The sequence below is a fragment of the Oncorhynchus clarkii genome, chromosome 16, assembly GCF_045791955.1.
Source record: "Oncorhynchus clarkii lewisi isolate Uvic-CL-2024 chromosome 16, UVic_Ocla_1.0, whole genome shotgun sequence".
Lineage (NCBI taxonomy): Eukaryota > Metazoa > Chordata > Actinopteri > Salmoniformes > Salmonidae > Oncorhynchus > Oncorhynchus clarkii.
The window spans coordinates 50,164,463-50,225,410 of record NC_092162.1 but is presented as its reverse complement, the minus strand read 5'-3'; the positions used below and the strand labels follow the sequence as shown (position 1 = coordinate 50,225,410).

The 60,948-nt window shown below is 41.9% G+C and overlaps 1 protein-coding gene across 5 annotated transcripts; it reads right to left on the bottom strand.

Moving 5' to 3' along the window:
* Window positions 1-1,043: 1,043 nt before the first annotated feature.
* LOC139368643 (guanine nucleotide-binding protein G(I)/G(S)/G(T) subunit beta-1-like) lies at window positions 1,044-56,036 on the bottom strand. 5 transcript variants are annotated; one of them, XM_071107767.1, is made up of 11 exons: window positions 55,625-56,036; window positions 28,481-28,587; window positions 23,422-23,460; window positions 22,842-22,948; window positions 18,504-18,567; window positions 17,510-17,672; window positions 14,360-14,426; window positions 13,961-14,162; window positions 13,244-13,460; window positions 11,851-11,966; window positions 1,044-2,921 (listed from the first exon to the last, which is right to left on the bottom strand). In XM_071107767.1, the coding sequence occupies exons 2-10, from the start codon at window positions 28,535-28,537 to the stop codon at window positions 11,860-11,862; spliced, it is 1,023 nt and encodes a 340-aa protein (XP_070963868.1). In that variant the 5' UTR covers window positions 28,538-28,587; window positions 55,625-56,036; the 3' UTR covers window positions 1,044-2,921; window positions 11,851-11,859. The 5 variants fall into 5 exon arrangements, with proteins under 5 accessions (XP_070963868.1, XP_070963870.1, XP_070963871.1 ...); XM_071107769.1 differs by lacking the exon at window positions 55,625-56,036 and adding an exon at window positions 30,546-30,631; XM_071107770.1 differs by lacking the exon at window positions 55,625-56,036 and adding an exon at window positions 29,179-29,265.
* Window positions 56,037-60,948: the final 4,912 nt, after the last annotated feature.

The window sequence follows — 60,948 nt, the reverse complement described above, 5'->3', positions numbered from 1 at the left end:
TTTCTTCTTGCCACTCTTCCATAAAGGCCAGATTTGTGCAATATACGACTGATTGTTGTCCTATGGACAGAGTCTCCCACCTCAGCTGTAGATCTCTGCAGTTCATCCAGAGTGATCATGGGCCTCTTGGCTGCATCTCTGATCAGTCTTCTCCTTGTATGAGCTGAAAGTTTAGAGGGACGGCCAGGTCTTGGTAGATTTGCAGTGGTCTGATACTCCTTCCATTTCAATATTATCGCTTGCACAGTGCTCCTTGGGATGTTTAAAGCTTGGGAAATCTTTTTGTATCCAAATCCGGCTTTAAACTTCTTCACAACAGTATCTCGGACCTGCCTGGTGTGTTCCTTGTTCTTCATGATGCTCTCTGCGCATTTGACGGACCTCTGAGACTATCACAGTGCAGGTGCATTTATACGGAGACTTGATTACACACAGGTGGATTGTATTTATCATCATTAGTCATTTAGGTCAACATTGGATCATTCAGAGATCCTCACTGAACTTCTGGAGAGAGTTTGCTGCACTGAAAGTTTTTCAGTTTTTGATTTGTTAAAAAAGTTTGAAATATCCAATAAATGTCGTTCCACTTCATGATTGTGTCCCACTTGTTGATTCTTCACAAAAAAATAGTTTTATATCTTTGTGTTTGAAGCCTGAAATGTGGCAAAAGGTCGCAAAGTTCAAGGGGGCCGAATACTTTCGCAAGGCACTGTATATGTTTTATTGCCACATACACCGGATAGGGTGCAGTGAAATGTGTTGTTTTACAGGGTCAGCCATAGTTGGATGCCACCACTTCAGCAAATTAGGGTTAAGTGCCTTGCTCAAGGGCACAGAGAACAGATTTTTCACCTTGTCTGCTCAGGTATTCGAATCAGCAACCTTTCGGTTACTGGCCCAATGCTCTAACTGCTATGCCTCAATAACTATAATGACAGTGTATTTTAAAAGTAGAAATTACAAGACTTCAATGTAATTACAATAACTACAATTTTTACTTGCATAATCACACATTTGCAGAATTAAACTCAGAACACAACAGATCATCTCAAACTGCTTTTTATTTCATCTTAAATAACAGTACATTTTAATATAGTTTCTATCTTGCAGCCAACTTTCGGTTGTACACTGACTGACTTTAAATTTAAATACAAAAGGTGAGAAGGGAACAGCTGGGTGCAGAGATCTACAGTTATTTCATGGCAAGAAAAGGAAAAGGAATTTTATTTAATATTTCTGTATTGATTTTCTTTGTTGCCAACTCCAGGCCTAACGCACAAATACAGCACATTTTTGTACAGAATTTTGCAAAGAAAAAACAGAATGGGGGAAAAAAATGCCACTACTGCTAAAGAAAGTGTTTACACAAGGAGGGGAACAGAAAATTCTGTCATTCAAATGCTGCAAGTTTTTTATTTTTTATTATTAAAGGACAGAAAAAAACCTGTTACAAAATGTTTATTTTCTTTGTCACTGGAATTTGTTTGCTACAGAAGGAATGAAAATGTATTTGTTCCATTTGTGTGTGCATACGTTTTAAATGTTTACATTACTTTTATCAAGGAATCCATCCCAAGAATGGATATTGTAAGACCAGGTAACCATTTGTTATGCTGTGGTGTTTGCTTCTCTCAAGTGCATAGGATTGACATTTTAATTGAATTATGTATGACCAGTAGCCAAAAACAAGATAAATACCATTGTAATGATATATTTAACAGGTTATTTTCTTAAAGAAAAACATCAAAAGGACTTAGTTCTATATGCACCTCTTTTTAAGCAATTCTACAGCATGCGATTCTAAGAGTTAACCCACCCATGGCAGAAAGCCAAAATATTTTTTATTTTATTTTTTAACTTAAAAAGCTTCATTATCATTATTTTCAAACATTGATTTATACAACATGTCATTCACAGAGTAGTTACTGCATTTCCAAGCACGGAATGGGCACCTCTGTTGAATGAAACCGGGGTAATAAGTAGAGGCCTCCCTACCCAATGAAATCACTTCTCCGGTCGCAACCACGGTCATCAAAAGGGTAACAAAACAGAAATAAAACGAAGAAAGTGAACCAATGGGTTAATCTTCATTTAATTATTCTACATTGTCGCCCAACAAAAGGTGAAGAGAATGGTTAAAATGTTGTTTGTTTTCATTTTGAAAATGAGCATTCATTATCATAAACAGAATATGCTTGGTTAGTTAACTTTTCTTGAAACATTATTCTATACATGCAAAGTTTAAATTTGTGCAAACAAACATGTGACTAAACAGAAAAAAATAAACAAATAGTGAAGTATCTTGGGACTAAATATACAGAATGGCCAGATCCTCCTGTTGGTGGCTCATGGACTCGACTCCCTGCTGAAGCTCAATTCTCTTGCCTTTTTTTCTGATGTGATTAAGATGACGATAATTTGTAATTTTTATTTCCAACCTACAAAACTTGACTCTAAACTATATCAAGACTGATAAAACAAAGCTCTCAATCCTCATTTTACCAACAGGTCACGGATCTAGTTCCCTGAACCAAAAATAAAGGTGGGGGAAAAAATAAACATGACCAAAAAGCTATCAAGAGTTAAATCACCGTTGTGTAGATTACCTTCACTCAAACCTGTGTATTGAAGATGGATTACACATTTGCATGGGGGTGAATGTATTTTCTTATGACACAATATCAGAAAATGGTCCCAGGAGGAATGCACAATTCTCTCCCCCATTCTATTCCACTGAAATTCCTCATCTTTTTAGCTGAGTGAAACAATTGTGCTCTTCTTTTAAATGAGAAGGAGAGAATTTTTCCCTTGGTAGTTTTTGGGGGTTGGAGTCAGTTTCATGGTTTTGAGAAGATTGGATATGCAATAAAATTGAACATTTTGGAATAGTCTTCCACTGAACTTCGGAGTCCAGATGCCATCTGAAAAAAGGCGGGACACAAAGAAGAAAATGTGCATTATTGTTATTTGCAACAAAAGTACCTCCTAAAAGTGCATAGTAATTGTAGACAATTAACCTCTTAAATTTCCAAACTTAGTCATCAATGGTGAGCTACAATTCATTGTTGGCCAACTCCCATGTTCACCTCCAGGATGCAGCAGACACATTCAGACTACAGTCGTGGCCAAAAGTTTTGAGAATTACACAAATATTAATTTTCACAAAGTCTGTAGCCTCAGGTTGTATGATGGCAATTTACATACTCCAGAATGTTATGAAGAGTGATCAGATGAATTGCAAAGTCCCTCTTTGCCATGCAAATTAACTGAACCCCCCCCCCCCCAAAAAAAAAATCCACCGCATTTCAGCCCTGCCACAAAAAGACCAGCTGACATGTCAGTGATTCTCTCGTTAACACAGGGGTGAGTGTTGATGAGGACAAGGCTGGAGATCACTCTGTCATGCTGATTGAGTTTGAATATCAGACTGGAAGCTTCAAAAGGAGGATGGTGCTTGGAATCATTGTTCTTCCTCTGCCAACCATGGTTACCTGCAAAGAAACATGTGCCGTCATCATTGCTTTGCACAAAAAGGGCTTCACAGGCAAGGATATTGCTGCCAGTAAGATTGAACCTAAATCAACCATTTATCGGATCATTAAGAATTTCAAGGAGAGCGGTTCAATTGTTGTGAAGGCGGCTTCAGGGCGACCAAGAAAGTCCAGCAAGCGCCAGGACCCTCTCCTAAAGTTGATTCAGCTGCTGGATCGGGGCACTACCAGTACAGAGCTTGCTCGGGAATGGCAGCAGGCAGATGTGAGTGCATCTGCACGCACAGTGAGGAAAATACTTTTGGAGGATGGCCTGGTGTCAAGAAGGGCAGCAAAGAAGCCACTTCTCTCCAGGAAAAACATCAGGGAAACTGATATTCTGCAAAGTTACAGGGATTGGACTGCTGAGGACTGGGGTAAAGTCATTTTCTCTGATGAATCCCTTTTCCGATTGTTTGGGGCATCCGGAAAAAAGCTTGTCCGGAGAAGACAAGGTGAACGCTACCATCAGTCCTGTGTCATGCCAACAGTAAAGCATCCTGAGACCATTCATGTGTGGGGTTGCTTCTCAGCCAAGGGAGTGGGCTCACTCACAATTTTGCCTAAGAACAGCCATGAATAAAGAATGGTACCAGCACATCTTCTGAGAGCAACTTCTCCCAACCATCTAGGAACAGTTTGGTGGAGCCCCTTGCCATAAGGCAATAGTGATAACTAAGTGGCTCAGGGAACAAAACATTGATATTTTGGGTCCAGGGCCAGGAAACTCCCCAGACCTTAATCCCATTGAAAACTTGTGGTCAATCCACAAAAAGGCAGGTGGACAAACAAAACCCCACAAATTCTGACAAACTCCAAGCATTGATTATGCAAGAATGGGCTGCCATCAGTCAGGATGTGGCCCAGAAGTTAATTGACAGAATGCCAGGGCGGATTGCAGAGGTCTTGAAAAAGAAGGGTCAACACTGCAAATATCGACTCTTTGCATCAACTTCATGTAATTGTCAATAAAAGCCTTTGACACTTATGAAATGCTTGTAATTATACTTCAGTATTCCATAGTAACATCTGACAAAAATATCTAAAGACACTGAAGCAGCCAACTTTGTGGAAATTAATATTTGTGTCATTCTCAAAACCTTTGGCCACGACTGTAGAGAACATAATATCCAGTACTACTAAATATATACACTCCACTCTGAAATACATTTGATCAATCTATATCCTAGCTGAGAAACGATCAACTCCGCTTCTTGTATCGAGGCGGAGTTGAGTTTTGATAACTGGTCGTGGGATTTGCTAGCAACAACATTGAGTCACAATCAGTCGATTCCTGTAAAAAAATGTCAATTCTGGAAACAGTGCCTTCAGAAAGTATACAACCTAAATTCAAAATGGATATAGATTTTTTTTCCCTCTCACCCATCTACACACAATACCTTATGACAGTGAAAATGTGTTTAGATATTTTAGCAAATGTACTTAAAATGTAATAAAGAAATCTCATTTATATAAGTATTCACACCCCTTTGCTATGACAGTCCAAATTGAGCACAGGTGCATCCAATTTCCTTTGATCATCCTTGAGATATTGCTACAACTTGGGAGTCCACCTGGGGCTAGGGCTGTTGCGGTGACCGTATTACTGCCACAACGGTGGTCACGAGTCATGAAGGCAGTCACGGTAATTAAGCTTCTCCAAGCTCTGGTGTTGCTCATGGTCATTAGTAATCTATTATCTATTAATATATTATCACTCTGACATGAATGCAAAAGTATTTGGAAATCTAACATTTCAATAGGCTATGCAATTGCATGAGAAAACAGAATGATGGCCTCTACTAAAAATAGGATCAGCTTTCTATAGGCTAGGCCTACCATATCTCATCTTTTTTTAAATTTAAATTAAGCACATTGCTTATATTTACAGGGGTATAGCCTACCTGGGTGGCATGAAAATAAACTACGGGAAAGGCGTCCATTTGCTATTTAAGTGCAGAGATGACATGTATTTTGTCCCCCTGTCCCTGTTTTGATACAGGTGCATGATAATGGTCAATTCTAAATTAAAACAAATTTCACACATTATTTAGTATATGTAAAGACAATACATTTAAAAAAATTGTCTGATGGGTGACAATATAAGCTTATCACTTGTGAATGATGACCAGCATAAGAAACAATGCCTTTTTTTGCAACTTTGAGTCCTAGTCGAAAAAATATGGAACTACCCAGACTCTGGCCATCTGACCAAACTGAGCAACCGGGCAAGAAGGACTTTGGTTAGGGATGTAGCCAAGAACCCAGGATGGGAGAGCGGCCAGACGGAAGCCACCCAGGAGAAAAAGGCAAATGACAGCACACCTGGAGTTTACAAAAAGGCCTGTGAAAGACTCATAAGCACAACGCAAAATATTATGTGGGTTGATGACAAAAAATAAAACTGTCCTTTTTGCAAAGCACTATGTCTAGAAAAAGAAATGGCACAGCGCATCACCCGTCTAACACCATCCCTACCGCATGGTGGCAGCATCATGCTATGGGGAAGCTTTTCAGCAGCAGGGACTGGGAGACTGGTAAGAACTGAGAGAACAATGAATGGAGACAAATATAGGCAAATCCTTGATGAGAACCTGCCTCAGAGTGCAACGGACCTTAGACTGAGGCAAAGATTTACATTCCAACAGGACATGCATACAGCCAAAGCAATGCGGGAATGGCTTCAGAACAAAAATGTTGAAGTCCTTGACTTGAATCCCATTGAAGACTGCTTTTCACCGCCGCTCCCCATCTAACTTAAGAGTTTGATCAAATCAGCAAGGAAGAATGGGAGAAAATCCCCACATCCAGATGTGCAAAGCTGATAGACACAAAAAAAAAAGCTGTAATCACCAAAGGTGCTCTTACAAAGTCTTGAACACTTATGTAAATGAGATGTTTGTGTTTAATTTTCAAAATATTAGCAAACATTTATAAAAACATGTTTTCACTTTGTTATTATGGGGTATTATGTGTGTATGATCTTTTAATGGCGTCAGACCGAGGCTCTGCATCTGTCCTCGTGCTCCTGGACCTTAGTGCTGCTTTTGATACCATCGACCACCACATTCTTTTGGAGAGATTGGAAACCCAAATTGGTCTACACGGACAAGTTCTGGCCTGGTTTAGATCTTATCTGTCGGAAAGATATCAATTTGTCTCTGTGGATGGTTTGTCCTCTGACAAATCAACTGTACATTTCGGTGTTTCTCACGGTTCCGTTTTAGGACCACTACTGTTTTCACTATATATTGTACCTCTTGGTGATGTCAGTCGGAAACATAATGTTATCTTTCACTGCTAATGTTATCTGACACAGCTGTACATTGATGAAACACGGTGAAGGCCCAAAATTGCCCTCCCTGGAAGCCTGTGTTTCAGACATAAGGAAGTGGGTGGTGACAAATATTATACTTTTAAAGTCAGACATAACAGAGATGCTTCTAGGTGCCAAGAAACAAAGAGATATTCTGTTGAATCTGACAATTAATCTTGATTGGTGTGCAGTCGTCTCAAATAAAACTATGAAGGACCTCGGCGTTACTCTGGACCCTGATCTCTCTTTTCACAAACATATCAAGACTGTTTGAAGGACAGCTTTTTTCCAACTATGAAAAAGTGCAAAAATCAGAAACTTTGTCCAAAAATTATGCAGAAAAATTAAGCCATGCTTTTGTCACTTCTAGGTTAGACTACTGCAATGCTCTACTTTCCGGCTACCCGGATAAAGCACTAAATAAACTTCAGTTAGTGCTAAACATGGCTGCTAGAATCTTGACTAGAACCAAAAAATTTGATCATATTACTCCAGTGCTAGCCTCTCTACACTGGCTTTCTGTTTAGGCAAGGGCTGGTAAGGTTTTACTGCTAACCTACAAAGAATTACACGGGCTTGCTCCTACCCATCTTTCCGATTTGGTCCTGCCGTACATACGTACGCTACGGTCACAAGACGCAGGCCTCCTTACTGTCCCTAGAATTTCTAAGCAAACAGCTGGAGGCAGGGCTTTCTCCTATAGAGCTCCATTTTGATGGAATGGTCTGCCTACCCATGTGAGAGACGCAGACTCGGTCTCAACCTTTAAGTCTTTATTGACGACTCATCTCTTCAGTAGGTCATATGATTGAGTGTAGTCTGACCCAGGAGTGTGAAGGTGAACGGAAAGGCTCTGGAGCAACAAACCGCCCTTGCTGTCTCTGCCTGGCCTGTTTCCCTCTCCACTGGGATTCTAACTCTAACTCTAACCCTATTACAGAGGCTGAGTCACTGGCTTACTGGTGCTCTTCCATGCTGTCCCTAGGAGGGGTGCGTCACTTGAGTGGGTTGAGTCACGTGATCTTCCTGTCCGGTTTGGCGCTCCCCCTTGGGTTGTGCCGTGGCAGAGATCTTTGTGGGCAATACTCGGCCTTGTCTCAGGATGGTCAGTTGGTGGTTGAAGATATCCCTCTAGCGGTGTGGGGGCTGTGCTTTGGCAAAGTAGGTGGGGTTATATCCTGCCTGTTTGGCCCTGTCCGGGGGTATTGTCGGGCTTGGCCACAGTGTCTCCCGACCCCTCCTTTCTCAGCCTCCAGTATATATGCTGCAGTAGTTTATGTGTCATGGGGCTAGGGTCAGTCTTAAATCTGGAGTATTTATCCTGTCTTATCCGGTGTCCTGTGTGAATTTAAGTATGCTCTCTCTCTCTCTCTCTGAGGACCTGAACCCTAGGACCATGCCTCAGGACTACCTGGCATGATGACTCCTTGCTGTCCCCAGTCCACCTGGCCATGTTGCTGCTCCAGTTTCAACTGTTCTTCCTGCGGCTATGGAACCCTGACCTGTTCACCGGACGTGCTACCTGTCCCAGACCTGCTGTTTTCAATTCTCTAGAGACAGCAGGAGCGGTAGAGATACTCTGAATGATAGGTGATGAAAAGCCAACTGACATTTACTTCTGGCCTTTCTAGGAAGTTTTTCCTAGCCATTGTGCTTCTACACCTGCACTGCTTGCTGTTTTAGGCTGGGTTTCTGTACAGCACTTTGTGACATCAGCTGATGTAAGAAGGGCTTTATAAATAAATTTGATTTGTATATGTGTAAAATACAAATCTATCCCATTTGAATTTGGAATAAGTCAAGGGGTATGAATACTTTCTGAAAGCACTGTACCTATGTTTGTCCGGTACAACTGCTGTTCCTGTGTGGGTGCCGAAATCTATACTAATAATATTTTTTTAATTGAATACAACCACCAACTCATCTCAGGGCAAATGTGCAGACTTAAATCGGTCCGTTCTATCTGGGGTCCTTGGGATGTCCCTACTAGAAGAGGTCGACCGATTAAATTAGCACGGCCAATTAATTAGGGCCAATTTTAAGTTCATATAACAAATCGGTAATCAGCCTTTTTGGACGCTGATTATGGACGATTTCGTTGCAATCCACGGGGAGACTGCGTGGCAGGCTGACCACCCATTAAGTGAGTGCAGCATCAAAAGGACCTTGTGTATGCAAGGAGCCAAGGTAAGTTGCTAGCTAACAAACTTCTTATAAAAAAAACGATCAATCTTCACATAATCACTAGTTAACTACACATGGTTGATGATATTACTAGGTTAACTAGCTTGTTTTGCGTTGCATATAATCAATCAATTATTTAAACCAAATTGAACATGTTTCATTAATTATTTGAGACTAAATTGATATGTTAAAATAAGTGTTCATTGTTCATTCAGTATTGCTGTAATTGTTGTTACAAAAATATATATAAAAAATTAATCAATCTTCCGATTAATCGGTATTGGCTTTTTTTGGTCCTCCAATAATCCTAAGCCTCTAGTCCCTACCCTAAACCTTGACCCTTACCTTGACAACTTTAAATTTAAATTGAGTTGGGACGTCCCAAGGATCCCGGATGGCACGGACCCAATTGAATCTCAGCATACGTAGTACAAGCAACCCAAATGAGGAAGACGTTGGTGGATGTATTGGGCTCCCGAGTGGCTCAGCGGTCTAATTCACTGAATCTCAGTGCTAGAGGCGTCACTACAGACCCTGGTTCGATTCCAGGCTGTATCACAACCGGAGAATATCTTAACAGACTTGCCTGGTTAAATATATATCACACACACATACATACATTCACTAAAAGCTTTTATTAAAAGTATGAAGGACCACAGTTGTACAGGACAAACATAGGTACAGTAAGCGGTTATAGAATTGACATTTTTACAAGAGTCAACTGATTGTGACTCAATGTTGTTGCTAGCAAATCCCATGACCAGTTATCAAAACTCAACTTCGCCTCGATATAACAGAGCTGACATTTCCTCAGCCTATCTTCATCCAAGTTAAACTGGTACATGGTTCCCTATAGAGAAACCTATTTTATCCATCAACTGACAGACTGCATTCTCAGAATGCATTCCCACTTTATGAAGTGCAACTACATGGCATCTTTACTTGTTGGTGTTACATGTGAATACACAGTAACTCATTTGAAACCACAGGCTACTTGTCCAGTTTACATTCAGTATAATTATAGTTTCATATAGCGTATCTGCATAGTGTTCAGCGGAGTAATTATCTCATTCTGGTTACTGACATAGCTGTACAGGAACTAGATGGCATTTATAGAGGAACTATAGGACATAATGAAACAATCAGGAGAAACAGAGCAAGTACAAATACATTAGTATTCAACTCAACCATGCATTCATGCCTTACTTTACGGTGTCTATGTTACTGTAAATCATATTGAGATGCTTATATGCACTGAAGTTAAAGTCCCCCTCCAGATATTTTGCAACCTTTCCAGTTGAAAAATTATATCCAGAGTAGAACCACAGCAATATACACATATTACATTTAAAGGGATACTTGGCAATGAAGCCCTTTATTTACTTCACCTGAGTCAGATTAACTTGTGGATACAGTTGTCTTTGCGTGCAGTTTGAAGGAAGTTCCTAACTAGCACCAGCTCAATTTTTAACGTTAGCGCAGACTAGAAGTCTATGGATATCTGCTAGCATGCTAGCATATACCCATTAACTTCCAGTCATTGAGCTAATGCTAGTTAGCATTGGCTAGCGAAACTACCTCTAACTTCCTTCATACTGGACACCGAGACATACACTACATTACCAAATGTATGTGGACACCTTCGAGGAGTTGGTCCCCCCTTTGCTGCTATAACAGCCTCCACTCTTCTGGGAAGGGTTTCCACTAGATGTTGGAACATTGCTTCGGGGACTTGTATCTATTCAGCCACTAGAGCATTAGTGAGGCCGGGCACTGATTTTGGGCGATTAGGCCTGGCTCGCAGTCAGTGTTCCAATTCATCCCAAAGGTGTTCGATGGGGTTAAAGTCAGGGCTCTGTGCAGGCCAGTCAAGTTCTTCCACACCAAACTTGACAAATAATTTCTGTATGGACCTCACTTTGTGCACAGGGGGCATTGTCATGCTGAAACAAGAAAGGGTCTTCCCACGAAGTTGGAAGCACAGAAATTTCATAGAATGTCATTGTATGCTGTAGTGTTGATTTCTAGTCACTGGAACTTAAGGGCCTAGCCCGAACCATAAACAGCCCGAGAACATTATTCCTCCTCCACCAAACTTTACAGTTGGCACTAGGCAGATGGTGACACGTGATTAATCACTACAGAGAACGTGATGTCACTTCTCCAGAGTCCAATGGCGGTGAGCTTTACACCACTCCAGCCGACGCTTGGCATTGCGCATGGTGATCTTAGGCTTGTGGTGCGGCTGCTTGGCCATGGAAACCCATTTCATGAAGCTCCCGACAAACAGTTACAGTGCTGACGTTGCTTCCAGAGGCAGTTTGGAACTCGGTAGTGTGTTGCAACGGAGGACAGACGTTCTGTTAGCTTGTGTGGCCTACCACTTCGCGGCTGAGCCCTTGTTACTCCTAGTCATTTCCACTTCACAATAACAGCACCTACAGTTGACCAGGGAAGCTCTAGCAGGGCAGAAATTTGACATGCTGACTTGATGGAAAGGTGGCATCCTACAAAGATGCCACATTGAAAGTCACTGAGCTCTTCAGTATGGGCCATTCTGTCAATGTTTGTCTATGGAGATTGCATGGCTGTGTGCTTGATTTTATATACCTGTCAGCAATGGGTGTGGCTGAAAGAGCAAATTCCACTAATTTGAAGGGGTGTCCACATACTTTCGTATATAGAGTGTACATAAAAAAATACCGAAGTATCCCTTTAAGCATCAATAAATAAATGTGGAGCAAATCAGCAATATATCTTAGAGTGCCATGGCATGTCGGGCACACTTGTGGTGGAAGGGCGGCTACGCTGTGCAGTTACCTTCAGACTCTAGTTCCAGATCTTGAGGAAGCTGTCCCAGGACCCTGTTGACACGGCCATGCCGTCATCAGTTACACCCAAGCAGCTGACACGGTTGTCATGTCCAGCCAGCACACCTAGGGACAGAGCAGGGTCAGCGGTTAGAAGTCAGGCCATGATATATCACAACACACTTAGCCAACGCCACTCTATAAAAGATTCCATTAAAGACGTGGCTGTGTACCAGTTCTATTCTGTTGTATATCGGTAAACTCAGTTACTAGAAAATGTTGCTAGTACAAGTGTGTGTGTGTGTGTGTGTGTGTGTGGCAGACCCATCCCATCTCTTATCCAGACCACATATGTAATCAATAGAACTGAGCAATTCATGCCTCTGTGGGACCAGATCAACTGCTGGAGCAAGCAAAACAGCAGGGGCTTCATCCACAAACCCTGCTGCTGTACAAACTAGCCTTCACTTGTACAATGGCTGTCATGGATTTAACAATGAAAACTCCCTCTAGCCAATGCTTACATCAGTCCTATGCTTTTGAATCGATGACAGGAAGTCTAAGTGCTCAATTCTGGAAAAGGGTGGATAATTGGGAATTCTCCTGTTCAATCTGCTTTATATATTGTCTAGTAATGCTGCATGTATGAAGTATCCCTGCTGTGCTTGAGGAACTAGCCTGGCTACAAAACTGATCAATTGCGTGGCTGCAGACAGTACCACCGATGTGCTCAACTAAAGTAACCCTGCTGTCATCTGATACCTATTGAACCCCAGTAATTTCTGTACCACAGAGACCACTAGGTGCTCTAAATCAATGTCCCTCGGGGACTCCCCACATCTAGTCCATTTCAACCCACCCCCCCTCCACCAGCCCTTGCTCCACTAGCTACATTCCCCCCTGTTCCACTACAGGGAGCTGTACGGGCCTACAGCATTTTGGCTGATGACGTCAAATATATGTGTACAGCCTTCGCAATAACATCAGGAACCTAGCTTGACAACTGTACTGTACTCCACTGTACTGTCGTCATCATGGTGGCCTCAAAGTATGATTTAATTTTTTTAATTAAATTTATTTTACCTTTATTTAACTTGGCAAGTCAGTTAAGAACAAATTCTTATTTTCAATGACGGCCTAGGAACTGCCTTGTTCAGGGGCAGAACGACAGATTTGTACCTTGTCAGCGCGGGGATTTGAACTTGCAACCTTTCGGTTACTAGTCCAACGCTCTAACCACTAGGCTTACGCTGCCGCCCCAATGATGAGGTGGCCCATAGATTTAGGGTCAGTTATTAAACATCCCCCCCCCCAACCATTAAGGTTTGGGAGTACTGTGCTCTGATCCTAGATCTGTGATTTGGGTGTTTTTTAAAAACCCCTCACACCCGCCCGCTGGTCACCTGCACGGTCGGCCTTGAGGCTATCCCACACGTTGCAGTTGAAGTCGTCGTAGCCGGCAAGCAGCAGGCGGCCGCTCTTGGAGAACGCCACTGAGGTGATGCCACAGATGATGTTGTCATGGGAGTAGACCATCAGCTCCTGGTCGGCGCGCAGGTCAAAGAGCCTGCAGGTTGCGTCGTCTGAGCCCGTGGCAAAGGCGTTACCATTGGGGAAGAACTGGGAGGGACGGGAAAGAGGGGAGAGGGAGATAAAGAGAGGGGGAGATGGTATGAGGTTAGGTCTGTTATCTTCCTCATCGCTCTACGTACGGTGTATGTCTGTGTAATGAGCTAGTGCATAATGGTTGCCATGGCATTATCAAGGTGGGTGCTACACATTGGTATTGACTTCACCCTTTCATAATGTAAAGTGCTTGGTATTGACCAAGTGACCATCCATACAAAATACACAAGGGACAATAGATACAGATGCAGCATGTCCACATTCACGCTTCTACACGTATCACAGAATCCACCCTTAAGCATGCTAGTGTATATACAATGTCCGTATTGAAGTCTATGTCTGAATGCAAAAGAAAACCGCTGACGTGGTAGGCCTTCTGACGGAAAGCTAGTGACAAAAGATACTGACGCCGTAGGTTAGAGTGTGCGGCTCCATTTTGAATGGAAGTGTAGCTACACAGGTTGACCGGTGGTCGGATCGTGTGATTGGCTTACGCAGATGGCATTAATGTCCGACTCGTGCCCGGTGAAGGTTTGTCGGCACATTCCTTCTCTGATGTCCCAGAGCTTGGCGGAAGCGTCACACGCCCCGGACACAAACAGCTGCGTGTCGGGCGCAAGCGACAGGCTCATGACATCGCCAGTGTGGCCGGCGAACGTGGTCGTCTGCATGCCCGTCTCAATGTCCCAGAGAGCACTGGGGGAAGGAGAGGCAGGGAGAAAAATAAAAAGTTTGAGGCGTTTGGAGTGACTGTTTTTCCACCATACTCTTGGGATGCATTCAGATATTCGCCGTTGCGTTTAACCTCAATTTTAACAAACAGTGTAGAGCTGGCATATCCACTCAATGAACATGGGAAGGGGGAGGCAGGCAGGCACAGTTCCCACACTCACCATGAGGTATCTCCAGAGCTGGTGACGATCTTGGTGTCATCCACGAAGCGACAGCAGGACAGGTAACCTGGAGGCCACAGCAGAATTAAGTCAGTCATCAGACATGATTTGATTTGAGACAGTCAGCACTGAGAAGCAGTCACAAAACAGGGGAAATGGTTTAAAGATACAAGGAGGAACTACATTACAGGCCTTGACCCAGTATGTACGTTATATAGGCCTTACCACCAAAAGGGTACAATATAAATGAAGACTATAGGAAATGAACGTGCGCAAGTACAACAGAACCCACTCAATAACACAAACATAACTTTTCACAGTGAGCTGACAGACATGGGTCCTGTCATGTGAGACTAAAATCACAGTGGTATTGAAAGCATTCAAGACTTCCAAGGCACTGGTTAATAAATAAAACATATTGTGCATAAACAATACCCGTCTTGTAAAGTGGTGGTTAACCATGGTCTATCATGTGTCACAGGTGAGCTAGCTGTGTGTGTTTGCATGTACAGCGCCTTTAGAAAATACTCGCACCCCTCGACTTTTACCACATTGTGTTGTTACAGCCCGAATTTAAAATGGATTATATTTAGATATGGGGTAGGCCAGGGACAACAAATAATGTCAAAGTGGAATTAAGTTTGTCAACATTTTTACAAATCAATTAAAAATGAAAACACTGAAATGTTTTGAGTCAATAAGTATTCAACCCCGTTGTCATGGCAAGTCTAAATACAGTGTATTCAGAAAGCATTCAGACCCCTTCACCTTTTCCACATTTTGTTACTTTACAGCCTTATTCTAAAATGGATTATATAAATGTTTTATGATCAACACACAACACCCGATAATGACAAAGCGAAAACAGGTTAAGAAAAAACCCTGAAATACCTTATTTACATAAGTATTCAGACCCTTTGCTATGAGACTCGAAATTGAGCTCCGGTGCAACCTGTTTCCATTGATCAACCTTGAGACGTTTAAACAACTTGGAGTCCACCTGTGGTAAATTCAATTGATTGGACATGATCTAGAAAGGCACACGTGCCTATTTAAGGCCCCACAGTTGACAGTGCATGTCAGAGGAAAAACCAAGCCATGAGGTCGAAGGAATTGTCCGTAGAGCTCCGAGACAGTATATTGTCGAGGCACAGATCTGAGGGAGGGTAGCAAAACATTTATGCAGTATTTAAGGTCCAAGAAAACAGTGGAATCGATCATTCTTAAATGGAAGAAGTTTGGAACAACCATGACTCTTTCTAGAGCTGGCTGCCCAGCAAAACTGGGCAATAGGGGGAGAAGGGCATTGGTCACAGAGGGGACCAAGAACCCGATGGTCACTCCGACAGAGCTCCAGAGTTCCTCTGTGGAGATGGGAGAACCTTCCAGAAGGACAACCATCCCTGCAGCACTTCACCAATCAGGCCATTATGGTAGAGTGGCAAGACAGAAGCCACTCCTCAGTAAAAAGGCAGGACAGCACGCTTGGCGTTTCCCAAAACGCACCTAAATACTCTGACCATGAGAAATACGATTCTCAGGTCTGATGAAACCAAGCTTGAACCCTTTGGCCTGAATGCAAATCGTCACATCTGTAGGAAATCTGGCACAACCCCTACGGCGAAGCATGGTGGTGGCAGCATCATGCTGTTGGGATGTTTTTCAGCGGCAGGGACTGCGAGACTAGTCAGGATCGAGGGAATGCGTAACGTAGCAAAGTACAGAGATCCTTGAAGTCCTGAGCTCTTTGGAGCAGGACCTCAGACTGGGGCGAAGGTTCACCTTCCAACAGGACAACAACCCTAAGCACACAGCCAAGACAAGGCAAGAGTGGCTTAGGGACATGTCTCTGAATGTCCTCGAATGGCCCAGCAAGAACCCGGACTTGAACTTGATCGAACATCTCTGGAGACCTAAAAATAGCTGTGCAGCGATTCTCCCCATCCAACCTGACAGAGCTTGAGAGGATCTGCAGAGAAGAATGGGAGAAACTCCCAAAATACAGGTGTGTCAAGTTCGAAGCATCATACCCAAGAGAACTCGAGGTTTTAATCACTGCCAAAAGTGCTTCAACAAAGTACTGAGTAAAGGGTCTGAATACTTATGTAAATCAGTTTTAGATTTTTTTTAATACATTTGCAAAAATGTCTAAAATAGTTGTTTGACTGGTCATTATGGTGTATTGTGTGTAGATTGATGAGGGAAAAAACTATTTAATCAGTTTTAGAATAAGGCTGTAACGTAACCAAATTTGGAAAAGGGGACTGAATACTTTCCAAATGCACTAAGTTTAGGAGTAAAAATGTGCTTAACAAGTCACATAAGTTTCATGGACTCACTGTGTGCAATAAGTGTTTAACATGATTTTTTAATGACTACCTCATCTCTGTACCTCACATATACAATTGTCTGTAAGGCCCCGCAGTCGAGCAGTGAATTTAAAACAGATTCACCAAAGACCAGGGAGGTTCTCCAATGCCTCGCAAAGGACATCTATTGGAAGATAAGTTAAAAATATATATTTTTTTTAAAGCAGACATTGAATTTCCCTTTGAGCATTGTGTATCAATACACCCAGTCAAAGGCGTACTTCCTAACTCAGTTGCCAGAGAGGAAGGAACACCGCTCAGGGATTTCAACAAGAGGCCAATTGCAGTGCAATTGTGTCCGATTACAATTTTGACTTAAATCTACTTGAAAACCTATGGCAAGACCTGAAAATGGATGTCTAGCAATGATCAACAACCAATTTAACAGATCTTGCAGAATTTTGAACATAATAATAGGCAAATACTGCACAATCCAGGTGTGGAAAAGGCAACGACTTACCCAGAAAGACTAACAGCTGTAAACATTGCCAAAAGGTGCTTCTACAAAAAGTGTGAATACTTTTGTAAATTAGATTTTTTTTCTTCAATAAATTAGAACATTTCTGTAAAAATATGTTTTCACTATGGGTTATTGCGTGTAGATGGGTGAGGGAAAAATATATATACATTTGAACCATTTTGAACACAGGCTGTATCAACAATGTGGACTAAATCAAGGGGTATGAATACTTTGTAGGCTGTGCGTGCACACACACACACACACACACACACACACACACCACACAGGTAGCCTTGTGGAAACTAGGGGTGACTATCGTACCTGTGTGTCCGGCCAGCTCACGGCTGACACGCACGTTCCCCTCGCGGGTCTTGAGGTTGTAGATGGAGCAGACGTTGTCCAGGCCTCCGCAGGCCACGTAGTTCCCAGAGGGGGCGTAAGCGCAAGTCATCACCCAGGAGGAGCGCAGCGGGATGGCGTGGACCTGAGGGAGACCAGGCGGGCAGAGAGTTAGAGGGAGCATGGCTCTGGGACTGATTGACTCCTGCAAGGACCACATTTACTAGGTAGCCAAGCTTATATCATACACTACATGACCCAAAGTATGTGGACACCTGCTCGAACATCTCAATCCAAAATCATTGGCATTAATATGGAGCTGGTCCCCCCCTTTGCTGCTATAACAGCCTCCACTCTTCTGGGAAGGCTTTCCACTAGATGTTGGAACATTGCTGCGAGGACTTGCTTCCATTCAGCCACAAGAACATTATAGTGAGGTCAGGCACTGATGTTGAGCGATTAGGCCTGGCTCGCAGTGGGCGTTCTAATTGACCCCAAAGTTGTTTGATGGGATTGAGGTCAGGGTTCTATGCAGGCCAGTCAGGTTCTTCCACACCGATCACGACAAGCCATTTCTGTACGGACCTCACTTTGTACACGGGGGCATTGTCATACTGAATAACTAACATGTTGGAAACATGGCACCCTATGGTGGTGCAGCACTGAAAGTCACAGAGCTCTTCAGTAAGGCCATTCTACTGCCAATGTTTTTCTATGATGTTTGCATGGCTGTGTGCTCAATTTTTATACACCAGTCAGCAACGGGTGTAGCTGAAATAGCCTAATCCACTAATTTGTAGGTGTGTCCACATACTTTTGTATATATAGAGTATGTCACATATACTGGATATCATCCTATGTCACAGTCATGAAACAAATGGTGGAAAACTTCAATTTTTTTGTCTTTAGGTTAAAAAGAAAATGCATTCAAATGTGATAGATTCCTTTTAATTCTTCAAGATGTGGCCAGCCTTACCTTGTTTGTGGTGTAGCTATCCCAAATAATGAGTTTACCATCCTGGGAGGCACTGACTAAAAGCCTATGGGGAAAAAGGAGAGCAATGATTAAACCAGCGAACATAGGGAGGAACCATGTGTTGCATTTTAGGGGCGGTGTGGTTTCCAGGCGCTTTCATGGCCGGGGAGCATCTTGCTGGGCGAATCAAAAACAGTGTCGCCACAGAAGCCAGCACCCGATGCACAGAGGTTGGGGCACATTGGCTCCCTTTGGACCTGCTCAGCTTATGCAAATCCTACCTACCTGAGGCGCACAGTAATAAACACATGCTAACACACACACACTAACACACCCACCACTGTACTCTACAACATCCCCATCATCATAATAGGACATGGCAACTTTGTAAACAATTCATTTTGACCCGGCACTTATTTGAAACTGGAATTTATTTGCTGAAATCTGGGATGTTGCCTGGGTATTAAAGGGACCGGGCGGCTATTTGAGAGAGTGCATTTAATTGAAGTTATACGGTGTAAAAATGTATTAACGCCTATATTATGGATGTGGTGGGTGTCAAAATGCAAGAGGGTTAAAAAAGAGAAAGCTGCTAGCTTTAGCTCTGGCAGTAATTAGAGTCATACACTTCCTGTCTATGTGGTTAGAAATCATGTGCTGTTAGTGGAGGCCTCAGAAATCCATCTTACATCTTATGTAACAGTGACAACACAGCCTTCGTGAACCTCCGGTACACTTGCCTTACAACTCTTGCACACTAAACTGTTGACTGCTTGTCGAAGTAGCGCGTTTGGGGGGAGATTATGTTAATGTCTAAAATAATTAAGCTCGTGTGGATTTATTTTTTTGCTTTTGGGAGGGTTGTGAAAGAATGTTGACTTTGAACCAAGTTGTGTGTGTCAGTGTCCACTCTGTTTCTCCAGAGAGTGAGTAAAATGCTTAACGGAGATTGCAGCGCATTATCTAACCTTTTAAACACACCTGCAATAAAAGCAGGAGTGGAAAACATTAACTAGCTCTCTTCTGCTAGCTTAGCCCCGGTCCGTTCACTTGTATTTACTTATTACACATTGGCATTTGGATTACTTCTGCTTTTCCATTAGGCTACCGCATCTCGACGCAGATGGAGGCATTCCAAGTGACTGTTGAGGCTTTGTTGTGAATGAAAAACAAACAAATGGAATCAGAGATGTACCTTGTTGACGGCGTTTGACAAATACTAAATATTGTCTGCTGCGTTGCACAACCTGAAAGGCAGCAGTTAAAACTCACTGTCCAAGATAATCCTGGTAGTAGGTAACTGGAAATGAGATGGTTTGGTGATTGACAGACTGTCTCGTTGAGGGTCATCATTGATGGGGTTGGGTGAGAGACTGGGACTCTCGCTTTAGAAGGTGTTCCTCTTCACTAAGTCTATGGTTTATAAATCTATGGTGTAAACCTGAAGGAGTCCTGGGCTCATATTCATAAACCCTCACAGAGTAGGAGTGCTGACTTAGGATCAGTTTGGCCTTTTCAGACCAATGAAACGTACAATGAAAACAATAACGGACACGTTGACCTGATCCTAGATCAGCACTCCCACTCTGACAAACACATTGGGCACAATTCAGACTTAGGAAATGTACGCCTTTGCTACGTACTTCTCAGTAGTTCGTATTCAGACTTACCTTATACAGGTGTGTAACAGGTTTTACAAGCGTGGTTCCCTTGTGTGTGCTGAATAAATGTAATTAAAACTCTGAAAACCCTCCCACTTGCTGGCCAACAGATTTTCTCTTGGAGTTTGCATTAAATAGGGTTTTCAGTACATTTATCTTAAAGGAAAACTCTATTTTGGTATTTGTTTCATTAGTCCGCTGTTGACATAAGCAAAACATTTTGGGACTGTCAGCACTCAAGTTTAAAGATACTATATGTAACTTTCAAAATACAGAAATCATCCCTGTATGATGTGTTTTGAAATCATCCCTGTACGATTTCTGTATTTTGAAAGTTACACATTACTTCTGACTAGTAATACATTTCTTTTAGAAACATTACAAGGCTTGCGCATCTGTTTTTTCTGTGTTTTGTTGGTGTAATTTTAGAGGGGGATAAATATTTTGTCTGGTAAAAAAACATCAGTGGCTGGTAGATTTAAAAAAAACTACCTGACACAAAGGGGAAAGTGTACAAAGAAAAAAAGTTATGCCCTGTCTAATATGATCCACTATTGTTAGCGACCCTCAGGAACAACTACACGGACATCACAGAGGAAAGGTAAAGACTATAAATTGAAGGAAACGAACACTAAAATGACAGTTATAAATGTATTGCTGACGGTGGCTTCGGATAGGCCTACATGTCATGTTACGATTTTCAGTTTGATTCCATATGACACATTCATCCATAGGGATCATAAAAGTAAAATCTAAAAGAATTGCTGTGTATATTTACAATTCCGTTCTAACAGACTACTTACTTAGCTATTTCTTATCAATTTATAAATTACAGTGCACGGAGATTATCGGAAAAAATAAAGTAGACACGCTTTAAACTTGGAACCACAGGTTCGCGCGACCTTATTTATGGTTTTGTCACGCGTAAAGGTGGTAGAATTATTAGGGCATTAAGTCAAGGTCAGATCACGGCGTATCTGTAGACACATCTCCACCCCCCAACGAACAGCAGGTGAATAGCATACTATTCTCATGCTTAAATTCAATGTCAGAATACGCATTGAGAGAAAAATGCATAAAAAAAGGAAATTACATTCCATTTACGCATGCGAGTCGGAATCCCCCCCTTTATAAACTGAGTCAATTAAATGAGAGCCACAGGGCACGGGGCTATAAATAGCAGTGGGAGGAACACAGACCATGTGTATGAATAGCACCCGACTCCGGGTCAATACTTATTTTCATTATGCCTTCTCTTTGGACAGTTGCACTTCGCTACAGGTAGACTAATTAGATTATTTAACCCACCAAAGTAAAGACAAACATTAGGGCTGGCACAATTACCGTATAACTGACGGTCATGAAAAATGTGTGTGTGGAACGAACAGCCAACTGGGCATTTGTGAGGTTGAGTCCGTTTCTGCCATAACATGGACTCTTAAACAACGTGAAACTTTCCCTTGTTACTCCTTGCTGAAATAAGCAAATGAGTCTTCTGTTGCCTGGGCAATGCCCCCGACAACGCAGCAGCAGCAGCACAGAACGAGAATGAATAGAATAGGTCTGGGTACCTCTAACCCTGGCAATTTCACTGGTAAACTCATGGGTACACTCGCAATGGCTGCCTGGTATTGTGATGCAATACTTTTCATGGTAATGTCGAATGTTAATTTCAATGATGTGAATCATGCAATGGATTATTATTATTTTTTTGCAATGTCAGTTGAGTCAACAAATCACAGCAAATATTTTACTTTCTGCTTTGCTCCTATGGGTACACTTGCAATGACCGCCAGTCCACCCATTATGCAATCATTGACTTGAATGAGAATCCCGTTCTACTCATTATATTTCTATGGCAGCACATGCAGTCAGGAGAGGAGGAGAAACTGTGCGTACATTTTTATTTTTTGCTATTCTGTTATTACGGTGAATTACCATCATCCAAAATTACATGACAGTCACAGCCATAATACACATTAATATGAAATGGAGGGATGACTGTTGGGGACTAATTATTTTAATAATTTTTCTGTTGCATCATTGTGAGCTCACCGGTTAAGAATGGTCTATTCTTTTAATTAGGGTGGGGCGATAAAAATGAATCGGAGCAACAAAGCGAGATGACAAAGCAGTTTGGTGTGTGTGGGGTGTGGCATCTCTGCGGAGCGAAGCGGCACATCTGCGGTATTGTAATTAGTTGGCTGGTTACTGAGGTGAGGTGAAAGCTGCAGGACTGGGCTGGGGGCTCCTAGGACGCCCCCCTATGCTCAGGAACACGGGAGTCACCAGCACTGACTGGCACTCAGGGAAGAGTAGCCAGCAACACCACGTACAAAAGACGACTCCATTTTGAATGTTTTCCCTACCCACATATCCCACCCCTTACACACACAATGATACCGGCACAAACATGCGACACAAACATAGAAGCGCACACAAAAACACACCTGTGACCATATTCAGAGGTGACTGTAGAGTACGCACACAAAAACACATGTAAGTTAACTTTTTTCTACAAAAACACACCATTACAGATGGGGGGGTTTTTTGGGGGTGGGGGGAGAGAAGCCATCTTATATGGGAAAACTACACAAGACAACCTTTTATGGTCACTTCCTGGATTTGGGGGGGGGGGCTATTTAGTTAATGACAGAAAGTGGCTAAATAAGATTACCTCGAGTCAGTGCCCCAGTGCATGGCATAGATTTTTGCCAGATGCCCCCTCAGTGTCCGTCTAGTGCGCATCTGAATTCGGCCAATTGGGTCGATGTTTGCTGTGATCTGAAGGGAAAGGGGGGGGGGGGGAAACAATCAATGACCATGACACAATAGGCTGTGCATCTCCATGGGAAATGGGGATGCCCTTTACTAGGTTCTCTACTGTGAAACCATTGCCTTTCCTTATCAGCTCCCATGATGTTGCATTTACAGAAATATAGAGTGGGTGCTGCTGCTTCCAGGATTTGTTGGCTGGATGACACATACGGAGCCAAGCGAGAGCAGTCTCTATTCTTGTGAGCTATCTCTGCTGCTAGTTAAGCTCAGCCTTTGAACTGTAGACTCATTGAACTCCAGTGCATCTCGCCTATCGCAATTTAACCATTACTCAGCTTTGACAAAACGTTTAACATGACACGTTACCTGTATCCTGAATAATGAAGTTGACTTCAGTGGTTCCCCATCCCTGTGTCTGAACTGCACTCTAAGGGATCTGTTTGTTTCAACAGAGTGATGAAGGTGGAAAGGGGTCTTACCTGAGACAGGGTAGCATCCGCACACGCTTTCCTGGCATCCTGGAGGTTAAAAAAGAAAAAAAAAGTGATTTAATTTTCAAAAAACTAAATAGCCAAGTCTTAATTTTATCCGACAAACGCTTTTGATAATGTAACAATATCTATAAAAAAAATCTGCCTCAATAATCGAAGTGGTGAGCCAATAATTTCAGTGATCACGGAGACAATTACCATTCCCACTGACCGGATAAACATTACCACTTACTAACACTACACAACCAAAAGTATGTGGCCACCTGCTCGATGAACATCTCAATCCAAAATCATGTGGAGTTGGTCCCCCCTTTGACGGAATAACATTCTCCACTCTAATGGGAAGGCTTTCCACTAGATGTTGAAACATTGCTGCGAGGACAAGCTTCCATTCAGCCACAAGAGCATTAGTGAGGTCAGGCACTGATGTTGAGTGATTAGGCCTGGTTCGCAGTGGGCGTTCTAATTCACCCCAAAGTTGTTGGGTTGAGGTCAGGGCTCTGTGCAGGCCAGTCAGGTTCTTCCACACTGATCGACAAACCATTTCCGTATGCACCTCGCTTGGTGCACAGGGGCAATGTCATGTGAAACAGGAAAGGGCCTTCCCTAAACTGTTGCCACAAAGTTGGAAGCACAGAATCATCTAGAATGTAATTTCATGCTATAGTGTTAAGACTTCCGTTCACTGAAACTAAGGGGCCTAGCCCAAACCATGAAAAACAGCCCCAGACCATTATTCCTCCTCCATCAAACTTTACAGTTGGCATTATGCAGTCGGGCAGGTAGCATTCTCCTGGCAGTTGCCAAACCCTGATGTGTCCGTTGGACTGCCAGATGGTGAAGTGTGATTCATCACGGCAGAAAACGTGTTTCCCCTGCTCAGAGTCCAATGGCAGCGAGCTTTATACCACTTCAGCCGACGCTTGGCATTGCGCATGGTGATCTCAGGATGGTGTGCGGCTGCTAAGCCATGAAAACTAATTTCATGAGACGCCCGACAAACAGTTATTGTGCTGACGTTGCTTCCAGAGGCAGTTTGGAACACCTGTAGTGAGTGTTGCAACCGAGGGAAGATTTTTAGGTGCTACATGCTTCAGCACTTAACGGTCCCGTTCCGTGAGCTTGTGCGGACTACCACTTCGCGGCTGAGATGTTGCTCCTTGAGACTTTTCCACTTCACAATAACAGCACTTACAGTTGCCCGAGGAAGCTCTAGCAGGGCAGACATTTGACAAACTGACTTGTTGGAAAAGTGGAACCCTATGACGGTATTGCATTGAAAGTCACTGAGCTCTTCAGTAAGGCCATTCTACTGCCAATGTTTGTCTACGGAGATTGCATGGCTGTGTGCTCAAAAGTATACACCTGTCAGCAACGGGTATGTCCACATACCTTTGAATATACAGTGTCTTCGGAAAGTACTCAGACTCCGACTTTTCCCACATTTAGGTTACCTCCTTATTCTTACATGGATTAAATATTTTTTCCAGTAATCTACACAGTACCCCATAATAACAGAACAAAAACAGGATTAGATTATTGAAACAAATATAAACTATTTACCTAACTATTCAGACCCTTTGCTATGAGACTAGAAATTGAGCTCAGGTGCATCCTTTTTCCCACTGATCATCCTGGAGATTTTTCTACAACTTGGAAGTCCACCAGTGGTAAATTCAATTGATGGAACATGATTTGGAAAGGCACACACCTGTCTATAGAAGGTCCCACAGCTGGCAGTGCATGTCAGAGAAAAACCCAAACCATGAGGTCGAAGAAACCTGGAACCATCCCTACAGTGAAGCATGGTGGTGGCAGCATCATGCTGTGGGAATGTTTCCTGCAGCAGGGACTGGGAGACTGGTCAGGATTGAGGCAAAGATGACCGTAGCAAAGTACAGAGAACTCCTTTATGAAAACCTGCTCCAAAGAGTTCAGGACCTCAGACTGGGGCGAAGGTTCACCTTCCAACAGGACAACAACCCTAAGCACACAGCCAAGACAATCCAGGAGTGGCTTCTGGACAAGCCTCTGAATGTCCTTGAGGGGCCCAGCCAGAGCCTTGAACCCGATCGAACATCTCTGGAGAGACCTGAAAATAGCTGTGCAGCGTGAAGTTTAATATAAATTTGCACAAATTTGTAAAAACCTGTTTATTTTTTGTCATTACGGGGTATTGTGTGTAAATTGATGAGGGGGAAAAAACTATTGAATCCATTTTAGAATAAGGTTGTCATCTAAAGAAAAAAGTGGAACAATGGGTCTGTAGTGTACCTCCAACTCCACCTACTTAGGCTCAGTTTTGACTAATCCCATTTAATATATATAATAATATATATATAATATATATACCCGTATCAAACAAATCTAATCTGTTCCCTAAACCATTTCCTTTCAAGTCAAGATAAATGTGAACGGTCAGATTATTGTGCCAATAGATGTGCTAGTTGCTCAATCCATAGGACACAAAATCGGCACGCTAAACCTATACAGACAAACTGTTTTTTAATCATTGCAGTAGCACACTGACACTAAACAATCAAGCTATAGACATTGTACAAAACATTGAGATCACCATCCTAATATTGAGTTGCATGCATCCCTCCCCCTTCTGCCCTCCGAACAGCCTAAATCTGTTGGGGTATGGACTATACAAGGTGTCGAAAGCGTTCGTTCCACAGGGATGCTGGCCCATGTTGACTCCAAAGTTGTCCTTCTTGATACACACAAGAAATTGCTGAGTGTGCAAAACGCAGCAGCGTTGCAGTCCGACACAAGCCGGTGTGCCTGGCACCTACTACCATACCCCGTTCAAAGGCACTTCAATCTTTTGTCTTGCACATTCCCCCTCTGAATGGCACACAGACACAATCCATGTATCAATTGTATCCAGGCTTAAAAATCCTTCTATAACCTGTCTCCTCCCCTTTATCTACATAGACTTAAGTGGATTTAACAAGTGACATCAATAAGGGATCATAGCTTCCACCTGGATTCTCCTGGTCATTCTGTGTCATGGAAAGAGCAGGTGCTCATGTTTTGTACACTTAGTGTACAAAAGAACACTAGCTAGCTAAAGGCTACATATTTCAAGCTATTGCATGATTCACGAGACACACAAAACAGAAAAGCACCTCAAGGATACAAACATGGAACACTTGAACAGACCACGCTCAGCAAACATTTACATAAATCTCAGGAACATACTATACATTAGAGGTCGAACGATTAATCGGAATGGCCGATTAATTAGGGCCGATTTCAAGTTTTCATAACAATCGGAAATCGGTATTTTTAGGCGCCGATTTGTAAAAAAAAAAAAAAACATTCTTATTTTCAATGACGGCCTAGGAACGGTGGGTTAACTGCCTCGTTCAGGGGCAGAAAGACAGATTTTCACCTTGTCAGCTCGGGGGATCCAATCTTACAACCTTACAGTTAACTAGTCCAATGCAATAACGACATGCCTCTCTCTCGTTGCACTCCACAAGGAGACTGCCTGTTACGCAAATGCAGTAAGCCAAGGTAAGTTGCTAGCTAGCGTAAACTTATCTTATAAAAAACTATCAATCACTAGTTAACTACACATGGTTGATGATATTACTAGATATTATCTAGCGTGTCCTGTGTTGCATATAATCTGACTGAGCATACAAGTATCTAAGTATCTGACTGAGCGGTGGTAGGCAGAAGCAGGCGCGTAAACATTCATTCAAACAGCACTTTCGTGCGTTTTGCCAGCAGTTCTTCGTTGTGCGTCAAGCATTGTGCTGTTTATGACTTCAAACCTATCAACTCCCGAGATGAGGCTGGGTTCTCTAGAAAGGGTTGCGATTCTGTGATTCACAGTGAGTTTGTGTCACACCAGCCTCATCTCGGGAGTTGATAGGTTTGAATAATGACAATTACAACAATACTGAACTAACACTTATAGCTCATGCTACAATATATACATATATATATTTTAAATAAATCGGCCGATTAATCGGTATCGGCTTTTTTGGACCTCCAATAATCGGTATCGGCATTGAAAAATCATAATCGGTCGACCTCTACTACACATTCCTCCAACTTGTTCAACAAACTCACTGTTAAATCTACCCACAGCACACTACCCAAATCTAGATATATACACACACGCTAAATCTGTGTTTGCATTGTTGTATCTTTGAATCCTAGTGGGATAAGGAAAAAGGCAGGGAGGTTAGAGCTAAGCCAAACATACTACAGCCTCAAACACAGCTCTAACTAAATTAGTATTCTAATTCCTTATTCTTTGATCAAACATGCATAGTGCTGTCATCACTCAGTATGGAAGGTGGGGCCAATCGCATGAGAAAAGCAAGGAAGGTGGGGCACAAGTCCCTGTGAGTTTAACTTTATGTTCATTCGGCTGAATTAGGATACACTATGAAAACAATGTGAGTTTGACACGGTTTGACAATATTGCAATACTATTTTTGCACTAGTTGACTGTTCCTGCACCAAAACTCCAGACCTCTTCCTTCATAGGTTGTTCACCATCTGCATTTTAAATAGGAATTTGTTTACGGCACTTTTATTTTCCATGAATGATCTAGACGTATTTCCTCAAGGCTCTATTGCCCCTTTGCAGCAGACATAGTGAGCATTGGACCATGGAACTGCAATAAAACCACAGTACTGAATCGCAAAAATACATGTAGAATTGTAAGAGTCGCAATAGATATATATATCAAAACTGACAACTAATCACAAATTAAACCGTTCTCACTTTTGCCATCCAGCTTGCTACTAGTATCTTGCAGAGAGATTTCACAGCAGCTAGCGAGTTATGAGAGAATTGGCTGTGACTAAAATAGGTGCAGGAGTAGTTATAGTTTGAAGCATTTTAAAGTGCAGAAATTTTAAATCGTATTGTTCAACTGAGAACAATGTTTTTGTTAGACTTTCGGGACAGCTGGTGAATTGTAGTTCCCTCTAGTGGTGCCATGTAAAATCACTGCACAGACATTCCCAATGCATTTATGAGAAGAAAGCAGGGAGAGGACGATTGTGGAGGACATACTCTGATCTGGTTCTTGAGCTGCTCGGCCTCCTGGCGTAGCTGGTCCAGTTCGCTCATTTTCCTCTGCTAATGGTGTGCCTCGCTCCGCCGCCGGGACTCCTGCTGATCTGAAGGGCAAGAAAGAGGGACAAACTCAACACCTTGGTCACACACCGTTTCTCCTATTAGCAATTAGATGTGACTCACCAGACCAGGGTTCAAACTGTATTTGAAATCTGATAAAGTCCTAAAAAGTTCAAACCCAGCCCAACTCCAGGCAAGCTCATGCTCTCTGAACCCAGGTCTGGTACACACAGGTAGCTCAATGAACAGCTGTTACAGGGGCCCTAACAAGGCCATCAGCTCAAAGTGACGGTCCAAATCCCTGAGACAGGCTCAATATGCTTGAGACGCAATTCCTGAAAGAGCAAGGACAAGTTCAGAGAAAGTAAGGTTGAATGTTCCAGAGACCATGTTATGGTAAGCTGCTATTTCTAAATAGTAGCCTTTAGATGTTCAAGCTAATACCTTAGTGCTGTGAAAGATAGGAGAAACTGAAGCGGTGTTCATGTAACATCCAAGAAAATAACTGCAGAGAAGAAATTGTTCACCATTTGGACTCAGCAAACACGAGCTTCAGTAAAATACACAGCAAAGCATATTCCTGCTCAGAATCACACAACATCCCTCTGAAAGATCCATAAGGCACACAAACTCACTGTGAATCACAGAATCACAACCCTTTCTAGAGAACCCAAGATGTGTCCTTGCCAGCCTGAAACGGTTACCTAGCAACAGGATTCTGCAGCTAGTTTGTGCTAAAGATCACTTTTTTTTTTTAATTATGCAAAATCTCTCCCCCTCTCTATACACTGGCCAACCCAAGGCAAACATCTGGTACTTGGCGGCCGGTAGGCATTCCTGGACAACTGAGGCTAAATTAAAATCCATTGGCGGAAATCCATTCAGTCTGCGAAACCCTTGAGAACATACCCCTCCTTTGGCTTGCCGAACGGAGAGTGCTGGAGCGTGAAACGAGAGAAGCCGAGTGGGTTCTGTGAGTTAGTTCTAGCCCAGAGGTGCTCAGGTGAGAAGGGCAGGCACTAGTGCAGCGCTCAGATGCTCTGGCCCTGGTCAGTGGGCTCAGAACTCTCCTTCCAATGTCATCCCTGTAATCCTGGGACACAGTTGATTCAGCTCCTCCAGCTAAATCCGGTTAAGACAAAACCTGCTGATGATCCTAAAAGCAGTGGCTATCCCGCTGACCCCAATCCTTTGGTCAACGGGCTTATCCCTGACACATTCTCTGGAGAAAGAACAGGAAATACAAAAACAAACGTATAGGCTAATTAGTGTAGGTACAAATGCTGCAAGTTGAAAGTTCTGCATATTGACTGTCTGGGTTGAAGATCATTATTGGCTGATGAAGACTGCTAAGCACTAATGCTACCACGAGCACTACGCAACAATGCTCATCTTACATTTCTACCAAACGGTTCACAAAAATAAAAGAGCTCATTGTCAATATCAACCAGTTGCCATTGATTTTTACAAGACAAATTGTGGTCTTTTGTGTTCGTACATTGACAGGCTTCCTTCCGGCTTTACGAGTCACAGGTTTGACTTCGATATGGGTAAATGAATTCAGCCAATGGAGGAAATTGCTGGCAATCTCCAATGTTCGTAGGTAATAGATATAAAGTAGAGCATTTCTTTAAACTTTTGTGCAAACCATTACATCCACCTTTGTCATTAACAACTCACAGTTAAAGAAACACTTGTCTAAACACTACTAATATCCACATTTCTGAATTGTATGTAGACCACCGGTACTCAAATTCTAATTGAGAAGGTCCGGTCACACAAAAACTTCCTAGGTGGCAAATGTCTGGATAGATATTATAATTCATCGGCGTTGTAACAAACTCCCACCACGCGACCCAAGCAACACCAACCGTAATTATTTATTTTTTTTGGTGGTGGGGTCTAGGTTCGGATCTGGACTGCGGTCCACCTATTGAGTATTGCTGGTGTAGACTATCACAGTTGTACAAAACATTTACCATCCTGTCTGGATTTTCCTTACCTCCCTTTCGCTCTGTCTTTTCCGTACAGGTCGTGGGTCCTAAGAGCTTGGAGACCTTCTGAATGACAAGACCTTTTCCTTTAAACACCTGACATCTCATCAGCTACCTGCCACCTGATTGGCCCGTGGGGCTAACTACGTCTGATTCTAAGCAATGCGACTTAGCCCCATAATCTTGTTGATAAAAATGTGTCATGGTAATATCTCTAATTCTTCTAGTCTTTTCCTTGACGAGAGCCTTGGTGTCAGAGCCAGTTAGCAGGACCTGCGTGTGGCCTATTCACAGAACCAATGCTATACAGACAAGGACCTTCAAACTCTACATAAAAACCTGTCTCTATTTTAACTAAATACACTTACAAGAAACAGTGGAGTGTGTAGTAGGGCCTACTGTGAATATTCTAAACTACATGATGCCTTGAATAGGCTTAGGGATATCTAGGCTGTAGTAATTGGACCATATTGGATGCTGGTGGACAAAATACATTTGTAAATCCTCTTACAGTAGTCCAATAAATGCAAACAAAGTGCCGTTAATATTCAAATTGAGATGGAATAAGTACCAGCAAAATTAGTCAAACTGATAGCAATTAACCCAACCATGGTGGCAGAAATATGAGTGGGGCTCTATAAATGTCGGCAGAAGTGGAATTTGTTTGGCGCACCAAACAATTAAGGCAACAGGGATCTTGATCCAGAAGGGGATTGAATGTATCTGCTGTAACCAAGAATCTTATCCACTTAGCTAGCAAACCAAATGCATAGCTGGAGCCCTGAGCTAGATTTGACACATCTTAGATTTCTTATAGTTATACTTAACTTCTAGTTATAAGCAGTAAGCATAGCACATACCACCGCAGCCCCAGCGAGGCAGGGGTGCCACCAACCCCAAAATAATACATTATTTTTGGTATTGAAAAACTACGTAGGTATTTCAAAATACCCCGGTATATCGCCCAAGCCTAATTCAGGAGGGGATTTTTCTGTTCCGGTGATGGGAGTGTGTTGAAACATCTGGCAGCCCCACTGATAGTGTGTCTCTACACTGCTGCCTTCACTCTCAGCCGGCTATTTTTAGAGAGGTGGAGGACGAGGGAAGCAGACTTCACATTTTCCAGCCAGTCCTATCAGTTCCATCATCTCAAGCACACGCAGTGACAAGGGGAGAGGGAAGTGAAATTAGACTGCACCAGAGCTTTAAAGACATTTCTTCCTATAAAGCAAAACAACATTTAGTTCTGTATCAAGCCCTGACTTCACATTGTACGGCCATTTGACATAGGGAAGCCTAAAAACCTTAAACCGCTGAGGAATGCCTTCATTTTCAAAAGCATCTAGTAGCAATTGATTACTTCCATAGTATAACAGCTTTAGATTTGATCAGAGTAAAAGTGAACAGACATTATTAGGCCTCCTTTTCAATCACATTATTGGCTCAGAGACAAAGCAGTCAAATGAATTGATCTTTCAGAACCCAATTCCTCCTACCCCCGATATGCATGTTAACATTATTCATATTAACAATACCATTAAAACAGACCTAGATTTATTCTAAATGGACAAATTAATCAGAACCCGTACACATGAAAAGGTGGCAGGAAATTGTTAAGCCAGTAACCAAAAGGCCGCTGGTTAGATTCCCGAGCGGACGAGGTGGGGGGAAAATCTGCCGGTGTGCCCCTGAGCTAGGCACTTAAACCTAAATGCCCTTGTAAGTCGCTCTGGATATGAGTGTCTGCTAAAATAACATAAAAACAAGGCTCGACTCAACATGAATTGATGTGGGAGGTTGGTGGGCTATTGTGGTGTAAACCGCAGAGGGGCGGGAAGAAGGGGGAAGCTCCTCCCCATGGCATGAGGTAAAGGACTGAGGCAGGCCGGGCGGGTAGGCAGGGAGATGTTCTAGTGCACAGGAAGATACAGGGAAGGGAGGTGAAGGACAGAGACAGATTAACCTAATGAGAGTGAACAAGCAGAGGACGATAGGGAGGAGAGCGGCTAATTAACCCCTTGGTGAAGGGGAACAGGGTGTGGTAACCTTCAAGGCATTAAGAGCCCGGTGGAGCAGACGCACACACCCAGTCACCTTGCTGCTGCTGGGAGCCTCTTAACTTCGCAGCCTAAGAGATCGGTGCTACTACAGATGAGCCACACACTGTGGCCATTCACTTAACCCAAAACCAACCATGACATAACTCCAGTTGCCTTGCAGTCATTGACTCCAAAGTTTATCTTGGCATACATCGTTTATTACAGACAAACAGAGATTCAACCAAATGCTCATAAATAAGTTACGCGGACATAGCCAATGATTTCTATGGGCTTGTTCTCAACTAGCCTATCTGGTTAAATAAAAAGGTGAAATAACATTTCAGTGAATTTCAATTTCAGGGTTTGAAAGCTTTGCGCTCACCTGATATGGATCAATTCAAGACATGGCTGTCCAAAAATATTTTCTCTTGTTGAGTTAATCGCATCGTTCTCTAAATAATTACTATTAATTGCAATTCCATGGAAAATATTATACATTGGTTGTAGTCAATGTATTTTGATTGTAGGGGAACAAAAACTGTATTCTAAGAAAATAACAAAATTAGCTAGGTCTGATATAAAATACCATAGCCACAACTATTAGATCTAGCCTACGCTACTTCTTATCCATGTTTTTCAACAAACTAGAATTGGTTCTGTTCTGGTTAAAATCATTGTAGGAAATCTAGACCGAAAGGTTGCAAGTTCAAATCCCCAAGCTGACAAGGTACATATCTGTCGTTCTGCCCCTGAACAGGCAGTTAACCCACTGTTCCTAGGCCATCATTGAAAATAAGAACTTGTTCTTAACCTGTTGCGTCTACCAAACCCGGATCCGGGATTCTATTTACAGACCTAAGCTCATTACCATAACGCAACGTTAACTATTCATGAAAATCGCAAATGAAATGAAATAAATATGCCATCTCTCAAGCTTAGCCTTTTGTAAACAACACTGTCATCTCAGATTTTCAAAATATGCTTCTCAACCATAGGAAAACAATAATTTGTGTAAAAGTGGCTAGCTAGCGTAGCATTTAGCGTTAGCATTAGCGTTAGCATCCAGCACGCAAGATTTCAACAAAAACATAAAAGCCTTCAAATAAAATAATTTACCTTTGAAGAACTTCAGATGTTTTCAATGAGGAGACTCAGTTAGATAGCAGATGCTCAGTTTTTCCAAAAAAGATTCTTTGTGAATTCGAAATAGCTCCGTTTTCTACATCACATTTGGCTACCAAAAAAAAAAAATGAAAATTCAGTCCTTAAAACGCGAACTTTTTTCCAAATTAACTCCATAATATTGACTGAAAACATGGCAAACGTTGTTTAGAATCAATCCTCAAGGTGTTTTTCACATATCTCTTCAATGATATATCGTTCGTGGAAGCATGGTTTCTCCCCTCAATCAAATGGAAAAGTACAAGCAGCTGGCGTTTGCGCACCGAATTCCGCGCAGGACACCAGGCGGACACTTGGAAAATGTAGTCTCTTATGGTCAATCTTCCAATGATATGCCTACAAATACGTCACAATGCTGCTAACACCTTGGGGGAACGACAGAAAGTGTAGGCTCATTCCTTGCGCAATCACAGCCATATAAGGAGACAATGGAAAACAGAGCTTCAGAGATTCTGCTCATTTCCTGGTTGACGCATCATCTTGGTTTCGCCTGTAGAATGAGTTCTGGGGCACTTACAGACAATATCTTTGCAGATTCTGAAACTTCAGAGTGTTTTCTTTCAAAAACTGTCAAGAATATGCATAGTCGAGCATCTTTTCGTGACAAAATATCGCGCTTAAAACGGGAACGTTTTTTATCCAAAAATGAAATAGCGCCCCTAGAGATCAAAGAGGTTAACTGACTTGCCTGGTTAAATAAAGGTTCATTTTAAAAAAAAAAATTTTTTTTTTTTTAATTCAGCCATGGCACTCTAAACATTTTTGTTTGGTTAGCTAGCCAACATTAGCTTACCCGGCTAGCTACTTCAGCAAAAATTGTATTACTGTTACCTAAAGAAAAGCATGAGCAAGTGTTTGTTTGAACTTTCTATAAGTTTCCCTTCAAAGTTGTTGCTCGTAACTGTGCGCATAGTGGATGGTTTCAACACCAATAGAGACAGACTGCTCTACAGCTGGTGAGACCACAGAGAGTGCCCGGTGTTGCGCTCAAAAAGAAGGGTGCGGATGCACAGACACTTGGGTGAAAAGAATGTAAGTTGAAAAAATGAACTGTGTAAAAAAGGTAACTATAGTCAACACGTTAACCTTTTTTATTTAACTAGGCAAAGTCAGTTAAGAACAAATTCTTATTTTCAATGATGACCTACACCGGCCAAACCCGGACGACGCTGGGCCAATGGGACTCCCAATCACGTCCGGTTGTGATAAAGCCTGGATTCGAACCAGGGTGCCTGTAGTGACACCTCTAAACACTGAGATAGATGCAGTGCCTTACGACTGCTGTGCCACTCGGGAGCCCCCAATTCCAGAGTAACACGGTGTTACCCAGATAATAAAACTAAGGTGTGTTCTCTAAATACAGGAAATGTCTCTGAAAACAGACAGAGCCTGCGCATGTTTCAGCACAAGTACGCCTGATACCATGGACACTTCGCATGAGGCTCTGACAACCAACCATTGATTTTTTCACTTGCCTATTTCAGCCATGAGGACATTATAATGACTTCACTGCCTCTGGGGTTAAAAAAAATAATAATCTCATGACTGAAAATCAATCTCAGAAGGATTATCTCAGGCCAAGTTAACCTCCCCTTTCATGTAAGAAAGTTATGACCATGCTTTTAGGGAAAGATGATAATTTTGTATTAAACTGAGTTTGACCAATTCCAGTCCCGTTTCTTTGGGAGTTCAGGGTCCTCCCCAGTATAATTTTTATGTAGAAGGACTGAGAAGCTCAGGTGTGGTGACTTTTAAAAGGACATTCTACAAAAAAATAAAATGCTGACACCATCTAAAACAATTTCCACCTCCGGAAATAAGCCCAATAACACGGTGGTAAAAGTTTTAGAAATTATTTTAACATTTTAATGTACATTCTCCGTTTCCACAATCTGGTTTCCGAGCTGTCATGGGTGCACCTCAGCCACGCTAAAGGTCCTAAACGATGTCATAACCACCATCGATAAAAGACAATACTGTGCAGCTGTATTCATCGACCTGGCCAGGCTTTCGACTCTGTCAATCACCACATTCTGATCGGCAGACTCAACAGCCTTGGTTTCTCAAATGACTGCCTTGCCTGGTTCACCAACTACTTCTCAGACAGAGTTCAGTGTGTCAAATCGGAGGGCCTGTTGTCCAGACCTCTGGCAGTCTATGGGGGTGCCAAAGGGTTCAATTCTCTGGCCTACTCTATTCTCTCTCTCTGTGTGTGTGTGTGTGTGTGTGTGTGTGTGTACACACACATCAATGATGTCGCTCTTGCTGCTGGTCATTCTCTGATCCACCTTTACGCAGACACTATTCTGTATACTTCTGGCCCTTTGGGCACTGTTAACTAACCTCCAAATGAGCTTCAATGTCATACAACTCTCCTTCTGTGGCCTCCAACTGCTTTTAAATGCTAGTAAAATGAAATGCTTGCTCTTCAACTGATTGCTGCTAGCACCCGCCCGCCTAGCATCACTACTCTGGACGGTTCTGACTTGTGGCGAATATGTGGACAACTACAAATACCTAGGTGTCTGGTTAGACTGTAAACTCTCCTTCCAGACTCACATTAAGCATCTCCAATCCAAAATTAAATCTAGAATTGGCTTCCTATTTCACAACAAAGCATCCTTCACTCATGCTGCTAAACATACCTCCAACCCTCTACTCTAGCAAATTGGAAAGAGTCTATCACGGTGCCATCCGTTTTGTCACCAAAGCCCCATATACTACCCACCACTGCGACCTGTATGCTCTTGTTGGCTGGCCCTCGCTTCATATTATGTCACCAAACACACTGGCTCCAGGTCATCTATAAGTCTTTGCTAGGTAAAGCCCAGCCTCATCTCAGCTCACTGGTCACCATAGCAGCATCCACCCGTAGCACACACTCCATCAGGTATATTTCACTGGTCACCCCAAAGCCAATTCCTCCTTTGGCCGCTTTTCCTTCCAGTTCTCTGCTGCCAATGACTGGGACAAATTGCAAAAATCACTGAAGCTGGAGACTCATATCTCCCTCACTAACTTTAAGCATCAGTTGTCAGAGCAGCTCACAGATCACTGCACCTGTACATAGCCCATCCGTAAATAGCCCATCCAACTACCTCATCACCATACTGTTATTTATTTATTTTTGCTCCTTTGCACCCCAGTATCTCTACTTGCACATTCATCTTCTGCACATCTATCACTCCAGTGTTTAGTTGCTAAATTGTAATTATTTCGACACTATGGCCTATTTATTGCCTTACCTCCCTTATCTTACCTCATTTGCACACACTATATACTTTTTCTATTGTGTTATCGACTGTACGTTTGTTTATTCCATGTGTAACTCTGTTGTTTGTGTCGCATGCTTTGCATTATATTGGCCAGGTCGCAGTTGTAAATGAGAACTTGTTTCCAACTAGCCTACCTGGTTAAATAAAAGGTGAATTAAAAAATAAATTAAAAAATAATAATAATAATATTGGACCATGCAAGGCTGTAGACTAAGTTAATCCACTGGTGGCACAAACATCTTCAGTTGATGGCCCCAGCACATGATTTGGTCGCACCAATGTTTCGCTTCTGCCCGGCGATAATGACTTGACCCGTGTCCCATAATGTACTTGCATTCCATATAGAACCAAGCTAATAATGATTAGTCATCTTTTAAATGAGCATGCTCTTGCAGGGCTTGGCATTCAGGTAAATTTGGCAGTGGCATACGAATGAAAAGAATACTGGCCAGGGAAAGCAGATGGTGGGGGATTATTTAAATGTTCTTTAAATTTGTGGGCTGAGCAAATAGCCTTTAGACTATAATGGAGCTGGGCAATATGACAAATATCGTATCACAGCATTTAATTATTATTATTATTATTTTTATTTAAAAATTGGATGGTATGATGGTATTTTATGTTTTGAAATACAAAAGATCAAAAATGTGCTTTATGAGTAGTGCGTGACCCTAGGGTGGCAACACAAATTCTAAGTGATTTCAATGGGTGTTTTATACTGTTCAATTAAAGCAAAAATACTTTTCACACATTTTCATCAATTTCTGCAATCATTTGAGAATTTCCACACCGCCACTTATGTTTGCACGATATAGGAAAACAATCTAGGTTCCTTTTTGACCAAAAGTTTAGAGCAAAACCCTCAGGTGAACTGTTGGAATCATGGAAACATTATTCTAATTCTAGCATTGGAATATAATTGCAGGCACTTTGAAGACAGTTTTATTTGACATGGTCACTAATGAAAATGTAATTGTAACTGGGTAGGAACCAAGTGTGGATACGCATTTCCTAGGGGACTATAATCTTTGGCTAAATTGAATGTTCTCTTAGCTACTTCATATAGCTAACATTCATGCTTCACGTATTCCTATTTGATTTAGAAGATACTGGTCCACCATCACTGGTATTATCAGGCTGAACAACTAATTACGTTTGCTCTGACGAACTAGTGATTAGCATTAGCAGCTAATTTAGGTCAAACTTGTTAAGAAAAGACAAACGGTGTAATATTAGAACGCTAGTGGATATATATTAAGAAGCAAAGTGAAAAAAGCATCGTTGTCATTAACATTGTTGCATATGCTGCATTGTCCATGCAGACTGAATGCAAGTGTGTCGTGGTAGAAGAACCACAAACGCTCTCATTGAGTTACAGGGAGCAGGGCTAGGTCTGTGTGGAAAGAGGCACGAGAGAGAGAGAGAGATGACTCAAGTAGTGAACTATAAAAATGGATGTTACACATGGCGTATCACATTTAACAAACCAAACATTCAAATACTGTTATAGAAGGTAAAGTAAAAACCGGTCCGTGTATCAATACCGGTATATCATACATTACGGTATACCGCCCAGCACGACCCTATAATGACACAAATAATAATTACATTTTAACTTGACAATAACATATATGAGAATTGATTAGAGGGGGGGGGGGGGGGGGGGAGAGACACACTTTACTTTAATGGAAACCCTACAAAAACTAAGCCCACAACACAATACTTAAACTACATCAGGAGACCACTTTTCAGGTCAGAGAATAAATAAATAATAATTTGGAGGGGGTAGTTGCTCTTTAAATTGTGCACCAAGCAATAGACTTGTTTGGCTAGCTGTGTTTTTTTTAAGGCTTTGGCGGTATACAGGGCTATATGGATAAAGCCACAGGCTTTATCCATGAAGTCTAATACATTTGAATATTTGTAGATACTTGAAGCAAATACCTGAAGTCAACTTGTGCAATACGTTAGGAGATAAAAGAACATTGCGTTCTTCATTTCACCAGTCACAATATGTAGCTTACGGTTGTCCCCAGTCACGCTGTGTTTGTTTACAAGCACACAACCACGAGAGACCATAGGCGTGTGAGTCACTCACTGTCGAGCAGCATGCACCAGGTTATCTAATTACAGTATGGAATTCACAACTAAATGTTTGCCAGCTAGTTATCTTATAACTACTAAGTTCACTGTCTAAAATGTGCTAAAAGCTCCGCAGTTTGGTTGGCTAAATAAGTAGCTAGTTAGCTATCTAGCTAAGTGGTTAGCAGCAGAAGATCACCCCCTGGATCAAGAGCTTTGCTGGCGAATATTCATTTGTGCCTGCAGCAAACTGAGTAGAATGAGTTACTTGTATAGTTTAGGTCAGAAACTGTACAAAATGTTCCCAATGCGCTCGTTAGCATTTCATTAGCATTCTGATGATTCATTAGAACTAGTTAGCATTTTGTTACATTCTGTTAAGTGACATTTTTTGGGCTTTGAATATTAGTACTTTGTAAATAAACACATGCATTCAATTTGTGCACTAGGCAATAAAGCAGATTGCGTCCATCATTTCACCCAGTAGATGTTTACCCAACCGTGGGATGGACTCTTCCCACACTCGGGACTCTGACTTTATTGGTTACACGGACTCTTGGCCTCCCTATCTAACCACCTTTCGCCGGCTTTGTATTCATGTTACCTGATGAAATTGCTCTATATGATCGTGCTGCCATCTAATGCACATTCAAATGTCATAAATCAACACTGCAGAGCTCTCCCTGTCCTATGCCGTGCATGAATTGTATTACGTTTGATGATATCTGGAAAAGTGCATGTACACCCTGGCCAATCTACTGTTCCTAGCCCCAATTCTGATTTGTGCTCTGATATTTGCTCTCATAAAAGCCTGGGTTTTCTGCACGTTAACTTCTTGGTGACAGGGGGCATTATTTTCACGTCCGGATGAAATGCATGCCCAAATTCAACTGCCTGCTACTCATCCCCAGAAGATATGCATAGTATTAGATTTGGATAGAAAACACTCTGAAGTTTCTATAACATACCTTATTTAGCAGGCGAACCACAGAGGACAAACCATTGAGATTATTATTTTTTTTTTGGGTCACTATTTACAATAGTTTTCATTGGGAATCCAGATTTCTAAAGGGACCTTCTTGCAGTTCCTATCGCTTCCACTGGATGTCAACAGTCTTTCGAAATTGGCTGAGGTTTTTCCTTTGAGTAATGAAGTACGGCCATCTTGAACGAGGGTAACTTGAAGTGTACTGTTAGAGGGGCGTGTTTGCCCCTCTAACAGTACACTTCAAGTTACAGTTTGTTTTCCTCCTGTATTGAACACAGATCATCCAGTCTTCAATTTTTTTGATTATTTACATTAAAAAATACCTAAAGTTGTATTACAAAAGTAGTTTGAAATGTTTTGGCAAAGTTTACAGGTAACTTTTGAGATATTTTGTAGTCACATTGCACAAGTTGGAACCGGTGTTTTTCTGGATCAAACACGCTAAATAAATGGACATTTTGGATATATAATTTACGAAATTAATCGAACAAAAGAACAATTTGTGAAGTTTATAGGACATATTGGAGTGCCAACAAAATAAGCTCGTCAAAGGCATGAATTATATTTTTATTTCTGCGTCACGCCTGCAGGGTTGAAATATGCTTTTCTCTCTTTGTTTACTATGGTGCTATCCTCAGACAATATCATTGTTTGCTTTCGCCGAAAAGCCTTTTTAAAATCTGACATGTTGGCTGGATTCACAACAAGTGTAGCTTTAATTTGCTATCTTGCATGTGTGATTTCACAAAAGTTTGATTTTTATAGTGATTTATTTGAATGTGGCGCTCTGCATTTTCTCTGGCTTTTGGCCAGGTGGGACGCTACCGTCCCACATATCCCAGAGAGGTTTTAACACTAGAAGCTTATTACCTAAATGGATCAATTGAAAGTGTGGGTTCACAGCTCCAATCCAGATGTGTTGGTCATTACTGAGACGTGGTTAAGAAAGTGTTTTGAATACCGTTCTGGTTATAACCTTTTTCGGCAAGACAGATCTTCCAAAGGTGGGGGAGTGGCAATCTTTACCAAGGACCACCTTCAGTGCTTAGTTGTCCCAATTTTTCTCAGATTACCACCAATACCACAAGGTTCGACTCTAAACACCTAGAAAAGGCTAACTCCTCGATGTTATCCTCACAAATAATTCTGAAAGGTCTCAGTCTGGTGTTTTCTGTAATGACCTTAGTGATCACTGTTTTACAGCCTGTGTTTGTAATGGCTGCTCAGTGAAATGACCTGTCCTGATTTGTCAGACGCTTTCTAAAAACCTTTAAATGAGAAAGCCTTCCTTCATGACCTGGCCTCTGTAAATTGGTATAGAATCAGCTTGATCCCCTCTGTCGAAGACGCTTGGACCTTATTTTTTGAAATTTTCAGTCATATTGTTAAAACAAACACACCCTGAAAAAAATAAAACAGGTTTAACCCCTGGTTTGACCGTGATCTTGCAGAGTTACTCCAGCTGAAGAGTTGCATTTGGCGAAAGGCTCGGCACACACAACCAGGCTGACTGCCTCTAGTTCAGGCAAATGACAAATAAGTGTACTCCGGCTATCCGGAAGGCCAAAGTTAGTTACTTTAAGGAGCAGTTCACTCTGTGGGTCTAACCCCAAGATGTTATAGAAAACGGTTAAAGACGTGGAGAACAAACCCTCCTCACAGCTGCCCATGTCCCTTCATTTTGATGTGGTTGTTACTCATAAGCACATGGTTGCGCTTTATAAAATCACCACTTCATTAAGTCAGGATTCCTATTTGACTCAGCCATGCCTCCTAACCTGTCCAACATTTCCTTATCTCCCACCCCTTCTAATGCGACAAGCCCCAATGCTCCTCACTCTTTTTACCCTGCCCCGCTACAAAGTTCCTCTCTGCAAGCGGTCACTGAGTCCAAGGTGCTATAGAAGCTCCTTAAACTTGACCCCCCCAAAAAAACATCTGGGTCAGATGGTTTAGACCATTTCTTCTTTAAGGTCGCTGCCCATTTCATCACCAAGCCTGTCTCTTCTCCCTAGGGAGGTTCCCATTGCTTGGAAGGCAGCCAAGGTTCATCCTTTATTTAAAGGGGGAGATCAAGCTGATCCTATTTCTATTTTGCCTGTTTATCAAAAGTGTTGGGAAAACTTACCAATAATCAACTGACTGGCTTTCTTGATGTCTATAGTATTTATTCTCTCTGGTATGCAATCTGGTTTCCGCTCAGGTTATGGATGTGTCACTGCAACCTTTAAGGTCCTCAATGATGTCACCATTGCCCTTGATTTTAAGAAATGTTTTGCAGCTGTTTTTATTGACTTGGCCAAAGCTTTTGATATGATAGACCATTCTATTCTTGTGGGGTATTGGTGTCGTCTCAGAGGTGTCTTTGGCCTGGCTTGCTAACTACCTCAAAGAGTGCAGTGTATAAAGTCAGAACATCTGCTGTCTCAGCCACTGCCTGTAACCGAGGGTGTACCCCAGTGCTTGATCCTAGGCCCCACGTTCTTCTCAATTTACATCAACATAGCTCAGGCAGTAGGAAGCTCTCTCATCCATTTATATGCAGATGATACAGGCTTATACTCAGCTGGCCCCTCCCTGGATTTTTGTGTTAAATGCTCTACAATAAAGCTTTCTCTGCCCTTAACCTTCTAAACATCTCCAAAACTAAGGGCATGTGGTTTGGTAAGAAGAATGCACCTCTCCCCACAGGTGTGATTACTACCTATAAGGGTTTAGCGCTTGAGGTAGTCACCTCATACAAGTAATTAGGAGTATGGTTAGACGGTACACTGTCCTTCTCTCAGCACATATCAAAGCTGCAGGCTGAAGTTAAATCTAGACTTGGTTTCTTCTGTCGTAGTCGCTCCTCTTTCACCCCAGCTGCCAAACTAACACTGATTCAGATAACCATCCTACCCATGCTAGATTACGGAGATGTAATTTATAGATCGGCAGGTAAGGGTTCTCTCGAGCGGCTGGATGTTCTTTACCATTCGGCCATCAGATTTGGCACCATTGCTCCTTACAGGACACATCACTGCCCTCTATGCTTCCCTGTATACAGTTCTCTCTCAATCTCTTCATTCAAAGACTCAATCATGGACACTCGTACTGACAGTTGTAGCTGCTTTGCATGATGTATTGTCTACCTTCATGCCCTTTGTGCTGTTGTCTGTGCCCAAAAATGTTTGTACCATGTTGTGTTGCTGCCATGTTGTAGTCTTCGGTCTCTCTTTATGTAGTGTTGTCTCTCATCGTGATGTGTATTATGTCCTACATTTTTATTTATTTTTTAATCCCGGCCCCCATCCCCGCAGGAGGCCTTTTGCCTTTTGGTAGGCCATCATTTGTAAGTAAGAATTTGTTCTTAATAATATTTCACGTTCAAAATTGTGCACTCTCCTCAAACAATAGCATGGTATTATTTCACTGTAATTGCTACTGTAAATTGGACAGTGCAGTTCGATTAACAAGAATTTAAGCTTTCTGCCAATATCAGATGTCTATGTCCTGGGAAATTTTCTTGTTACTTACTACCTCATGCTAATCGCATTAGCCTACGTTAGCTCAACCGTCCCGTGGAAGGGACACCGATCCCAAATCATTTTTATGTGAGCTGATCAAGTTACACTTGTTTGAAGTTCACTACTGTTTGCCAGCTAGCTATACAGTGCATTTGGGAAGAATTCAGACCCCTTCACTTTTTCCACATTTTGTTACATTACAGCCTTATTCTAAAATGGATTACATTTGTAATTTCCTCAATCTACACACAATACCCCATAATGATAAAGTGAACACAGGTTTTTAGAAATGTTTACAAATGTATTACAAATTAAAACAAATACCTTATTTACATAAGTATTCAGACCCTTTGCCATGAGACTCAAAATTGAGGTTAGATGTATCCTGTTTCTATTGAGATGTTTCTACAACTTGGGAGTCCATCTGTGGTAAATTCAATTGATTGGACATGATTTGGAAAGGCGCACACTTGTCTATAAAGGTCCAACAGTTGACAGTGCATGTCAGAGCAAAAACCAAGCCAAAACTTCTGTAGAGATCCAACTGGAAAAGGGTACCAAAACAATTCTGCAGCATTGAAGGTCCCCAAGAACACAGTGGCCTCCATCATTCACATCAGAGTTGTGGTTTATATATATTTTTCTTATGGTACCGTTTTATTTCTATTAATTGTCTTGTTAAGTCACAGTATAATACACTTTAAAGTTTTTTTTTTTAGGAGAGAATGGTATGTGCGCAGAAGCTCGAGATCATTGGATTGATATTACTAGGCAACCAGAACTAGACTTTAGTTTCAAGGGGCCACATTCCATTATGTCTGAAAAGCGTAATCGATACAGGCTACCTGAAGCCTACTGTAATCATTTCATGAGGCAAAAACGAAGAGTAGGCTAGCCCGTGCTCGCAAGACTGGCCTAAAGACAGTGTCATGAATAGATAGGATATTCTAGACGCAACAGACCAAACACACTTGTATCATTAGCAAGAGACAGAGCAGGCAGGCTAGCGTTAGGGAGAGCGGGGCAGAAGCATGCTCATCTGTTTTGGTAATCTGCATCTCGCCAAGTCTTGCAAATTCACCAAGGAAACCTGAAGTTTGCCTCTTACTTTCTGGTTTTATTTGAACTACACATCTTCCAAGCCTTTACAGCCTATCAGCTATAATACAGAAAATATGTTTTGTGATAACTGAATTGGGATTTTAATTGTAAAAAATTTAGGGATTTTCTGAATGTTAAGGATCACAACTTCGTTGGATTGAGGATTGAGGTCTGGGCTTTGACGTGGCCATTCCGAACCTTTAAACGTTTCCTCTTACATCACCTGAGTGTTACTTTAGCAGTATGCTTCAGGTCACTGTCCTGTTAGTAGGTGAACCCCCCATCCCAGTCAAATCTCTGGAAGACAAACAGGTTTCCCACAAGAAGTTCCCTGTATTTAGCGCCATCCATCATTCCTTCAATTCTGACCAGTTTCCCAGTCCCTGCGAATGAAAAATTTTCAAAAAAAATTTCAATGACTGCCTAGGAACGGTGGGTTAACTGCCTTGTTCAGGGGCAGAATGACAGAATTTGACCTTGTCAGCTCCGGGATTCAATCTTGCAACCTTATAGTTAACTAGTCCAACGCTCTAACCACCTGATTACATTGCACTCCACGAGGAGACGGCTTCTTACTGCATTTGCGTAACAGGCAAAGGTAAGTTGCTAGCACTAAAAGAAATCCAGGTTAGCAGGCAATATTAAACAGGTGAAATTGTGTTACTTCTCTTGCGTTCATTGCACTCAGTCAGGGTATATGCAACAGTTTGGGCCGCCTAATTTGCCAGAATTTTACGTAATTATGACATAACATTGTAGGTTGTTCAATGTAACAGGAATATTTAGACTTATGGAACTTATCACCCGTTAGATAATACGGAACCGTTCCGTATTTCACTGAAAGAATAAACATCTCGTTTTCGAGATGGTTTCCAGATTCTACCATATTAATGACCTAAGGCTCGTATTTGTGTGTGTTATGTTATAATTAAGTCTATGATTTGATAGAGCAGTGTGACTGAGAGGTGGTAGGCACCAGCAGGCTCGTAAGCATTCATTCAAACAGCACTTTCGTGCGTTTTGCCAGCAGCTCGTCGCTGTGCTTCAAGCATTGAGCTGTTTATGACTTCAAGTCTATCAACTCCCGAGATTAGGATGGTGTAACTGATGTGAAATGGCTAGCTAGTTAGCGGGGTGCGCGCTAATAGAACTCATATGGCAGGCAAAATCCTGAGGAGAAATCAAAACAGGAAGTGAGAAATCTGGGCTTTGTATGTATTAACCAGAGTCCCCAATGAAATCCCCTTGAGATATTAATGTTGCACTGCCTAGGGGTTCCACTAGATGTCAACCATCGATAGAAATTTGAATGAGACTTCTATGGTGTTGTGGGAGTGAATGAGTGCAGAATCTGTCAGGTGTCTGGCAGCCAGCCATTTTCTGATCGCGCTTATTCTTCATGGTATCCACTTGCGTTCCATTGCTCATGAAGACACAAAGGAATACTCCGGTTGGAACTTTATTGAAGCTATATGTTAAAAACATCCTAATGATTGATTCTGTACTTAGTTTGAAATATTTCTTCTGTAATATAACTTTTTAAAGTTTTTGTCCGATGTAACGCTGACCAGAATGAGGGTTTGGATATGTAAACCAAACACGCTAACAAAAGAAGGTATTTGGACATAAATAACAGACATTATCGAACAAATCAAACATTTATTGTAGCCTGGGATTCCTGGAGTGCTTTCTGATGTAGATCAAAGGGAATATTTATCATGTAATTTCTTGTTTATGTTGACGCAATCATTGCGGCTAGTGATTTTTACTTCTGAGCGCCGTCTCAGATTATTGCATGCGTTTCTTTTCCCCTAAAGTTTTTTTGAAATCTGCCAGAGCGGTTGCATTAAGGAGAGGTATATCTATAATTCCATGTGTATTATCATCTACATTTATGATGAGTATTTCTGTTGAATGATGTGGCTATGCAAAATCACTGGATGTTTTTGGAACTAGTGAATGTAATGCGCCAATGTAAACTCATATTTTGATAAATATGAACTTTATCAAACAAAACATACATGTATGTCCTATGAGTGTCATCTGATGAAGATGATCAAAGGTTAGTGATTAATTGTATCTCTATTTGTGGTTGTGACTAGTTGGAAAATCTTTGGCTGGAAAAATGGCTGTGTTTTTCTGTGGCTATGTGGTGACCTAACAATCGTTTGTGGTGCTTTTGCTGTAAAGCATATTTTAAAAATCGGACACTGTGGTGGGATTAACAACAAGATTAACTTTAAAATGGTATGAGATACATGTATGTTTGAGGAATTTTAATTATGAGATTTTATGTTTTGAAATTGGCGCCCTGCACTTTCACTGGCTGTTGTCATATCGCTCCCGTTAACGGGATTGCAGTCATAAGTTAATTGATATGCATTCCAGGTGACTACCCCATGAAGCTTGTTGAGAGAATGCCAAGAGAGTGCAAAGCTGTCAACAAGGCAAAGGGTTGCTACATTGAAGAATGTCAAATATAAAATATTTTGATTTGTTTAACACACTGGTTACTACATGATTCCATGTGTTATTTCATAGTGAAGACAAACTATTATTCTACAATGTATAAAATAGTAAAAATAAAGAAAAAACCCTTAAATGAGTAGGTGTGTCCAAACTTGTGACTAGTACTATATATTTAAATTTTTTTAACCAATACTTTGACTCAAAATATCGATATAGCTGTATCTAAATGTATACATTTTTGTGACAGGGTTCCTCTTTTTTGGATGTTGATTGTATAAATCTATATATTCAGAGTTGCAGTGTGTTAGTGTTAATCAGTCTTGCGGCCTGCCTCTGCAATATATACTAGGCCTAGACTACAGTATCAGCACTTCTACCAATGCTGGTAGCCTCACTAATGGTGATTGAGTTTTGTTACTGTTTGCACCAAATATAACTTCTCATTCACTTAATAATTAATTGACTGAGAGTATTGGTACAATTGAGAGCATAACATTAAAGATGGTCACACAATGCTTTTACTTGTGTACAAGTTGATACAAGGGCCCAGCACAAGTATCCTTTCAACATATAATAATAATAATGCATGTGAAATGAGTCCCATTGAAGTCAGTAAGTCAGGACCTCAGGGGTGATTGACTGATGGGGATAGAGGGGATGGGTTGGCCATCATATAAGGTCCCATTCACAGGGGACACTAGCATCAGGACTACATACAGTCTACACAAAAGCATTTCCACCTCAGCAGCTACACGTGTACAGCAACTCATGCCCTTGCAAATTCCCTGACAACTGGGTCGAAGAACCCCACTAGAATTGTGGCTTCGATAAACAAGCATCCTCTGCTGTTGAACCGTGGGGCTGACTTCAGAACAGATCTGGGGAGGATAACGCAATTCAATTAAAGCAATTAAATTAAAGCATTAGGAGGTCCAACATATGACAGCACACATACTGTATACTTAGGCACATGTTTGTTATATGATGCACGTGCATAGAAAAGCTGTCCATCCTCACTCAGTTAACTAGAAGGTTGGCATTATTTTCATTAGGCCAAAAATACTAATGGCTTTTGAAATCGCCTAAATGCAGAAAAGCAATGGTATACAATTATGTTTTTAGCTATCAATGCAAACCTCTGCTTTCTGTGGAAAACGCCTAAAGGTATACACCACATTGATGGGAGTGTCAGTAAAGTTTAATTGATTGATTCGTGAAACATACCATGATGCCACAAGTTTCTAGGAAGGGAGGCTGGGGCAGGTGGAAATGGTAGGTGTGCTTTTTCCATTCAAGCAGGCAGATACAGTGCCTTGCAAAAGTACACATCCCCCTTGCCGTTTTTCCTATTTTATTGCATTACAATCTGTAACTTTCGGCTGAGCCGTTGTGGCTAGACATTTACACTTCACAATAAAAGCACTTCCAGTTGACCGGGGCAGCTCTAGCAGTGCAGAAATTTGACAAACATACTTGTTGGAAAGGTGGAATCCTATGACGATGCCACGTTGAATGTCACTGAGCTCTTCAGTAAGGCCATTCTACTGCCAATGTTTGTCAATGGAGATTGCATGGCGGTGTGCTCAATTTTCTACACCTGTCCTCAACAGATGTGGCTGAAATAGCCAAACCCACTATTTGAAGGGTTGTCCACATACTTTTATATATACAGTGAACATCTAGTATGACAAGTTTCATACCGGTTGTATTTCTGCCTGCTTGAACAGCAAATAGTTAAAATACAAAAGAATACATTAAATAACCCTGGGAATCAATATAACGACACTCAGAGAAGCAAAGAAAAACATACAAAATAAGTTACCCCTTCCTTTGCGAGAAATGGAGCTGTTGGGAGTGTACGTAACCCTTCACCTGCCATCTAGCACCTAAATTCTCAGGCACCCCTCACCTCTGCAGCCTGGCAGGCCCATCCTTGGCCTCCCCCCACCTTGCAACATCGTCCCTGAGCATGAGGCTGGAGTCAAACAGGTTCAACAGGATAGCGCCCGTGCTGGCAGACATACTCCAAATGCCACTGCGTGAAGGCAGTCATTAAGGGAGGATTAGGGGAAAACAGTCAAATGCTCATGGTAACAGCCAGACCGGTCTGATAAAGACAAAAAAAAACACAACTCAACCACTTTTTACATCCAAACATACATAAACAAAAAGGTGTAGTTTGTGCTTGTGACATATGCCCAACTTGCTTTTCCATATCAGAAAAACAAAAAATCAGGTCAAGCTTGCCCAAAGCCAAAAGCATGACTGTTTAAAAAGAAAAATACACTCCTTTGATTGCATGAATACATTTACCCCTCCTCCCGCTCTCTCTCCCAGATTCTCCCCAAAAAGAGAGGAACAAGTGTATGTGTGAAGTGTCACATGACAGCCAGCCAGTCCTTTTTATTCCAGCGACTTACTGTGTCTCTTTGTCATATAAAAACTCACTCCCTGCCTTCCTATCAAAGGCTCAGAATTCTGGTTTGGTGACATTTCCCCCCCGGCAGTCAAATCTATGGGGCTGAATGTAAATAGAAGGCAGGAGGCCTTTATTCAAAGAAGCAGAGCCCTGAGGTTCCCCATGCGAAGTGCTGTTTCAGGTTGACAGGACTCCATAGCAGTGGAACGACCAACGACATAGGAGTAGAGGGGTCAATAACAGTCCTGTCGCCACTCACTTTGACTATTCAAAACATAGTGGCCCTCAGCCGTGCAGTCATCCCTGATAAGCCAGGGCCATACAGCATGGACCTTCAACCAAACTAGCTTGTGAGCGGAACAGTTACCACAACAGTTCTACTGGTGTACGGCTAACCGAAACTACGTGGCTTGGATTTGCTAGAGGTTATCAGACACATTGGGAGCACTAGCAATACAAATAGAAGAGGAAACATATTGACAAATGACATGTTTGTCCTCAGGTAAAACATAGGACAGAATTGCAGATTATGTTGCTGAGAGCTAAAATGATATAACACAAGGTAGTTGTCACACTAGTCAATCTAGTAAATCTATGTCTGTTTCAGTCACTGGACATTCCATAAATCAGCTGTAACAACAAGACAGCTGGGTTGCCCAGAATAACCAGGGTGTCCTTTTCTCTGGGCACACCCCACAGAACCGGCCACGTCATACAGCAGAGAGAGGAGAGGCAGGAGAGAGAAAGAAAAGAGGAGAGCTTGGTTGAAGAGTACCTCCCGACAGTTTTTTCCCCTCTAGTCAGGAACAGAAAGAGAAATTAACTCTGCTCAGGCGTTTCTTTTACGCCTGCTACGTTAGGTTGGCCGTGTTGTGACCCTTCGGGGAAAGGAGGGAGGAGATGGATTTAGGGAGTGAGTGCAAAAGACTGGGTGGTACGTGAGATATTCGACTGCATAGAATCTCAGAATCATTAGCACCGGTGTAAATGGATCAGATTTGGTCAAACAGGACAAGGCAGCTCACCTTTGAACCCTAAAGTAAAGACGGGCTGTCAACCTGCACTGCAGGTGGGGTTGAGGAGGGGGTAAGGCCACAAGCTAGGAAAAGGATTTGTCTGGGAAATCTATTGGAATTACATGGTTCTGGCAGTTTGGCCGCTGAAGTAAGTGAGCCCAATATTAGCAGTCAAACAGCTGCTGCCTGTCCTGGGTGATCTTGTTCGACTGTGCTAAAATGATGGAGTGAGGAACATGGAAGACAGAAAGACACAGCAGGAGAGAATAGTCTAGTCTGACAGGAAATCTCTGCTCATGAGCGGTGTCCCGCCTACCGAGGGATGTTAATGTCTGTTGGAGTTTCTCAACCCCAAGTACTGGGCTGCTAAGTTAAAGGTCCAATGGAGTCTTTATCTTAATATAAAATCAGTTCTGGGTAACAATTAAGTACTTTAATGTGATTGTTTTCAATTAAAATTGTGAAAAATAAACAAAAATAGCTTCTTAGCAAAGATACATTTCTCAAGCTAATTTTTGCTAGGACAGTGTGGGGGTGATCTTGGGAAAACGGAAAACTGGCTGTTATTGACAGAGGGGTTTGGAACTTTCTTATTGGTCTATTAACTAAATTACCGCCTGGTAAGTTTTCCAACCTCAGTGTAGAAATATATATTTAAACACAGGAAGAAAAAAGGTACTGCACTGGGCCCTTAAATATTTCTCAGTAAGAACATATTCTTAAAGGTAGACTCAGCTAAATAACATTGCCATGAACAGCACCGCAGATATTGAGACGAGCGAGATGAGACTTCACTCTCAAAGTCACACACAGTATCTGCGCATGTGCACGGGTTCGCTTTACGCCGTTACAGCGTAGCAACCACGGGACCAAAACAGTGGAGAAGTTGAGCCTTGCGCTTCAAAGCTTTTAGTTGTTGCGGAAATTGACCCACTATGCTGTTTACTTTCTGCATATAAAGTACGTCATATCGCCGAGTCTACCTTTAATGTAAACAAATCATACCAAGAATTGTATGTTTATCTTTTAATGTAATGAGTGTCATCATTGTTATAAAGCACAAAGAACACAAATGCTATGACAACTCACAATATAGCTATGCAAAGCAGATATCCTAAATCAACAACTGTATGGTCAAATGCAGGGTGTAAGTAAGTAAGAAACCAACATTTCACCGAGAGATGATCCCAACTAGTCTGGCCGTGGCAGCCCCAGTCATAACAGGGAAGGCATGTTATTGTAATAGTAAGAAATTCCATATGGCTAAAAGCAGGATCATAGGAAAATAGGAAAATCAGCACTATCACTGACCAAGCCCCATAATCCCAAAAGCTGAAATCCAAAAACTAAGATTTTAATCCCATTCATACCATGCGCTCACAGAAATCCAGGGGGACGAAAATCTGTATAAAACAAAACTAAATATCCCTCCTGCTTCACAAAGGACAGATAATTCAGCTCATCCCCTGATAGTGATGCTCATTCTAGTGTCATCTCTCAGGTGAACAAGTTTGGCCAGGGGGCCAAATGCCACATTCTGATTTTGCTTCTGGAACCTGATTGTAAAGGCGAATGTTAGTGAGTATGACCGTCATCTGAAGTGTCAACTCCGCTAGTCTGGGAGACACTGACTGAAGTCTCCATGAATGGCACTATATGTATAGACATACTCCCTGTTCACCCTCCTGGACATTGTGAGATGTCATGTGTTACAGAGTGGCCCAGTTCCTGCCAGATGTCAACACGAGGCAGTGGATCATATAAGGTTACAGCGGGGTCGCAGTCAAAATGAAATGTGCACATTGACACGAGTGAAAATATTTTTGGCAACAGCTTACTTGAGACTGGCACTGAATAGGGGGCAGTAGTGTGTGGATGTGTGCAAAGCATCTTATGTTCTACTGCCGGTGTGTTGTGTGTAGTGTGGTGTTCTGACCTGTAAGCAAGTAATGGGATGAGAGCTATGCGATGAGAGAGCCTGCAGGCCTGAATACTGTAGTCACTGATTAGACTCAATCACACTTGCATGATGAGAGAAACCACAGTGGAGCTCAGATTCCTGTGAGTAAGACTGAGAAATTAGGTGACGACTATTCCAGGACTACAGTTAAATCACTTAATCTCCTGGCACAGCCATAAAAGTGAATACATCCTTCAATCTGCTGGATGGCCAGTACTGTGTAAAGGTGTAGACATGTAGGGAGGATTCACGAATATATGTTCAAGTGCACCAAAACAAATGAAAAACGCATCCACGTTCAGCAAATAATATCCTACAACTTTGAGAGACAGGCACTCAGAACTGCTAAAAAAAGGGTTAGTTATGGAGTGGGCAATTGGGCCAATTCCTCTATTGAAAGTAATATGATATTTTATAATCAGTGTCCACAAATCCTTACAATGCCCTTTTCATCCACGGCGAGTGCCAACACAGCTTGTTTTGCTCCAAGTCACATTAAGTTCTTTAAGTAAAAAAAGATACATGATGTAAGGTAGCCTATACTCAAAATGTGACAATGGTAAAGGACCAGCCCCAGTACAATGACTAAATAAATAAAAAAAATACAAGATACAAAAAGGTTCCTGAACTACAAGCTCGCTGATCAGTACAAAATACATGAATCTTTATATCTTAAATTGTTACCTTGATACATACATACACTTGAATATAAGCTGCCATATACTCGTACTACCTTAATACTTTACATCAAAATGAAACGTACATTTGTATTGGAATAATATTGATTTAAAAATAATGTCCAACCTTGAAATAAATCTCACTCATATGAAGAACAGCTAAAGTGCAAGTGCTTTTGTGTACCAAGCAAAATAAGATTTTAATACATATTTGTAGATTCCTGAATTTAGCTGCTCACTGGCTAATATTCGAGATGTACTAACGTTACAACCGTCCACCTAAATGTTGTCCCACATCCCACAGTTGAAAAACACCTCTCTTTTATATAATTTGTATAATTTATACATGATTCAGAAACTAGTATATTTACTCAAATGTATGTTTATTAACTACAATTATCGATATATATTATGGTACCCCTGAATCCAGCCGAAGCTGGGCTGATGTCTTTCAGTCAGAAAAAAAGCGGTGTGGAAATGGGCTTTGAACGCCATCTTGTACGTTGCAGCTGCTTGGGCCCTGAATACAGGAACCCATTCATTCAACGAGGGAAGCGAACTAGCAAGATTAATTCATCTTTGTGAACCAGAAATTACAAATATCCCTTTTGAAAAACGGAAAATGTTTAACGTGACAAAGATATTATGGAACATCAAATAACTATATTGGAAAACTGAACCTGCTGGCGTCCTATATTGTCTCATAATGTAACAAAAATGCGAGTTCTTTCAACCAGCGATTGACAATGGCAACATTGTTGTTACTCGTTCTCAACATGACGACAATTTCTGGTTCGACAAAACTAAAAACCCGGTTTAGAATGTTTGCCGCTTGTTGACATAAAAAAATCCCCTCCCTACACTTTATTTTCAGTTCTAGAAAGTAACAGGATTAGCTGCTTCCTCGTTACCCATTTCCTCTAGTCTACTCCATGAAAGACCATTCACACTGGAGCGGACAGAGGTATGGCTATTAGGTGTAACCACTTGTACAGTAAAACCTATGGCCAGGTTGAACAGATTGTAGAAATCCAATTAACGTTAATTTACTTCCTCTGTATATCAAATTAAGGCCAATCAAATGCTGCCAGCCCGTACACTAATAAAGTAGCAAGCTGGCTAAACATACTGCTTACTAGTTAGCAATATAACGTTAGGTGGCTGATTTATGCAATAGCTAGCTCGTCATACATTAATATACAAGCTTGTTGCTGATTTTAGGTGTATTAAGGCCATAATCTTGTACCACCATAGTTATCACGCCAGATATGATAGCTAACTGTAACGCAAGATAATTTGGTGGCTGGCTGACATAATGGCTGTTCAGCGAATGACAACGTAAACAGATAGCTAAAAAACTAGGCGATAGGTGTCGAATGTGTCCAGCCTAAACCCAACAGCAGCAGCTCCATCTTGGTTGGCTACTGTTGCAGGCTCACACGCACATTCGGAAACATGTCAAGTTTCTTGCTAATTGCAAACGTAGGCAGTAGTATGGCTTTCTATACCGTCTCCGTCTGTGTTATGGACGACGAAAAAGTGTGTGTGGGGGTGCACTGATAGCTAACTAGCTAGCTTTCGGCTCAATTGATGTTGAAATAGCCATTTTTTGTCTCCTATTACCACTTAACGTTACTTGCTACAGTTGTATTATAACGCACAAATCCTCTATGCATTATATGACCACTTAATCATTGGTAAAATGTCAGATGCATTAAAACATTATGCATCACCATCTATGACATTTGGTATAACTTAGTTAACTAAATTAGTATTTAAGATGGTTGGATATAGCTAATTTGCTAGCAAGCTCGTTATCTAGGAATGTCAGCAAACGTCTAACACAATCATCTTGATTTACAAAAGCCAATTAGACTGAATGTTGGTTAACTAGCTACGTTTGCCATTTTGTTAGATGCGTGAAAAACAGTGCAACTCAAATTCAGACGTTGACAGTTTTGTTAACTAGCTTTAGCTAGTGATCTTACGAAAGAAGCTAAGTTCCACTAGCTTTGAGGCTTACATTTAGCTGCCAGCAAGCTAGCCCACTCACTGGTATTGCAAAACCTAAGCCATGGCAAATAGCTAAGCCACACCATAATAAAAACTTTGCATAAAGTTAGTTATATTGTGACTACCTACAACCACAACTCAAATAAGTACAACATCGAATAATTTAAAGTGTGTTTTGTGCTTTTCCAACTACCTACCTACCCACACCCCGTTAGCTTCAACCAGCGAGTCACAACTCAATTTAACCCCTTCCGCCTAGCTTCCTAGCTAGGCACCCCAGACAATGTTAGCTACAGAAGTTAGCTACGTCTTTAGAAAAATAAGTTGCCATTAATGCGTCCCAACTCATAACTTACTTACCCGTTTTCAGTCGAGGGTATCCGTGGTTTATATCGCATTGACTGGAAACAGCGAAGATCTACTCCTCTCCACCTAGCTAATACACAGACTAGATCTAGCAAGCTATCGAGGAGTGGCACTCCCCGAACAGAGGTTTCGATCCGCCAAGAGAAGACACACCGGCACAAAGATGAGGAAATGTTCACCCTACTAAACCAACGCTTTGTGGAAAAACACTGCGTTTGAGAGTCTATGGGTGGTCTTGTATTTCACAACAGTCTCGTTCCAATCTTCTAACTATCCTTCTGGTCTTTCCCACCGTAGTTCCCCGTTCTCTCTTCACACCACCAGTATCTCAAACGCTTCCCCCGGCCATCAAACAGCAGAGATGGGCGCGGTAACCCTGCTCTCAGCTCTAGGAAACCCCACGTTACGGCTACGTCATAGCGCACGACAAAGGGTCGTCGTCGATTCAAAAATCTGATCGTTTGGTGGATTTGGTACAAAATTGATGTAGTTTAATACTAGAAAACTATCCCGCTTCAAAATATTGTATTTTCATATTTTAGTTTGTACTCCCTTGAAATTCCATTCATGAACCTTTTTGTGATAAAACAAACAAGATAGACTACTACTTGACAACCACCAGTCTACTCTAGCTAAAGTAACACGGTACAGCTGGGCAATTTAAGGAAGTAGTAAATAAAGGCTCTGGCTGGTCAGGCTGGCTGGAAAACAAATTGTGTTTTCTTGATTTGGTGGTATTCTAAATGTTCTAGTATTCTGATTTCAGCGATATAGTTGTGCATACAGAGCTCTCCATTTGGCAAATCTGACCATAACTATCCTCCTGATTCCTGTTTACCCACAAAAAACTAAAACAGGAAGTACCAGTGGCAAGCTCAATAAGGAAGTGGTCTGATGAAGCGGATGCTAAGATACAGGACTGTTTCGCTAGCACAGACTGGAATATGTTCCGAGATTGATCTGATGGAATTTAGGAATTTACCACATCAGTCACAAGCTTCATTACCAAGTGCATCAACAACATCATCCCCACAGTGACCATATGTTTATATCCCAACCAGAAGCCATGGATTACAGGCAACATCCGCACTGAGCTGACGCTTTCAATGAGCGGGACACTAATCCAGACACTTATAAGAAATCCTGCTACGCCGCCCGACGAACCATCAAACAGGCAACGGGTCAATACAGGACCAAGATCGAATCCTACTGCACCAGCTCTGGTGCTCGTCTGATGTGGCACGTCTTGCAAACTATCATGGATTACAAAGGGAAATCCGGCCGTGAGCTGTCCAGTGATGTAAGCCTACCAGACAAGCTAAATACCTTCTATGCTCGCTTTGATGAACCATGCACAAGAGCACCAGCTGTTCCGGATGACTGTGGGATCTCGCTCTCCATAGCCGATGTGAGTATGACCTTTAAACAGGTTAACATTCACAAGGCTGCAGGGTCAGGCGGATTATCAGGATACGTAATCCGAGCATGCGCTGACGAGTGAGCAAGTCTCTTCACTGATATTTTCACTCTCTCCCCGACCCAGTCTGTATTACCTACATGTTTCAGGAAGACCACCATAGTCCCTTTTCCCAAGAATGCCAAGGTAACCTGTCTAAATGACTATCGCCCCCCCCCATAGCACTCACATCTGTAGCCATGAAATGCTTGGAAAGGCTGGTCATGGCTCACATCAACACCATCATCCCAGACCCACCCCAATTCGTATAATGCCGCAACAGATTCACAGATGACGCAATCTCTGTCACACTGCAATTTCCCGCCTGGACAAAAGGAACACCTACGTGAGAATGCTGTTCATTGACTACAGCTCAGCTTTCAACACCGCCACATTGAATGAGAAAGTTAGAGGCATAAATATCATACCCCCTAAAAAATGCCAACCTTGCCTGTTATTGTAATGGTGAGAGGCTAGCATGTCTTGGGGGTATGATATTTCTGCTTGTGTAACTTTCTCACTCATCATTTACAATTCATTCAGGATTATCTGTAAAAATTGTAGCTTTCACATTAATGTAGAAGTGTTTAGAAACATTCTTATTTACAATAAAAGTGACTCCAAAATGACAATACATTATTTACCACTCATTTCTAGTGGACACAAAATAATCTGAAACACAACCAAAACAAACAGCAAATGCATCCCAAATTTTTTTAAATCACAAAAAAATCCTCAATCTACACACAATAAATACCCCATAATAACAAAGCGAAAACAGGGTTAGGCATTTTTGCAAATTTACAAAAATAAAAAAGGTGTACCTTATTTTTATAAGTATTCAAACCTTTTGCTATGAGACTCGAAATTAAGCTCAGGTTCATCCTGTTATCCTTGGGATGTTAATACAACTTGATTGGAGTCCACCTGTGGTAAATGCAATTGATTGGACATGATTTGGAAAGGCACACACCCGTCTATAGAAGGTCCCACAGTTGACAGTGCATGTCAGAGCAAAAACCAAGCCATGAGGTCGAAGGAATTGTCCGTAGAGCTCCGAGACAGGATTCTGTTGAGGCACAGATCTGGGGAAGGGTACCAAAACATTTCTGCAGCATTGAAGGTCCCCAAGAACACAGTGGCCTAAATCATTCTTAAAAGGAAGAAGTTTGGAACCACCAAGACTCTTCCTAGAGCTGGTCGCCCGGCCAAACTTATCAATCGGGGGAGAAGGGCCTTGGTCAGCGAGGTGACCAAGAACCCGATGGTCAATCTGACAGAACTCCTCTGTGGAGATCGGAGAACGTTCCAGAAGGACAACCATCTCTGCAGAACTACACTAATCATGCCTTTATGGTAGAGTGGCCAGACAGAAGCCACTCATCAGTGAAAGGCACATGACCGCTTGGAGTTTGCCAAAAGGCACCTATAGGATTATCAGACCATGAGAAACAAGATTCTCTGGTCTGATGAAACCAAGATTTGTCTTTGGCCTGAATGCCAAGCGTCACATCTGGAGGAAACCTAGCACCATCCCTACGGTGAAGCATGGTGGTAGCAGCATCGTGCTGTGGGATGTTTCTCCGCAGCAGGGACTGGAAGACTAGTCAGAATCGAGGGAAGTATGAACGGAGCAAAGTACAGAGAAATCCTTGATGAAAACCTGCTACAGAGCTCTCAGGACCTCAGACTGGGGCGAAGGTTCACCTTCCAACAGGAAACCGACCCTAAGCACACAGCCAAGACAATGCAGGAGTGGCTTCGGGACAAGTTTCTGAATGTCCTTGAGTGGCCCAGCCAGAGTCCGGACATGAACTTGATCGAACATCTCTGGAGAGACCTGAAAATAGCTGTCTAGCGACGCTCCCCATCCAACCTGACAGAGCTTGAGAGGATCTGTAGAGAAGAATGGGAGAAACTCCCCAGATACAGGTGTGCCAAGCTTGAAGCGTCATACCCAATAATACTCAAGGCTGTAATCGCTGCCAAAGGTCCTTCAACAAAGTACTGAGTAAAGGGTCTGAATACTTATGTAAAATGTGATATTTCAGTTAAAATATATATATAAATTTGCAAAGAATTTGCTCTTTTTCATTATGTGTAGATAGATTAAAACGTTGTTTTCCTCATCACTTTCAGAATAAGGCTGTAACGTAACAAAATGTGGAAAAAGTCAAGGGGTCTGAATACCAACCAAATGCACTGTAAGTGAATTTGTCCCAATACTTTTGGTCCCCTAAAATGGGGAGACTATGTACATAAAGTGCTGTAATTTCTTAACAGTTCACCCGATATCGATGGAAATACCCTAAAATGAAAGCTGACAGTCTGCACTTTAACCACATAGTCATTGTATCATCCAAAGTGCTGGAGTACAGAGCCAAAACATCAAAGCATTTGTCACTGTCCAAATACGTTTGGAGCTCATTGTATTGCCTCAACCACCTCGTACCCCTGCACATTGACTCTGTACTAGTACTCCTTGTATATAGCCTCATCATTGTTATTTTAATGTGTTACTATTTCCTTTCGTTTTTTTCTTATTTGCTTATTTTCTTACTTTTTAACTCTACATTGTTGGGAAAGGGCTCGTAAGTTAGCATTTCACAGTAGAGTCTACACGTGGCGCATGTGACAAATAACATTTGATTTGTGTTGGGTTGGACTCGGATAGCTGTTATCTGATAGGGCCTAGATTAGTGGAGGCTCACCACCTCCACATTTGTTATCCAAAGTAGCTCTACAGGTGTTGGTCATCATGACCTAGGCAAATTCATATGTTCACGGTTCACGATAAACACACAAAAGTCCTCTAAATTTACCTTGTGAACTTTAATAGAGAAAACAGAAGTACCATTGAAAACAAAAATTGTCAGGGGACCTAGCTATCCCAGCTCTGTCTGTAGGGGAAAATATCCATCTACTCATTATCACCAGCAGGCAGCAGCTTGTGTGTGTGATAGCGCTCAGAGGAAGGGCTGATGCTCAGTGGGTTAAGACGTTACTTAGAGACCTGGAACACAATATCCCCTCGTCCATTACCCAGGGGAGAAAGAGAGAGAGCCTCTGCCCTCCCACAGTGTGACCCTCCGGCGGGGAGACAGGAGCATCAACATATCCCTCTCCAGGAGCTGAAGTTCATTAAGATCAACAATAATTCTGTATAACCAGGCATTGTCTACTACCCTACCCGGTCTCTGGGGTATGTCTGCTGTGCATTGCAGACAGGAGAATTTCATTTGCAAATGCTTCATTCTAGTAAATTCTAAAATAAATTTTTTGCTAGTAGCTCGAGACAGAGCAATTATAATCATGTAAAGCTATACTAACTCTGAGAATTTAAAATGTCATCCTACCCATGCATCAGAATTCTCTAGAGTTCTGTTACAGGTGAGGATTGTGTGTGTGTGTTACATTGGCAAGCACAGCCCTTCTACCAGGTCAAATCAAATGTTATTTGTCACATGCGCCGAATAAAACCGGTGTAGACTTTACCGTTAAATGCTTACTTATGAGCCCTTTCCCAACAATTCAGAGCTAAAAAGTAAAATAAATTTGAACAAAATAAAAAAAGTAAATAGTAACACAAAATAACGAGAATATACAGTATACAAGGAGTACCGGTACCGAGTCAATGTGCAGGGGTACGAGGTAATGTAGGTAATATGTACGTAGGGGTAATGAATAGGCAATCAGGATAGATAATATACAGAGTTCACATACACTGGTGTTACTCTGTATATGTTAGAGTGTGAAAGCGTGTCCGTGTGTGAATGTGTGACGTCAATATGCATGTGTGTTTTGTGTGTGTTTGTGTGTCAGTGTAAGTATGTGTGAGTAGAGCCCAGTGAGTGTGCATTGA

Coding starts and splice junctions, on each gene's coding strand:
- LOC139368643 (XM_071107767.1), bottom strand. CDS start 28,537: ATGAGCGAACTGGACCAGCTACGCCAGGAGGCCGAGCAGCTCAAGAAC. Junction 22,949..23,421: donor CGGATGCTACCCTGTCTCAG/GTAAGACCCCTT, acceptor CTTTCCCTTCAG/ATCACAGCAAACATCGACCC. Junction 13,461..13,960: donor CGGACATTAATGCCATCTGC/GTAAGCCAATCA, acceptor CGTCCCTCCCAG/TTCTTCCCCAATGGTAACGC.